This window comes from Syzygium oleosum, unplaced genomic scaffold, assembly GCF_021117445.2.
Source record: "Syzygium oleosum isolate NSW1041296 unplaced genomic scaffold, Sole_v2.1 Sole_v2.13, whole genome shotgun sequence".
Taxonomy (NCBI): Eukaryota; Viridiplantae; Streptophyta; class Magnoliopsida; order Myrtales; family Myrtaceae; genus Syzygium; species Syzygium oleosum.
In genome coordinates, this window is record NW_026607497.1 from 10,980,309 (window position 1) to 11,052,397 (window position 72,089).

The following is a 72,089-nucleotide window of genomic DNA, read 5'->3' on the forward strand; positions in this document are numbered from 1 at the left end:
GCATAGCTAATACTGAGTTAACAAGTGAGGGGGAGATTGTTGAAATAGACATGTGAGTTGTGTTAGAGAAGTCCCACATCGGAGATTTGGTATGGTGTTGAGCAGTTAATATATCCAAGTTGGCCCATAACTCATTGGCTTAAGCTTTTGAGTGAAGGTGGGTCTAACTGGATATGTAAATAAGCTATGACTTGGGCTCCCCAATGGGGATCTCCTCCGTTGAAGGTATCGGGCTACTGCTACGTGCTCCCAACAAATGGTATCATTGTTAAAATTATCTGAATAGGAAAGTTTCCTAATTCAAGTTTGAATAGGTTTCCTAATTGAATAGTTTTCTAGTTGGAAAAGATTTCCTAATTGGATAAGGTTTAAAAAAAAAAAGGTTTGCTAATTTGGATCCAATTTCTGCCTATATATAAGATGGAAATGTTATTTGTGAAGATCATCAAAGAGGAGCTTCTTCTTGTGAATCACACCCTAAAGATATTCGAGTGTGGTCGAGCGATTAAATCTTGTGGTAAGATTTATTAATTCTTTCGTGAGATTGAGAGATTATTTCATGAGAAATTATGTGCTAAACACTGTTTGATTTATTGTGTGTAATTGAGGCTTGAAAAATATCGAGAGTATTTGAGTGACTCGAATGTAGTTGTAATCTCCACTGTATCGCTTGATCTATAGTGGAATTCGTTGCTGCTCTCTCCGTGAACGTAGGTAACTACGATCGAACTAAGTAAATTTGGTGTTGGATTTATTTCCTTGTTCTTTCTGTTTAATTGTTCAATCGCTTGCTTCCGCAACAAATGGTATCAAAACCGATGGTTGATTGGTGGTCCACTCCTAATCTGTTCCGGTGTTTGGTGAATATCTCAAGAAAGAAATTTCATGATCGACGCTTGTTTCAAGTGGAAATTGCCATTATGGTTGGTCTGGCGAAAAGAGACCATGGACAGTTGGTCTCGTGATGCGAGATAAAGACCACAGGTGATGCAATTCCAAGTTAACAGTTGATGATAGTTGTTGTCCATAGTTAAGGGTGCATTGCAATGGCGTGGAGATTTAACTCGAGATATGTTGGTGTAGAAGGATATTTGAATTAAGGGGGAGCATAGCTAACACTGAGCTTACGAGGGAGAGATTGTTGAAATAGACATGTGAGTTGTGTTAGAGAAATCCCACATCGGAGATTTGGTATGGTGTTGAGTAGTTAATATATCCAAATTGGCTCATCACTCATTGGCTTAAGCTTTTGAGTGAATGTAGGTCTAACTGGATATGTTGACGGGCTCGGACTTGGGCTTCCCATTGGGGATCTCCCCCAGTGAAGATATCGGGCTACTGCTACATGCTCCCAACAAATGGTATCATTGTTAAAATTATCTGAATAGGAAAGTTTCCTAATTCAAGTTTTAATAGGTTTCCTCCTTGAATGGTTTTCTAGTTGGAAAGGGTTTCCTAATTGGAGAAGGTTTCCTAATTGGAGAAGGTTTCCAAAAAAGAGGCTTGCTAATTTGGATCTAATTGTTGCCTATATATAAAATGGGGATGTTATTTGTGAATATCATCAAAGTGGAGCTTCTGCTTGTGAATTACACCCTAAAGATATCCGAGTGTGTTTGAGCGATTAAATCTTGTGGTAAGATTTGTTAACTCTTCCGTGAGATTGAGAGATTATTTGGTGAGGAATTGTGGGCTAAATACTGTTTGATTTGTTGGGTGTAATTGGGGCTTGGGAAACACCGAATGTGTTTGAGTGACTCAAATGTGGTTGTAATTTCCAATGTATCGCTTGATCTATAGTGGAATTCGTTGTTGCTCTCTTCGTAAACGTAGGTAACTACGACCGAAGCAAGTAAATCTGGTGTCAGATTTATTTTCTTGTTCTTTCTATTTAATATTCGATCACTTGCTTCCTCAATAAATGATATCAGAGTCGATGGTTGATTGGTGGCCCACTCCCAATCTGTTCTGGTGTTTGGTGAATATCTCAAGAAAGAAATCTCATGATCGACGCTTGTTTCGAGTGGAAATTGCCATCACGGTTGGTCTGGCGAAAATAGACCATGGACAGTTGGTCTGGTGACGCGAGATAAAAATCATGGGTGATGTAATTCCAAGTTAGCAGTTGATGATAGTTGTTGTGCATAGTTAAGGGTGCATTGCAACGACGTGGAGTTTCAACTTGAGATATGTTAATGTAGAAGGATACTTGAATCAAAGGGGAGCATACTTAACACTGAGCTTACAAGTGAGAGGGAGATTGTTGAAATAGACATGTGAGTTGTGTTAGGGAAGTCTCACATCGAAAATTTGGTGTTGTGTTGAGCAGTTAATATATCCAAGTTGGCCCATAACTCATTGTCTTAAGCTTTTGAGTGAAGGTGCGTCCAACTGGATATGTTGACGGGCTCGGACTTCGGCTCCCTATTGGGGATCTCCCCTGGTGAAAGTATTGGGCTACTGCTACGTGCTCCCAATAAATGGTATCATTGTTAAAATTATTCTCTTGTAACATCCGTTTGCAACCTCTATTTGTAACCTTCGTTGATAACCGTCAATTATAGACTTTACATAGCCACATTGTACTTTTCGGAGACCCCCCCGACAAATCAATCAAAATTTTATCTTTTCATTATCTTTAAGTTTTCTACATTGTACTTTCAATTTCCCTTAGTTGTAGATCCTTATGATTCAGGTAGATGTTAGTGCGCACCCATCTATCACGTCATCGATGAGACTCGGATGTGATATTTTGGTGTAAATTAGTACCGCCATTGACTAGTGTCTGGCAGAGTTGGTTCATATCAATTGTACTGCTTGGGTTTGTCGTTGATCAAATACCGGTATGGTTCAAGTTTGTAATATCTTTGTTGAAATATGTGGATTCCTTTTCTCGCCTAGATATCTCCTGTCCGGAATCATCACAGAACCTGGTCTCCTCTCATTAAAAGTCAAAAACCGACTTTCGGTGAAAGGTATTTCGTCGTGGGAGCAATTCCGGCGAAACAAAAACCTATGACTTTTTTATTTTTATTTTTTATCGTAGGAGATCTCTCTATTTAACCAATAGAACAGGGCTAAAAATTAAATGTAGCAGTCGTGCACTTGATCAGGAGAAAACATTCAAGTTATCATCGAATGTGTTGAAAGATTATCATTATATTTGTGAATTGAATGGAAAATTGACATGATTCACATGCAAAGATCCTCCGAGTAAAACCAAATTGAATAAAAAATGGAAAAAGAAAGTGTTTCTAATATCACTCTAAAATTTGACAAAAAAAAATTTCATTCCAAAAATGCAGTCGAAAGAACTGAGTGTCAGGCAATTTAGACTACTTTCTTATTGCAAAGCAAGTCGATCAATAATATCTCATCAATTATACCACCGTAGGGCAACGTCAATGAGACAAGCTTATACGTACCAGTTATAGGCTCAGGCTTGGGATACAGTGATGCATCATATCCAGGACGACAAGCATCAATCTCGGTACACGACCGACTCCCATCTCTCCGGTGAGATTCTCAAAAAGTGGTTCTCTCCTCTCCATGACCACCCCTTGCACACCGGTGGCCTCGTTCATAGCCGTGGTGGTGACGATCCCTATTGTGGTATCTCGCATCCCTCTCGTGATACCTATCGTGTTCACTCCAGCGGTTTCCACGTCTGTCCATGACGTCTCTCTTTAAGGACGAAATGCTTTCATGACCAGAGCCACACGACTGTATAAAGAGAGATGCAGAAAGGTGAGTGATGCACGACGAGAAAGGTTAAACCAGAGCGAAAGAGAGAGAGGTCTTGGATGCTAAGTATTGTTGAAAAATTTCAAAAGAAAACGGGGGTGGTTTTTTGATAAATTTAGTTTACTTTCTTTTGAGAAAACCGCCCACGTCTTACCCCCTCTCTCCCACGCCTCTTAGCCGTTCTCTTTTTCCATTTCTTTTGAAAAAATTACATAAAATCCCCTAAATACGAATCTACCCTCAACTTTTACCGATCGCTGGCCCTCCACTTTGTCAAAATGTGCAATAAACATGATTTTCAAGAGTAAGAAATGGACTGACCAAAAAAAAAGAGAGAGTAAGAAATGGATATTTTATTCGGTTTTTTTAAGAAATAATTAATCACGAAGTCCTCTGAAATTTGGGAGTAGCACAAATTGGCTCGCTAATCTTTTTAATATGACGCATCTTCCTTTTTTTCCATTTTTTGTAAAAGCAAGTAAAGAAAAACCAGAGTTAAAGAATAGGGTTATCTCTGCCACATGAGTTATAAATAATAGGATTAAAATTGGATTTCTAACCTGGGCATATAATTATAATTGATATTTCAAATTGTATGATGGGTCTGAAAATCAAATTTCTTCTACAACCTACAATATCATTTGAGTACCAATCCGACTCATCTATGAATTAATGTATTTAGTAATTAAAACTAAACAAAAATATATGAACCCGATATGCTTTCGGCAGGTTGAAAAGGGTCAAACGGAAACATATAAATTCCTAACTATTTTTCTTTAAGTATATTTAATATGTTTACAACTTTGACCTAGTTCAACTTTCATTCTGCACTAATTGAGTTTGAGTTTAGGGCCATGTCAGCTATATCTCAAACTAGTTCCATTGCCATCCTTACTCCACCCATTCACCAATATCACCATTTTCTTAAAAGTAAATTTTTTGTACTCGAAATTCATGAACACACTCTTGTCATGGAAACCAACGAATCCAAGTATCAACTATGAAGAATTGAAGAAATATAAAATTGGGTGGATTAGTTTATAACACTTCTAAAGCGCAAAAGGATTTTGTGAAATTTATCATTTTCGGTGAAAATAATGAAAAAAAATAGCTTTCCCTTTGACAAGTCATGGGCATCGCACATGTCAATAGAAAAATGGACGAAGGGTAAATAACTGTAGGAAAATGAAAGTTGATCGAGAGAGCGTAGCGTAACAATTAAAAATTCAGAAGTAGACATGCACTACCACTAAAGCTCATGGGAATTTTGTACAATTATTCCATCAAAGCTAACAAAACAGGTTGACTTCTCTACATAAATTCCCGAGTATCATCCTCCAGAAAAGAAGCCAACCGATGAGAGCGATGTGGATGCCATTGAGGAGAATGAAGAGGCCATCGAATTGGGAGTATGCTCCATCACCGCTTCGTGATACAACCTTCTTCTGTAGGCGGCGAGATTGGCATAATACATAGGGATGACCAGAGTTACTGATTTGGTGCATCGAGCAAAGGTAAAACATAAGCTGTAAATCAACTTCTGCAAGTGGTCAGAGCTAAACCCGTGCTCATCCTAGAGGATATGGTAATGGGTTGGGTTGCTCGTCCCAAGGCCGCCACAGTGGATGCACAGATAGAAGTAGAATGCAAAAGGATGCACAACTGTTGTGCCCACGACTGTCCCTGGCGGCATGTTACCTATTGGACCCCCATCGACATCTCTCTCCAAGAAAAGACGAGTTTGGTGGCGCAGATGCCATTGGTGTTTGTTTGTAAAACAAACAAAAAAGACTATTTTCGTGTCCCATATAGGAAAGAAAGGAAAGTTTTGGTCTATTTATAAGTTAAGGTATTATATTTTAGGATTAATATCACGAAAAACCCCAAATTGGTACAGCTATGACAATTTTACCCCAAACTATTTTTTTGATCACAAAAAACCAAAAACCGGTACACTTGTGACAAATTTACCCCGAACTATTTTTTCGACCACCAAAAATCTCAAATTGATATACTTGTAATAATTTTACCCCAAACTAATTTTTTAATATTATTATTTTTTCGAATTTTTTTATTAATTTTTTCTTTTCTTTTCTTTTCTTTTTTTCCTTTATCTTCTTCATCTTCAACCTCTGGCCGGTCGCCGGGCCGGCGACCGGCCATAGGCGAAAGCCAACGAGGTAGGCCCCGACGGCTGCTGGCGAGGCTCGGGCTAGTGGCGAGTTCGATCCTCGCTAGATCTAGCGAGGGCTCGGCCTCACCCAGCGTCGACAAGGTTGAGCCTCGCCAGCGGCCGGCGGGGTCGAGCCCTCGCTAGATCTGGCGAGGCTCGAACTCGTCGACAATTGGCAAGGTCGGCCTCGCCCAGCAACGGCGAGGTCGAGCCTCGCTAGCGGCCGGCGGGGCCAACCTCGCCGGCTTCTGCCTCTAGCCGGTCACCGGTCCGGCAACCGGCCAGAGATTGAAGATGAAGAAGATTTGGCGAGGCTCGACCTCGCCAGTTGCCGACGAGTTCGATCCACGCCAGATCTGGCGAGGGCTCGGCCTGGCGAGGCTCGACCTCGCCATTGCTGGGCGAGGCCGACCTCACCAGTGGCCGGTGAGGTCGAGCCTCGCCGGCTTCCGCCTCTGGCCGGTCGTCGGTCCGGCGACTGGTCAGAGGTTGAAAATGAAGAAGATGAAGGAAAAAAAGAAAAAAAAAAAGAAAAGAAAGAAGAAAAAAGAAATAAAAAATTTTGAAAAAATAAAAATAATATTAAAAAATTAGTTCGGGATAAAATTGTCACAAGTATATCAGTTTGGGGTTTTTGGTGGTCAAAAAAATAGTTCGGAGTAAATTTGTCACAGGTGTACCGGTTTGGGATTTTTTGTGGTAAAAAAAATAGTTTGGGGTAAAATTATCACAGCTGTACCAATTTAGGGTTTTTCATGGTATTAACCCTATCTTTTATTGTAAATGGAGAAAAATGGGTGAATGTGCTAGACCCCACAATACCCGCGTGCGGGTGCGCGATTTTAATGTGCACTTAGCACTTGGCTCGCTACAGACAAAAATAAGCCTTATCAACAATCTATTTTTATTTATTTATTTATTTTTAATGATTGTTATGACAAAACTGTCCGTTTTAGGACACAAAAAGATATGTCCAAAATTGACAATTTTCATGCTCGAGAGTTATGTCTGAATTGCAACTTTTCGGACATGAATGGTTGTGTCCAAATGGCGCTTTTCAAACACGAAGGGCTATGTCCGAATTGCAATTTTTCAGACATGAATGGGTGTGTTCGTATTGGCAGTTAGACAACAATATGTGTGTTCTATTTCCTTAAATATATTGGACAATTTTGTTCAATAGACAGAAGATTCAGAACTCCCTTTCATTTTTGTCTTCCTTAAAAGAAAAACAAGACAGCCATTTTCTCAAATATTTTGAAGAGAGTTTTAGGAGAAATATTGGAATTGCTATACAGTATTCTCATTGTGACTTTGTTGTATCCGGAAGGGAATTTGCTAGTAACGTATGGCAACTTTGTAGGGCAAATTGATCCTAAATGAGAGTGATTACACGCCTCAAAGTCCGACTACATTCCGATTCCATTTTCTACGAACACATTTTTTTCCCAACAGATGCGCCACCGATGATCGTGATGGTTGACTTTTAATCATTCTCGGAGAATGCCAGCCATCTTCAAATCATGCAATTCTTCATTTAGGACCATATTGAATTGGCTTTCGCTGACCCCATCATGGAATAATACGAGTTTCTCGGGCCTAACTCGATTCAGACGGGCATATGTCTGGACAAGCTCCAGATAGATCTCCCCGATGTTGACAATTTTCTCTTGCCAGTGGAGTTCAGGTTGCACCCTTGCAGCATAGTGATCGTCAGTAGGCCAGTTGACGGTACCGACGATTGCAACAAATGACGGACCGATTGTGTTATGCAATGCGGGATGGTTGACATCATCACCAACGAACATCAGATGCCCCTTGTCGTTGATGTGCGGGAATGGATTGAATAGCTCCATATTGCTGCCCCCAAGCTTGGCATTGATTTTGAGGGCCAGATTTGCTAGATACCGATTGTTCGCTTTAACGGCCTGCTTGGAAAGGCAATACGTCTCAGAGCATGCATATGAAGAACAAATCAGCCACATTTGTTTCACACGATTGCAAGGAACACAATAAATATCTCAGTATGACAAACATACAACAAACGTCCATCACTAATCAATTACAGGAAGTACGTGCAACATCCCCGGAACATTCCCATGGTGAACTCACCAGCATCTCGCCACATACATATATATGTACATTCAATTTTCAGTCACATATAAGAAGCATATACAGAGAACAATGTGCAAGGAACAATTCAATTTCAGGCAAGGGACTCTTGAATAATTTCTAAAATAGATCGAATCAGATTGATCTCGTATGAACACTAATCGCACATCTAAATCAAAACATTGAGAAGTGAAACCTAAGTGTATAACCACCGGACTCATACTCGATGAAAAAAAAACAAAACTCAAGTAAACCTTATACGACAGAGACGACAATCAGTCAAACAAACACGCTATTCTCAATCAAAATCTAACAGTAAATGCTCCCTGATCTATTTCAGGAAATATAATCAAACATTCGTTAAGCACTTCAGTCAAAGGATCTAGATGCAGCTAGGAAACAAGGATTCACATCCGAACCATCACAACATCATCAGGACAGGCTCAAGTCACCAACAGATCCTCAATTGGAGGCTATTTTCAAATAAACCACAACAAAATTTCTCAGCCTCAGCTTTACACAAAGACGATCCGAAGATAGAACATGAGTCGAAGGTCATCATACCTTAGAGTTTCAGCTTCGGAAGATGAAAAACGATATATGAAATCAAAAAGATCGGTGAAAGCTGAGTTCGATGCTCTTCTCTCGATTCTCTGTTTAGAATGGCCCCTCTTCTTACCCCAGCTGCTTCGTTGATTTTCTTCTCCGCTCGCGCATTCCTCCTCGTTGACCAATTCTGTAGGCAACGTGAGAGAACTGAAATTCGCGTATTCCACGGGGGAGAGGGGACCGGGTCTTCCTTTTCATAACTCGTATGGGCTCCCCCCTTTTGGGCTCCTGCCAATTAAAATTCTTGAGCAATAATGGGCTTGGGATCCAAGTCAGCGACTGGTTAAGCTTTACAAAAAACTCGGGTCGGTTCCATTTTATATGTTATTTATTATTCATTTCTACATTTGCCGTGAAAGAAGGGAAGGCTCTGAAGCATTAAGGCCAAAGAAGAGGTGGACAAGTCTTGTGTTGCAGCATCGGAATCGACAGCTACTTTTAATTGTGTCATATATGTATCGGCAATATCGGCATTCCTCCTTTATAAGTCAAGAATGCTTCACTATCTGGTCAAGTTATCAAGTTCTCGTCGGCCAGACGATTCACTGGCGAAGATTATCCCCGGTCATGTTCAAAACTGCCCCTTGGGACAATCATCTTTGACATCCCCATGCCTTGCATCTATTCCATGATAAGACCATCGTACAATACTTTCTTGAGCACACAAATTATTGGCAATAGTCTATAAACTTGAAAAATAGATGGAAAATAGGCTATAACTTCCAAAGGTATATTTGAGCGAAGATCAATTCAAACTAGCCAAGAATCGATACGACGCACTCCTTGGTCGAAAATTGATGGCGACAGAGTATTGTCAAACCAAAGTTGGTCCAGCAAGAATAACGTGGTCCGATCGCTTGGTTAAAAAAATCCCCATTCCAGATGTTTTAGGACTCAGGATAGTCACATAAATGACGTTTATGACGATTCCTGGCTCTATAGAGATTATTTTGAATTATCAGATCGATTAATGAGAGAAATCTGGTCAGTTATTCAATTATAAGATTGATTAATGATTATCCTCACCAGCGGCACTGCAGGGCTCCTAATTCCTTGTTCGCGCCACTAACGCTTCCTCAAATCGAACCACAAAGGTGTCACCGGACATGCCAAAAAAGTCGGAAAATAAGGAGTGGCTTTGTTTCCACTAGGCAGCGGTAACTTGGTATCCGAAAATATTGAAGGAATGTCAAGCTTAATCCAGGCCTGAAGAATCCAGGAAGGGCCGTAAAAAATGCCAGAAGTATTCTCGTACATATGCAGAGAAGCATGGGTCAATCCCCCTATAAAGGACAGCCAAGGGTAGTCGTCGAGTAGATTTTTTTTTAATTTTTTTTCCTTTTTTTTTTCATTTTCTCTATGGACGACGAGCGGTCCGAAAACATTTGTTAAGTATATTTAATAAAAAATCATGTCCTATGATGTTGAATGCATTAAAACTGAAAAAAAATTATATATATATGGAACAATTTTTAGTAAAATCCTCTTATTTATATTCTCCAAGATTTAGAGGACCATGCTGAGCTGATCGAACTCCCCCCTTCAATAAACTCTTTTACATTAACATCATAAAAAATGGAAAGAAGTACGTACCACTGAATGGATGCGTAAGAATTGGCAGAAGTTTTACTAAATAGCCTTCATCATCTTGCAGACCGAATGCACAATCATGCAAAAATCGTGCATGACGACAAAGGAATTTTCTCGACCACCGAAAGAACTAAGAAATTATTCATTTCCTTTTCCTTTGATATGCATATAAGTGCTTCCAAAATTGAATTTTTTCTCAAATATTTTTGATTGATACGCAGGAAATTTGTAATTTCGAACAACCCACTTATCCAGATAAATCAAACGAAATGAATTCAACACAGAGCTTGTTCAATTGATTGCTCTGACCGGCCATGCATCCTCTTAGATGGTTGGGCAAGAAAAGAGGTGACAGAGTAATAATCATTCACGAAATACTTCAATCTTTCGCCAACGAGTGTGTCGGCACATTTGTTAAACATATTTTAGTTAAAAAAAAAACTCAACCATTCAAAGTATCGCCAGCAAAAAAGAGAAACAGCCAATGTGTTGGCATTTCTTGATTAGTTATTCAACGGGAAATATACAAAAAAAAATCATAAGCTTATTGTAATCATGAAAATTCAGTCATAAATCTTTTGCTTTGTGTCAATTCATTCCATCTGGCCAATTTTGGCTGGCCAACGCTAATGTGGATAATTTTTAATAATGTTTTATTTTTTGGAATTATTTATTTATTTTATTTTATTTTTTCCTTTTTATTTTTATTTTCCTTTTCTTTTTTCTTTTCTTCCTTCTTTTTTTTTCCCCATAGTAGGCGAGGGCCATGGGCAAAGGTGGCCTTGGCCGCAGCTAGCCAGGCCATGGCAGCCTTCGGCCCGCGGCCGGCGAGGCTAGGTGAGGCTGCCTTGCGCCCATATCGCGAGGCGCGGCCATGGGAGAAGGCGGCCATGGCCTCGTCGGCCACTGTGGGGGAAAAAAAAAGAAAAGAAAGAAGAAAAGAAAAAATAAAATATTATTAAAAATTATCCACGTCAGCGCTGGTCGTGCATGTAGGACGGTCACCGCCCCCATCCAAAATTAGCCGGATGGACTGGACTTGATACAATTGCAATAGATTTATGACTGAATTGACACAATTACAATAAATTTAGGAAGATTTTGGTAATTTTCCTGCTCCTCTATATGGAGAGGGAGTAAAGACGGGCCTTATAAAAGAACTTTGGCCTTCATTATTGTGTGGAAAATGTTAAAAATTGCCTCTTAAGATATTTTTAAATGGTCACCCATTGTGCTATGAAAACATAACGATTTTTTTTATCGAAGTAAGCAAAACATGCATTACTCAATTTTCAAAGTGTATAGATACGCGGTATTACCGTGTTCAATGATCATGACTATTATCTTTAAGATATTCATGAATAACACCCTTATTATTATTTTTCTTTTTCTTTTTTCACGTATGTGTTGCTCTTAGGTCCTATAATCAAAACTCTTCATTCGATCCGATTTATTGCACTTCTCCGATTGATTCCAATATGAACACTATCAAGTATCAACAATACTTTCCCCTGAAAATATTCACTAATTTGATCAACTATTCCTTCACTGCCGTACCAAAAGGAAGCTGTACAGTAACAGGAACTTTACACCAACATCACATTTCCCCTCCACCGGTTTGGAACTCTCAAAACGAGTAAATTGTCTTATTCACCTGGGATCAAATGATCCTGACCAGTGACCGTCGACCGTAGACCGAACGTCAATGCAGCCGTGTGCCTAGCGTTGGTTGAGGCTGTTCCACAGGGACTCGCAGCGCCGTCGGGCAAACCCGACTCTTTGCTTCTCTAGGTCGTAAACCACCTCAAAACCCTGTTGCTGATAATTCCCCATGGTTGCCTCGGGCCTGCCTTCCGCCTCGGCCTCATCCCCACCGTTCATCACCATCAAGCACCCAACTCACGACCGCCTCCTGCTGCCGTTGCCGCCGTCCATGAAGTCGTAGAAATAATTCCTCCTGGGAAGCACCACCTCTGGACCCCTGCCCCCACGAAATGCAATGTAACAGGAGGCGCGCTCGTCATTGCGTCGTTGTCGAAGTAGCGGCACGGGCTCAGCCCGGTCTTGTCTTCTATTTCTCTCGCTTGCTTATGGACTTGGCTGAGCCGTCGCTCAAATTTGGCGACCATCGAGCCGTACAGGCCCGCAGGCAGCATGGTGAATGTCGTCCCCGAGTCGACCACCATTCTGCCATTCCCGTGGCCGTCCACAGCCCTCAATTTTTCCGTCGCCGGAATATGCTTCCGGTCCACGGATATCCCCTGCAGCCCGATGCAGTAGAAGTACGGATGCTTCGGGTTGTCGAGCATCTCGGCGGCACGAACTCCCCGCCTCGTCGTTGCTATACGCTTTCTCCTTCCGCCCTCAGATGAGAGGGCTCGGCCGGCAAACTCGGTATGGAAATGGAGTGGCGATACAGGGTGGCAGTGAAGCTGCCGTCTCCGTCGGCATAGTAAAAGGATGGGCAAGAGAAGGAGGCAGAGTCTGGAGATTTTGTTGGACTCAAGGGGGCAGCAAGCAGCAGCGCAGAGGTCGGAGGAGGAGAGAGAGGAGTGAGCGGCCGCGCATGCAGGTGGAGGAAAGGTTGAGGGTAACGACGGGGTTGTGGCGGTTGGGGTTGGGGTTGGGCTTGCCCTCGCAGAGGATGCAGTTGAAAGGAGCGCAAGGGAACCAGACGAGGTCGCTGCTAACTGTCCATGAAGATGTAGTTCAAAGCTACGTTGTCTTCTCGCTGTAGCCGAAAGCTTGAACGATTTGAATATTGATTGAAGCATTCATTGCCGCGGCTCCTCAGCGTTCCTGAGACGTGCATTTCTTGCTCTGCTTCTCTTTATTCTCCGGCGGTGAGAACTGAAGATCTGAGATCTCGTCTAAAAATTTCCATCGCCAGTTGTGGTTCTGTTCGTAGACGGTGGTGAGGGCTCCGGTCACCAAATCGAGCGTCACTGATAACTCCCGATTATACTCTGTTTTGATGAATGGAAAAGAACCGAAATGATATACTCTGAATCAATCTGGAATCGACTCCATCCATTCGAGTGTATATTTTTTAGCAATTGCAGACATCATAGGCTGATTTTTTTTAGGATTTGGTCTCTAATCAAGGGTCACTGTGCTTTTCTGTCATTCCTTCACTGATTGCATATAACGTGCTTGATAAAATGCCTCTGAGAATATGAATCCAAATTGGTCCGAGATTTTGCCTGACTAGAAAATGTGCTCAACATGTTGATATAGATAGCTTAGCGGTGATTGATTTGTTATAGTCCCAACTTAATCTCACTCATATTCATCATCACCGAAGACGAATCTGATCATTTCATTTTTGATCCTTTGGTGCTCGGTGTGCTCTCGCTGTGATTGAATGGCCGCCGTCGGAGAGGAGAACAAGCCAAAGTTATTAATGTGCACCATGGCCGATCTCTGATTGTTCCATATTATATTAGTCGGCTCGCCGGCGACGATGGCTATGGCGTCGGTCTGGTGGTCGAAGGTGATGCTACTTGGACTTGCAAAGTCCATCCTCGATTGTGATACGCGGACCGGGCTCAAAGGCCTGGCCTGCGTCCTCATGAAATCCTTGTTAGGCATTATCCGCATTTCTAAATAAATAAAAATAAAAATAAAAATAAATCCGAAAAATAGAAGAAAAATTAGAAAATTGGTTAGAAAAATAAATCTTTTTAGGTTGTTAGATTTTAGCATTACAATTAATTTATTTTCATTTATATAATACGTACGAAAATTCATGACTTTCTCTAGTTTGTTTTTTGGTCAGATACTTTCTCTAGTTTAGATATAAGAAATTTAGTTTCTTTGGAAAATTGAATTTGATTTGAACTAAGCTCATGGAGGTTGCTGTCCCGGGCTTAATAACGAGGCTGTGTCATATTATGTGCTCGACTCTTATCAGGCTACCTTACTGCACTTTACCTTTTTACTCGCTCTTCATTACTTTCTTATACCAATTGATTGTGATTCTTTTATATTGTTTTCCTATGTTGTGATTTGCTTTCTTTAGCCGAATGGTTAGGTTACCGTTTCTAGGATCATAATAAACACCAATAAAAAATCTCATGGACACCTAGCAGGTGAGATCTTAGGATTCATAGTTTTGTAAAAAGACTGCTTGGACTAACAAATAATCAAGTTTAGGTATCGAAGAGCATTAGTTAGATAACTAGCGTAATCAAGTCCCCGACCCTACATTTCTGGTTGTGTAAGAAGTGAGGTATGCTCCTATAACTCATTTGGTTTCTAGCCCACCCCACTAGGCTAGTAGCGACTCCTCATTTATAATTCTTCTAGGATTAATTGAAACTAAAATTGACTATTCAAATGTCGCGCAAGGTAAGGTTTTAGGAGAACCCGTGCCGATTGAGGACCGTTGGTCCACCTTTGGCATTACTTCTAAACCCGTCCTTTCACCGACGGAAAGAGGGTGATGACGATTAGGTCCTTTGTTCTTCTTTGCATAAATAGGATAGACCATCAAGCCATTGTTCAAGTGAGACCCATCATTAACTCAAATCAGCAAACAATCGCAGCTTCACCGCCAAGTTACCACCTGTCCAATGCGATTTGTACATAGTGGAAAAATTCCGGATCCATCTACAGTTTGCTGCACGAGATACTGATAAAACAATGTTGACACCTAAATTTTGGCTCACCATTTGAAAATATTTGCACAAAAATTACGGATTAATTTTTAACCTCTAAATAAAAAATAATATATTTAGATGGCATAGCATATAGATAGTAGAAGCATTTTCATCGGCTCATAAGGTTGCATTCAAATTGGACCAGCGACGAATGGATTCAAGTGAGGGAAATTCCGAGTTAATTTGGGCTAAGTCCACAAGAATGTGGAATTCAGCCAAGCCCGTTGAATATTCACCGTAATCTCAAAAATTGCATGGGCGTTGCACCTGTCAAGCAAATTGAGAAATCTTTATTCTTTATGGAAGTTAATTGATCCATCAAAATTTTGATGAATAAAGAAAGCGAGCGAGAGACGAGATCAGCAAGATATTAAACACTGAGCTGGAGGTGGGTGCAAAAGGTAACGAGTGGAGATAATGGCTTACGGAGATTTTGGGAAGAATTTTCGCAAGCTGGACTCCATTGAATATTATTATTTGCACGATACGAAGAATATATTTTGATGATCAAGTAAGTGGAGCCCGGGACATTGGCTATTTAAGGAGCGTACACGGACATGAAGAGGAGGCCACAAAAATTGACATACACGGCCACCATCGAGAGAAAAAGAAAATCGTGAAGAGAAAAACAGGGAGAGAATTCACGGCCAGAAGAGAAAAATCGAGAAAAGGAGTCGAGAGCTGGGAGCTTGAAGGCATGAGCGAGCCCCAATCGTCCAGGTAATTCTTGCAGGTTCCTCGGCCACACATTGCAACCTTCTCGACGCCCCCAGTCCAGATCACCGTCCTGGCTTGGCGTCCCCAGCCTTGTCACGCCCAGCACTGCTTCACAATCGCCGCGTCGGACACGAGCTGCATCCTTGCGAGCCACGCCACACCGCTCCTTGCTGCCTCTGCATGATTGGTCCTGTTTTGCGCTCACCCCACCTGATCCGACGAATCTCCGACGCTCCAAGCAGCCACGTTCAGTTCTTCTCTCTTGCAGGTTTTGACCTTCCAGCCCGGCGATCTGCATATTCCTGCCTTATCTCACCGTGAACACCTTGGCATCGTTTGTACATCTCGTTCAAGCATTGTACCGGTGACCCTTGGTGGGAATCTTAACCGAGCATCAAAGCGGTGGTCACGTGGTCAGAATTCTTGAGCATGCAACGTGGGTTCTAAGGGAATAAGAAGAAGACAAACCGGCGGGAAAGTCTAGCATTCGCCCACTGAGATTGTTCAGTCAATCTCATTCGTGGGAACAAATCCCTTCGTATTAGGATGATCGGTTGCGATCCGGTCCGGCTCCAAAGGTGAAACTGGGGAACCGGAAATGGAACGGATCACTTTTTTATTTTTTTCCCACCACAACGAAAGAGAGTGACAAATTTTCAACCGTATTGACGAAACGACGATGAGTGAAGATTTATTGTGGTGCTGGGAAAGTTTAGTTCACATTTTACGAACTTTTTTGAAGAAATTAAAAATAAAAAAAAATATATGTAGTCGGTCTGGTCCGGACCGCCACGACACCGGTGTGTTTCACTTTTAGACGGTTTCACTTTTAGGAACCGGGAACCGAACCGACACTCTCATAAATCGGATCAAACTGGCCGATCCAGTCCGGTCTAGGCGGTTCCTAGTTTGGGCAGTCTGTTTTGCACACCGCTACTTCGCATCCGTTGTCATCGTGCCAGCCACTTGCCCTTCGACTCCACGAGCCCGTGAGTCACCGCTACGTTCACCATCGATATGCACTCCCCGGCCAGACACCATCATTAGCCAAGTTGCGAGCAAATGCGAGGCAATCTTCCTTGGCTAAACCACCACCGCCGGCCACCATCGTCCCGTGTCGTCCATCGAGTTCGAATTTGAAAACATTATTTGCGAAATAGGTAATAATATTTTTCCAATTTGTTATTCTTTATTTATTGCCTAATTTTCATCATCGATATCTAACCGGATTCCTTTGAGTGATGAGGCATTATCAATTAGGATTTATTTCCTAATCCGCAACGTGATAAAAGTTTTTGATTCTATCCGTAAGCATTTAGATATAATTATTGGATTATACGATTCAAAAATCGATATCTTGGATGTTTTCTGTTGATTGAATACATACTTTGATTGATTGGATGTCATCTAGAGAATGTGTTTCCCTTTTTCCGCGATTTCTGGGAATCCGTTTCAGTCATGCCCCAACCGCACAGGGCCCGAAGTTGTTGGACTTGGTACCATGCTTTTCCCGTTTTTCCGTGATTTCTGGGAATCCCTCTGTGCTTGTCCCTCCCCAACCTCCATCTCCCACCTTAGAAACCTTGTACGGGATCCTCGCCGTCGTCGATCTTTCCTCTGTCCTTTTGTTTTGTTAGTCTGTATCTGTTCTCGTCGCTGCCCGATGTTATAAAAGGAGGACCTGCGCGCAACACTTGGAGCAAATATTAACCGAGAACGATGCCTCCATCACTGGCCCAGTGGCTCTGCCTCGTGGCCGTGATCTGGCTCCAGACCATCGCTGGGACGAACACCAACTTCCCGGCATACTCCTCGCAGCTCAAGCAAGTCCTCTCCATCTCCCAGGTCCAGCTCAACAACCTCGCCTTCGCCTCCGACGCGGGCAAGCTCTTGGGGTGGTTCTCGGGGATCGCTGCGGTGTACCTCCCGCTCTGGCTCGTCCACCTGGTGGGCGCGTTGCTTGGGCTTGTCGGGAACGGCATCCAGTACCTCTTCGTGGCTGGCAAGGTCACCTCGGTCTTGTACCCCGGGATGTTTCTCCTCGCCGTCCTCGCCGGGAACAGCATCTGCTGGATCAACATGGTGTGCGACCACGTCCCGCTCCACCGCCAGCTCGCCGTCGGGCTCACCACCAGCTACCAAGGGCTGAGCGCCAGTGTCTACACGGATATAGTTGACGCCGCACTCAACAAGCGCGGCGGGACTGGGGCTAGAGCTAAAGCATATCTGCTTCTCAATTCAGTCCTGCCAATGGCCTGTCGCTAGCCACCGCGCCTTTTGTTCGGGTTGTCAATGCAGACGGTCCAGGGGCGGGCAAAAATGCGCACGGCAGGTTCATAATCCTATTCATCATAACGATCGCGACCGGAATTTACGCGGTGGTGAGCAGTATGGGGTCAGTGTCGGGAGCGTTACCGGCGGTGTACAATGCGATGGGGATGGGCATCTTCCTCCTGATCCCCATCATTATACCGCTCGCGGAATGCGTCAAGCACGTCCTAGCCCGCACCGAGAAGAGCGTACACGACGTGGTGACCGAGCAAGAGAACAGCGACCACGGCGGAGACGAGAGTGGCCTCAAGTCAGAGGCCCATCCCCAGGTTGGCGACCAAGAAGAGGCGGTTGTTGTGGTTCCCCCAAGTGAAGAAGTGGCAATTACTGGCGTCAGAGAGGAGGTTGGAGCCAGAGTGATGGTGAAGCGAGTCGAGTTCTGGCTCTACTTTTTCGTGTACCTGTTCGGGGCGACGCTCGGGCTCGTGTTCCTCAACAACCTGGGGCAGATTGCCGAGTCCCGCGGCAGCTCAAAGACGTCGTCGTTGGTCTCTCTCTCGTCATCGTTCGGGTTCTTCGGGCGGCTGATACCGTCTCTCTTCGACTACCTCTTCAAAAGGTAATCAGGACCGCCATCTCTCCTTTGTTAGTGTTTCAATTAGCGTTGTTAGATTGTCAACTGAGCGTGGGTGGAGTTCATCAACTACTCCAGAGTTTGAAGTGGACGGACAACCATGGCATTTGCACGTAAATGTCTTGCTTGATCGGGTGTGGACTTTAAGTCTAGACTTCATGGCATTCAGCATTAATTGTCCTTATTTCCTAGCTAGTGAAAACACATGCGAGCCGGGCCGCTCTGAAGGCAGGAGGGACTGAAGCCTGATAAGAGAAGAGATTTCTACAAGAGATGTTAGGCACGTTCTCCATAAGAGATTTCTATGCATACGAAGATAAGATATTGTTCAGTGCATGTCGATAATAAGAAGCTGTTTTCACGTATGTGCTTGTATCGGATGACATAATATTACATTACTCGAAGAAATTCGCCGTATGAATTATCGCTGTCTTGCATTTTTGTCCGTCCACTTTTAGGTGAAAAGTTGGCTCTTTTGTTCCAATGTTGGAGCGAGGATCAATGTCTGTTACATTTGAACGGACACTAAAGCTTTTGGGACAACGTTCTTTAACGTCCTGAGACTTTAAGTCATGGTCCAAAAGCTAAATCATAAAGTGAACATTTTTCTTTTTCTTCCTGTTTCAGCAGAAAGTACGTGGTGTCGAGACCGGCATCAATGGCGTGTATCTTGATGGCACCGATGGTCGGTGCCTACTTCTGCTCCTCAGCCCTGCCACGGCGGCGCTCTACGTGAGCACCGCCATCATCGGCACATCACCTTTGGGGCCATCACGTCCATCTCCGTGGCGACCACCAGAGCTCTTCGGGACCAGGGAACCAGGCGTGAACCAAGATGACAAGCGTCGTGCTATAACACTCCATCCCCATGCACTTCCCGGGAAGTGCATGGGGATGGAGTGTTATAGCACGACGTTTGTCATCTTGGTTCACGCCGAAGTTCTTGGTCCCGAAGAGCTCGGTGGTGGTCGCCACGGAGATGGACGTGATGGCCCCAGTGCAGATGCCGATGATGGCGGTGCTCACGTACCACAACATCCTTGTCACCAACATCCCGATTGGGTCCTTCGTCTTCGGATACGCCGCGGCGTTGCTCTACCGCAGCCGGCGAGGCGGCGACGGGAAGTGCATGGGGATGGAGTGTTATAGCACGATGTTTGTCATCTGGGGATGTCTGTGCTTACTCGGGACTGTCCTAGCTTTAGTCTTGTACGCACGTACGCGCAAGTTTTATTCAAGAAGTATAGAGAAGTAGTAGCTAACTAAACGAATGCACTCTTCAATACGAGTTAGGATATACACCTTTTCTTTTATTTTGCCAAATATCTTCGCTCAAGGAAAAAAATATTCCTGGACATATATGTATGTGTTATTGATCGAGAAATCGGCATTATATAATTCACCTAATCTAAGATACAAGTGTTTTTTTTGGTCGGAATCTAAAGTGCAAGTTCAATGTGCGGTTTTTGAACATTGGGGTATTAATCGGACTGTTACCATGTCACTAAAAGAAAAACACAAGTATTGCATTGACACGACTTATGATACTCGACTCGATAATTCGATACGATGGCCAAATAGTCTTACGGGCCCACATGATAATGCACATGACTACTAAGATACTTTAGCGTGGACGCAATTTCTCTTTAAATCTTAGGTAATGAATTATGAGCAATATGATATATTATTCATTGCTTTTCAACCGTACTAATTTGTCGAGTGATAATTCTTTGTGTTCGTACCTCACAGCATTATCCTAAAAAAAACTGATCTTTTGACTCATTGACTATTGTTTTTATGCTGCTCGCTTGAACAGGACAATAAAACGTGCCACGATTCCAACCACAACATACAATCCCAACTAGAAAATCGAATTTGCACTGACAAATACCATATATATGTCTCGATGAGATGCACTCGCCACAATTTTATTTCTCCCTAGTAAGCTCGAAATGATTCATAAGAAAGTAATAACGATAGCAAAACTCATATAACCTTACGAGGCATTACGCGTGCTCGATTTGGATATACTAGGTTTTGAGATTCAAATCACGAAATATCTTCCGGCTATAATCGAGTCGGGGATCACGTTCCTTAAACGTGCGTGCATATCCACGAGATCAATCGAGACGAAGAGCTCGGTTATCATTTGATCGCGATATTGAGAGAGTGAGAATTTTTGGACTCTGACTTATGTGCATGAGGCTGAGATTGAACCGTGGACCCGTCGGATATCTCCGACCCCAGCTCACGGGACCGCAAGCAGCCCCCCTCTCGTCCAAAGCATCTCATCCGTGACATCTCACTCCTGACGTCATAATTGATGTGATCTCCTCCTTGTCCCATCCCTTTTTTCTTAATTTAATTAATCTATTTATTGTTGCCTTTGGGAGTGCGTGTGTACAGGCCGGAACACAATTTGACATTTCACTAGGATTTAATTAAGCTACGTTGTTACGAGGCTTTATGTAGTTGCATGTCGTGTTATAGCAACATTTTGTTCACCCGGCGGACCGTATTATATAATGCGGAGCGAAAGGGACGGGATGATCGGATGTTTTATTTACATCATCTACGAAAATATTCGGACATAAATCGTTGTCGACCGTTAAATCATTTCCATTGGCTAATTATTTCGGGCGATATGAACGATTATTTTAGGGAAATATTTTTGCAAATCATTCATTTTCCGCGAAAATAAACGCATCTGTAAGTTATAATTTCACACTAAAATTCGGGAAAACTTGGTAATTTGAAGCCCATCATTCTATTGCCGCGCTACCTAAATTCAGGTGGGCAGTTGGCAAGAGTGAATATCTTGAAAATAAAAGTGTACCTAATGTATGTGATTGCGACGCCAAAGTGTCTCGATGAACATAGAAAACCGAGGCACACTTTATCATTCACTTTTATCTTTGTAAGGCGTGTAATTACTTGCTTTTAAAGTGGAAACTGTCCTCTCATCGAGCATCCTTTCACTCGTAAAATGTAAAAGGATTCTGCTTTTAAAGTGTACATGGTTCTTGATTTCGGCAAGTGAGGTCGTTTCGTTACGCCGATGGACGCGAGAGTTTCCGTTTCATGATCGCCCCGCGTAGAACGAAATTTCACAACGACGCGGTGGCGACTCGTTTCTCCGAAGGATGAAAAAGCACGTCGCGCGGAATCCTGCGAAACTTCTCCTTTGCCCCCTTTTTGCACAAAAGCTTTTATATGTGAGTGCACGACTAATAAAGAGACTTCAGGGAAAAAGAAAAGGGTTTAGCGGGAACAAAAATTGGCCTCGCATTCCTAATTCTCTAGGTATATTTTTATTTCCCATGAAAAGGGAATATCCTTCAAAATTTTTTCATTTTAGTGACCCTGAGGTCCGGATAATAACCGAAATGAAATCTTTTAAGAACATGCTTAGATCCACATTACTAATAAAGAGAATTTAGGTAAATGAAAAGGGTTTATTGGGACAAAAATTGGCCTCGTACCTTCAATTCTCTTGTATCTTTTTCTTCCCATCGAGAGGGAATACCCTATGTAAATTTTTTATCCCCAATGATCTCGAGATTGGGACGAGGACCGAGATAGAACATTTTAAGGATGTACTTAGGTCCGCATGACTAATGAAAAGACTTTAGGGGAAAAAGAAAAAGGGTTGAAGTGGGAACAAAGATTTATGTACCGTGGGGAGATGCGCTCCCGAAGAGGTAAATATATTTCCGGAAACCTAGATCGTTTTTAGTCTTGTGTGCTGCCTAGATTATTGTTTTCGCTGGAACGGCTTGGGAAAACATGTTGTTTTCGCTCCGAACAGGCAATATAATTGCACGAATACTTTGACAAGCACAAGCTATCGAGTCGAGATTTCATTTCCTCAATAGAGATTTGCACAAACTCTCTCGTCAGAACGAGTTTGCTTCCTTGCAGGAACCCGAGCGCCCCCCCGGCCCGCATAGGACGCACGCGAACCCTACTTCCTCCGTTCACACACGAACCCAACTCGACGCTTCGATGGACCCTGATGGGTTTTGTGAATAAATGGGCCGCCCATGATGGGCTAACCCAGCCCATTAACCTAGAAAGAGCCCATGAAAGAAAATAACCGTAAATGACAATTATTTCGTGGGAACAAAAGTGAGAAGAAGAAGAAAAACTTACCTGTATTCTGTAAGTGAATTTGGTTCACTATTACAAACTCTCACTCACTTGAAATCAAAAAGCGACTTTACTCGACAATTAAAGTAGGCAAAGGCCATAGGCGAAGGTGGCCTTGCCCACGGCTGGCCAGGCCATGTCCGCCTTTTCCCCTTGGCCGACGAGGTTGGGTGAGATTGTCTTGCGCCCAAATCGCGAGGCGCGGCCATGGGGGAAGGCAGCCATGGCCTCGTCGGCCATTGTGGGGGAAAAAACAAGGAAAAGAAGGAAGAAAAGAAAAAAGAAAAAATAAAAAAATTTGAAAAAATAAAATATTATTAAAAATTATTACATTAGCATTGGCCGTGCACGTAGGACGATTTATTGCACTTCTCCAATTGATTCCAATATGAACACTATCAACAATACTTTCCCCTGAAAATATTCACTAATTTGATCAACTAGTCCTTCACTGCTGTACCAAAAGGAAGCTGTACACTAACAGGAACTTTACACCAACTTCACATTTCCCCTCCACCGGTTTGGAACGCTCAAAACGAGTAAATTATCTTATTCACCCGGGATCAAATGACCCTGACCAGTGACCGTCGACCGTAGACCGAACGTCAATGCAGCCGTGTGCCTAGCGTTGGTTGAGGCTGTTCCACAGGGACTCGCAGCGCCGTCGGGCAAACCCGACTCTTTGCTTCTCTAGGTCGTCAACCACCTCAAAACCCTGTTGCTGATAATTCCCCATGGTTGCCTCGGGCCTGCCTTCCGCCTCGGCCTCATCCCCACCGTTCATCACCATCAAGCGCCCAACTCGCGACCGCCTCCCGCTGCCGTTGCTGCCGTCCATGAAGTCGTAGAAATAATTCCTCCTGGGAAGCACCACACTGGACCTCTGCCCCACGAAATGCAATGTAACAGTAGGCACGCCCGTCATTGCGTCGTTGTCGAAGTAGTAGCACGGGCTCAGCCCGGTCTTGTCTTCTATTTCTCTCGCTTGCTTATGGACTTGGCTGAGCCGTCGCTCAAACTTGGCGACCACCGAGCTGTACAGGCCCGCAGGCAGCATGATGAACGTCGTCCCCGAGTCGACCACCATTCTGCCATTCCCGTGGCCGTCCACTGCCCTCAATTTCTCCGCCGCCGGAATATGCTTCCGGTCCATGGATATCCCCTGCAGCCCGACGCAGTAGAAGTACCGAGTATCTCGGCTGCACGAACTCCCCGCCTCGTCGTTGCTAAACGCTTTCTCCTTCCGCCCTAGGATGAGAGGGCTCGGCCGGCAAACTCGGTCCAGCTCGAAAGAGTGAGACACCAAACAATAAGAAAACCGGTTGCCCAACAAGGGTTAACAAGCGAGCGAGCTGGCAAAGAGAGGGAGCCTCGGCTGAACCTGGCGACTCCGACCGGCTCTCCAAGGGCCGAGTGGGCACACCCGAAGGTGAAATTACGAAGGACTAAGGCAGGAGGAGATGTCGGGATGGAAATGGAGTGGCGATACAGGGTGGCAGTGAAGCTGCCGTCTCCGTCGGCATAGTGAAAGGATGGGCAAGAGAAGGAGGCACAGTCTGGAGATTTTGTTGGACTCAAGGGGGCAGCAAGCAGCAGCGCAGAGGTCGGTGGAGGAGAGAGAGGAGTGAGCGGCCGCGCATGCAGGTGGAGGAAAGGTTGAGGGTAGCGACGGGGTTGTGGCGGTTGGGGTTGGGGTTGGGCTTGCCCTCGCAGAGGATGCAGTTGAAAGGAGCGCAAGGGAACCAGACGAGGTCGCTGCTAACTGTCCATGAAGATGTAGTTCAAAGCTACGTTGTCTTCTCGCTGTAGCCGAAAGCTTGAACGATTTGAATATTGATTGAAGCATTCATTGCCGCGGCTCCTCAGCGTTCCTGAGACGTGCATTTCTTGCTCTGCTTCTCTTTATTCTCCGTCGGTGAGAACTGAAGATCTGAGATCTCGTCTAAAAATTTCCATCGCCAGTTGTGGTTCTGTTCGTAGACGGTGGTGAGGGCTCCGGTCACCAAATCGAGCGTCACTGATAAACCAGGTACTCCCGATTATACTCTGTTTTGATGAATGGAAAAGAACCGAAATGATATACTCTGAATCAATCTGGAATCGACTCCATCCATTCGAGTGTATATTTTTTAGCAATTGCAGACATCATAGGCTGATTTTTTTTTAGGATTTGGTCTCTAATCAAGGGTCATTGTGCTTTTCTGTCATTCCTTCACTGATTGCATATAACGCGCTTGATAAAATGCCTCTCAGAATATGAATCCAAATTGGTCCGAGATTTTGCCTGACTTGAAAATGTGCTCAACATGTTGATATAGATAGCTTGTGAGTGATTGATTTGTTATCGTCCCAACTTAATCTCACTCATATTCATCATCACCGAACACGAATCTGATCATTTCATTTTTGATCCTTTGGTGCTCGGTGTGCTCTCGCGGTGATTGAATGGCCGCCGTCGGAGAGGAGAACAAGCCAAAGTTATTAATGTGCACCATGGCCGATCTCTGATTGTTCCATATTATATTAGTCGGCTCGCCGCCGACGATGGCTATGGCGTCGGTCTGGTGGTCGAAGGTGATTGCTACTTGGACTTGCAAAGTCCATCCTCGATTGTGATACGCGGACCGGGTTCAAAGGCCTGGCCTGCGTCCTTATGAAATCCTTGTTAGGCATTATCCGCATTTCTGAATTAATAAAAATAAAAATAAATCCGAAAAATAGAAGAAAAATTAGAAAATTGGTTAGAAAAATAAATCTTTTTAGGCTGTTAGATTTTAGCATTAGAATTAATTTAGCTTCATTTATATAATACGTACGAAAATTCATGACTTTCTCTAGTTTGTTTTTTTTTTGTCAGATACTTTCTCTAGTTTAGATATAAGAAATTTAGTTTCTTTAGAAAATTGAATTTGATTTGAACTAAGCTCATGGAGGTTGCTGTCCCGGGCTTAATAATGAGGCCGTGTCATATTATTTGCCCGACTCTTATCGGGTTACCTTACTGCACTTTACCTTTTTACTCACTCTTCATTACTTTCTTATACCAATTGATTGTGATTCTTTTATATTGTTTTCCTATGTTGTGATTTGCTTTCTTTAGCCGAATGGTTAGGTTACCATTTCTAGTATCATAATAAACACCAATAAAAAACCTCATGGACACCTAGTAGGCAAGATCTTAGGATTCATAATTTTGTAAAAAGACTGCTTGGACTAACAAATAATCAAGTTTAGGTATTGAAGAGCATTGGTTAGATAACTAGTGTAATCAAGTCCTCGACCCTACATTTCTGGTCGTGTAGGAAGTGAGGTATGCTCCTATAACTCATTTGGTTTCTAGCCCACCCCACTAGGCTAGTAGCGACTCCTCATTTATAATTCTTGTAGGATTAATTGAAACTAAAATTGACTATTCAAATGTCGCGCAAGGTAAGGGTTTAGGAGAACCCGTGCCGATGGAAGACCGTTGGTCCACCTTTGGCATTACTTCTAAACCCGTCCTTTCACCGATGGAAAGAGGGTGATGACGATTAGGTCCTTTGCTCTTCTTTGCATAAATAGGATAGACCATCAAGCCATTGTTCAAGTGAGACCCATCATTAACTCAAATAAGCAAAAAATCGCAGCTTCACCGCCAAGTTACCACCAGTCCAATGCAATTTGTACATAGTGGAAAAAATCCGGATCCATCTACAGTTTGCTGCACGAGATATTGATAAAACAATGTTGACACCTAAATTTTGGCTTACTATTTGAAAATATTTGCACAAAAATTACGGATTAATTTTTAACTCCTAAATAAAAAATAATATATTTAGATGGCATAGCATATAGATAGTAGAAGCATTTTCATCGGCTCATATGGTTGCATTTAAATTGGACCGGCAACGAATGGATTCAAGTGAGGGAAATCCCGAGTTAATTTGGGCTAAGTCCACAAGAATGTGGAATTCAGCCAAGCCCGTTGAATATTCACCATAATCTCAAAAATTGCATGGGCGTTGCACCTGTCAAGCAAATTGAGAAATCTTTATTCTTTATGGAAGTTAATTGATCCATCAAAATTTTGATGAATAAAGAAAGCGAGCGAGAGACGAGATCAGCAAGATATTAAACACTGAGCTGGAGGTGGGTGCAAAAGGCAACGAGTGGAGATAATATCTTACGGAGAGTTTGGGAAGAATTTTCGCAAGCTGGACTCCATTGAATATTATTATTTGCACGATACGAAGAATATATTTTGATGATCAAGTGGAGCCCGGGATACTGGCTATTTAAGGAGCGTACACGGACATGAAGAGGAGGCCACAAAAATTGACATACACGGCCACCATTGAGAGAAAAAGAAAATCGTGAAGAGAAAAACAGGGAGAGAATTCACGGCCAGAAGAGAAAAATCGAGAAAAGGAGTTGAGAGCTGGGAGCATGAAGGCATGAGCGAGCCCCAATCGTCCAGGTAATTCTTGCAGGTTCCTCGGCCACGCATTGCAGCCCTTCTTGGACTTGGTACAATGCTTTTCCCGTTTTTCCGCGATTTCTGGGAATCCGTTTCAGAACCCAACCGCACAAGGCTCCAAGAGAGATCACTATATAAGCCCTTGTTGGACTTGGCACACACCCACCTCAGGGAACCATTAATGGGGGCTCAAAGGTGATGGCCTTCGCGTGATCACATGTCCATTGAAAAGACACATCGTCGATCTCTCGCTGCATCCCTCTCTGCTTGTCCCTCCCCAACCTCCATCTCCCACCTTAGAAACCTTGTACGGGATCCTCGCCGTCGTCCATCTTTCCTCTGTCCTTTTGTTTTGTCAGTCTGTTTCTGTTCTCGTCGCTGCCCGATGTTATAAAAGGAGGACCTGCGCGCAACACTTGGAGCAAATATTAACCGAGAACGATGCCTCCATCACTGGCCCAGTGGCTCTGCCTCGTGGCCGTGATCTGGCTCCAGATCATCGCTGGGACGAACACCAACTTCCCGGCATACTCCTCGCAGCTCAAGCAAGTCCTCTCCATCTCCCAGGTCCAGCTCAACAACCTCGCCTTCGCCTCCGACGCGGGCAAGCTGTTGGGGTGGTTCTCGGGGATCGCTGCGGTGTACCTCCCGCTCTGGCTCGTCCTCCTGGTGGGCGCGTTGCTTGGGCTTGCCGGGAACGGCATCCAGTACCTCTTCGTGGCTGGCAAGGTCACCTCGGTCTCGTACCCCGGGATGTTTCTCCTTGCCGTCCTCGCCGGGAAAAGCATCTGCTGGATCAACACGGTGTGCTACGTGGTCGCGATCGACAACTTCCCGCTCCACCGCCAGCTCGCTGTCGGGCTCACCACCATCTACCAAGGGCTGAGCGCCAGTGTCTATATAGTTGACGCCGCACTCAACAAGCGCGGCGGGACTGGGGCTAGAGCTAAAAGCAGCGCTAGCCACCGCGCCTTTAGTTCGGGTTGTCAATGCAGACGGTCCAGGGGCGGGCAAAAATGCGCACAGCCATTGGCAGGACTGAATTGAGAAGCAGATATGCTTTAGCTCTAGCCCCAGTCACGCCGCGCTTGTTGAGTGCGGCGTCAACTATATCCGTGTAGACACTGGCGCTCAAAATTTGGTAGATGGTGGTGAGCCCGACGGCGAGCTGGCGGTGGAGCGGGAAGTTGTCGATCGCGACCACGTAGCTCAGCTGGTAGATGGTGGAGTTCATCAACTAGTCCATAGTTTGAAGTGGACGGACAACCATGGCATTTGCACGTAAATGTCTTGCTTGATCGGGTGTGGACTTTAAGTCTAGACTTCATGGCATTCAGCATTAATTGTCCTTATTTCCTAGCTAGTGAAAACACATGCGAGCCAGGCCGCTCTGAAGGCAGGAGGGACTGAAGCCTGATAAGAGAAGAGATTTCTACAAGAGATGTTAGGCACGTTCTCCATAAGAGATTTCCATGCATACGAAGATAAGATATTGTTCAGTGCATGTCGATTATAAGAAACTGTTTTCACGTATGTGCTTGCATTGGATGACATAATATTACATTAGTCGAAGAAATTCGCCGTATGAATTATCGCTGTCTTGCATTTTTGTCCGTCCACTTTTAGGTGAAAAGTTGGCTCTTTTGTTCCAATGTTGGAGCGAGGATCAATGTCTGTTACATTTGAACGGACACTAAAGCTTTTGGGACAACGTTCTTTAACGTCCTGAGACTTTAAGTCATGGTCCAAAAGCTAAATCATAAAGTGAACATTTTTCTTTTTCTTCCTGTTTCAGCAGAAAGTACGTGGTGTCGAGACCGGCATCAATGGCGGTACTGATGGCACCGATGGTCGGTGCCTACTTCCTGATCCTCAGCCCTGCCACGGCGGCGCTCTACGTGAGCACCGCCATCATCGCCATCTGCACTGGGCCATCACGTCCATCTCCGTGGCGACCACCACCGAGCTCTTTGGGACCAAGAACTTCGGCGTGAACCACAACATCCTTGTCACCAACATCCCGATTGGGTCCTTCGTCTTCGGATACGCCGCGGCGTTGCTCTACCGCAACCGGCGAGGCGGCGACGGGAAGTGCATGGGGATGGAGTGTTATAGCACGACGTTTGTCATCTTGGTTCACGCCGAAGTTCTTGGTCCCGAAGAGCTCGGTGGTGGTCGCCACGGAGATGGACGTGATGGCCCCAGTGCAGATGCCGATGATGGCGGTGCTCACGTACCACAACATCCTTGTCACCAACATCCCGATTGGGTCCTTCGTCTTCGGATACGCCGCGGCGTTGCTCTACCGCAGCCGGCGAGGCGGCGACGGGAAGTGCATGGGGATGGAGTGTTATAGCACGATGTTTGTCATCTGGGGATGTCTGTGCTTACTCGGGACTGTCCTAGCTTTAGTCTTGTACGCACGTACGCGCAAGTTTTATTCAAGAAGTATAGAGAAGTAGTAGCTAACTAAACGAATGCACTCTTCAATACGAGTTAGGATATACACCTTTTCTTTTATTTTGCCAAATATCTTCGCTCAAGGAAAAAAATATTCCTGGACATGTATGTATGTGTTATTGATCGAGAAATCGGCATTATATAATTCACCTAATCTAAGATACAAGTGTTTTTTTTGGTCGGAATCTAAAGTGCAAGTTCAATGTGTGGTTTTTGAACATTGAGGTATTAATCAGACTGTTACCATGTCACTAAAAGAAAAACGTATTGCATTGACACGACTTATGATACTCGACTCGATAATTCGATACGATGGCCAAATAGTCTTACGGGCCCACATGATAATGCACATGACTACTAAGATACTTTAGCGTGGACGCAATTTCTCTTTAAATCTTAGGTAATGAATTATGAGCAATATGATATATTATTCATTGCTTTTCAACCGTACTAATTTGTCGAGTGATAATTCTTTGTGTTCGTACCTCACAGCATTATCCTAAAAAAAACTGATCTTTTGACTCATTGACTATTGTTTTTATGCTGCTCGCTTGAACAGGACAATAAAACGTGCCGCGATTCCAACCACAACATACAATCCCAACTAGAAAATCGAATTTGCACTAACAAATACCATATATATGTCTCGATGAGATGCACTCGCCACAATTTTATTTCTCCCTAGTAAGCTCGAAATGATTCATGAGAAAGTAATAATGATAGCAAAACTCATCTAACCTTACGAGACATTATGCGTGCTCGATTTGGATGTACTAGGTTTTGAGATTCAAATCACGGGATATCTTCCGGCTATAATCGAGTCGGGGATCACGTTCCTTAAACGTGCGTGCATATCCACGAGATCAATCGAGACGAAGAGCTCGGTTATCATTTGATCGCGATCTTGAGAGAGAGAGAGAGAGAGAGAATTTTTGGACTCTGACTTATGTGCATGAGGCTGAGATTGAACCGTGGACCCGTCGGATATCTCCGACCCCAGCTCACGGGACCGCAAGCAGCCCCCCTCTCGTCCAAAGCATCTCATCCGTGACATCTCACTCCTGACGTCGTAATTGATGTGATCTCCTTCTTGTCCCATCCCTTTTTTCTTAATTTAATTAATCTATTTATTGTTGCTTTTGGGAGTGCGTGTGTACAGGCCGGAACACAAATTGTATTCAGTAAGTGAATTTGGTTCACTATCATAAACTCTCACTCACTTAAAATCAAAAAGCGACTTTACTCGACAATTAAAGAATCGCTCTCTCTCTCGAGACTACAATAGGTTCATTTAATCTGTGGTAAAGAGGTATGTGCCTTTACATAATATGTTTCTCTCGATCGGTGAATCAAGTATAGAATAGACACGTTTTCCGCGTTTTGTAATGTGCTTTCACTACAAAAAAACAAGGGTTTTTCAACGAATTTTCCCACGAAAAATTTGACAAAATTCGTTGGAAAACGAATTTCCAACGAAATTAGCAACGAAAAAAAATTCTTTGGTAATTCGTCGTCGCAAATTTTTGCGACAGAAAATTTAAATTTTCGTTGGTAATTTGTGACGAAATTTTTTCGTCGCAAAATTCGTGGCAAAATTTGTTGGAAAGTTCGTTGCTAATTATTCGTTGCAAAAATCGTGGTAAACTTCGTCGGTAATTATTCGTGGTAAAATTCGTGGCAAAACGAATTTCCGACGAAAAAAATTCGTCGCTAATTCGTCGTCGGAAATTTTTGCGACAAAAAATTTTATTTTTTCATTGGTAAATTCCGACGCAAAAAAATTCGTTGCAAAATTCGTAGATAAATTCGTGGCTAAATTTGTTGGAAAATTCGTTGCCAAATTCGTTGCTAATTATTCGTTGGAAACATCGTGGCAACATTTGTCGCCAATTATTCGTGGCAAATGAATTTCCCACGAAATTAGCGACGAACAAAAAAATTTCCCACGAAATTAGCAAAAAAAAATTTGAATTTTCGTTGGTAATTTGTGACGAAAATCAATTCGTGGCAAAGTTCGTTGCAAAATTTCGTGGCAAAATTCGTCGCTAATAATTCGTTGGAAAAATCGTGGATAAATTCGTCGCTAATTATTCGTGGCAAAATTCGTGGCACGATGAATTTCCCACGAAATTAGGGCCGAAAAAAAATTCGTCGCAAATCGAATTTTTGCGACAAAAAATTTCAATTTTCGTTAGTAATTTGCAACGAAAACAAATTTCGTGACTGAATTTGTGGGAAAATTCGTTGCAAAATTTGTCACTAATTAGTCGTCGCAAAAATCGTGGGAAATCGCGAATTTTTCCGACAAAAAATTTCAATTTTCGTGGGTAATTTGCGACAAAAAAAAAATTGTTGGCTAAATTCGTGGGAAAATTCGTTGCAAAATTTGTCGCTAATTATTCGTTGCAAAAATCGTGGGAAATCGCGAATTTTTTCGACAAAAAATTTCAATTTTCGTTGGTAATTCCCGACAAAAACAAAATTCGTGGGAAATCGCGAATTTTTTTCGAAAAAAAACAAGGGTTTTACCATGAATTTTGCCACGAAAAATTTAACAAAATTCGTTAGAAAACGAATTTCCAACGAAATTAGCGACGAACAAAAAATCGTCGTTGCAAATTTTTGCGACAAAAAATTTCAATTTTCGTGGTAAAATTTCGTGGCAAAAACGAATTTCCGACGAAATTAGCAACGAAAAAAATTAGTCGCTAATTCGGCGACGAAAATTTTTGCCACAAAAAATTTTAATTTTTCGTTTGTAATATTTGCGACAAAAACAAATTCGTGGCAAAATTTGTAGATAAATTCGTGACTAAATTCGTTACAAAATTCTTCGCTAATTATTAGTTGCAAAAATCGTGACAACATTCGTCGCTAATTATTCGTGACAAAATGAATTTCCCACGAAATTAGCAACGAACAAAAAAATTCGTCGCAAATTTTTTTCAAAAATTTTGGCAGCCAAAAATTTGAATTTTCGTTAGTAATTTGCGACGAAAACCAATTCGTGGCAAAGTTTATTACAAAATTCATGGCAAAATCCGAATTTTTCCATGAATTTAAACATAATCTAATATTTTATTTTTTGATTTTTAACCTAATTAAAAGAAAAATTAATTTCTAGAATTTATATTTAACATTGAGCGCTTAATGTCAAAATATTATAATAATATGAAAATGAAATACATTTATCAACGTTTTCCACAAGAATGACATAAATATTTTTTTTTATAGTACACATAATGAGAGAATAAATAATCTTGCATAATAAATAATGACGACAAAAATGAATCAAAAAAGAATATCATGCTTTTAGCGACAATCCCCAGCATATAAATACTAAACAAAACTACTAAAGATACGGTCCATGTGTGATGCTCACTTCCTGCTCCAGTTTTAACAGATGCCAGTTGAAATGTCGTTGCAACCTCTCATTTGCATAACTTATGCAGAAATTGCCACGACAGCCTCTCTCTGTATATGCTGTACTTCCGAGGTTCTACCTACACCAAAGTGTTATCTTAGCCATAATTTTCTGGAATAGATAGCCGAAAAATAAGAGTAGGCTTCATTAAATCTGCAAATTCACACTGCATCTTCAAATTCCAATACCAAGTTAATCACCATAAAATTTCGTCATACTCATCGAGGCATATCTTACGGATGCAACTCAAAAATGGGCAAGAAGAGAAGTTACAAATATCAAATTCAAAATCCAATAAAATCCCAAAAACTACAAAATGAATATTCAAGAAAGTATACTAGTAGATCAAAGTGCAGCATAAGTATGGCAACCCAAGGTTTTTCATCATCTGGAGCACTTCGTAGATACAAAAGCAGAACATGCATTGCATTGACCATCTCTTCATTGGCCAACTTACCCAAAAAAGATACAACATCCTTCCCTTCATTGGCCAACTTACCCAAGAAAGATACAACATCCTTCCTCCTGTTATTTCAAACAAGAATACTAAGTATCATGCCAAAACAATGTAGAATAGCTTAGGTTCAATCTACTACTACAAGTTCTCGATATGTTTAAGTTACTTCCTCAAAACCAAAACCACACTCTCCAACATAATCAGGGGAGACCAAGGTACTAAAGATACATAGATATATATTATAAAAGGACATCCAGGTATTTCATACCTTGTAATCCCAATCCCTTTACTGTGAACCCATAACTTAGAGAGTCCTCAAGAGGCTATCACCATAATATAACCATACACAAGAAAATGAGACGACAAAGTCCTCAAAGGGGAAAAGAAGCATCTACAGCCTCACCTTCCACATCACCAAGAAACATGTATGACAGTTCACATAAAGAACATGATATAAAGCATCTTTTTTTAAAATGCAGCTCAACTTCTCTAGTCACCCTAGGTAGTACTTAACATTGTGGCAATCTTTGCATGACACCGTGTCGTACTAGAGTTGATCTATTCAAGCCACACATGGATATTTATTATTCAATATGTTTCAATACACAAATAATTATTTAACTTTCTAGATGTGGGAACTAAGGCCATTTTCCGGGACAGTGAAAATAGTTTCATTACTGGACATTTTTCTTTATGGATCTCTCAGCAATAAAGACTAACAAAGCGAAGAGATGATGATTGAAGGAACCAGTCATTCTTTTGACAATAAATACAGGAATTTAGATGCAAAATACTAAATAATACACTTCACATAAGCAGCCCAAACAAATTTGTTTCATATCTGCTCCATTTTATTTCTGCCCAAACCCAATGGCTTCAAGTTGTTGTACCTAATTCAAAATCCAAACTTGGTGAAAAGATTGCAGAATGGTTGTTTTTACTAGAATAAGCTAGCGCCATTAAATTTATGTTGGCATCTCTTAATTGCTTGATTAACTGGCTGCCTAGCTGAGTTGGGACGTAAGGCACCCAGAATCACAATACTGACCTCAACAGATCCTTTGAGTATGCCGCATATGCAATAACAATCTTCAGCAAGTGCAAGCAAAAAGAAAGTACCTCTCATTGCGGTTAAGTTGAGCACCAAAGTAGAAGGCCACAGAGAGCAACCAACAGTCATTATGCACAGCCACCAAAGACAGCCAGTCCTTGCATTTCATTCCATCTCTAGAAAAGGAGCTTTAACATTTGGAGTCCGTAATCAAAACTGAAATACCCATTAAGATATCAAAGCAAAAAATAAAGAATTTCCTTTCGGATCATGAATAAAAAGAACCAACAATAACCTAAAGCACACTTATCCCCTTTCTTATCAACCCACCACAGCCACTTCCCCAATCAAATTGACCACAGTTTCATAGAAAAATCACCTAACAGCAGTTACCCATTTCCCACATACCTCATCCCACTTCCTCAAAATTGCAGCACAAGCTAAAGTCAAAACCTTTTTCTCTAAAAGGCGCAATCTACCACGAATTTTCCCACGAATTTCAAAAAAATGCATTTATTCTAATATGTTCTATTTTTCCACGAATTTAAAAAAAAACGCATTTATTCTAATATGTTCTATTTTCGTTGAAAAATTAGTGGCAAATTAGCGACGAAAAATGCATTTACTCTAATGTTGAAGGGGGAATGCTTCACTATCTGGTCAAGTTATCAAGTTCTCGTCGGCCAGACGATTCACTGGCGAAGATTATCCCCGGTCATGTTCAAAACTGCCCCTTGGGACAATCATCTTTGACATCCCGATGCCTTGCATCTATTCCATGATAAGACTATCGTACAATACTTTCTTGAGCACACTAATTATTGGCGATAGTCTATTAACTTGAAAAATAAATGGAAAATAGGCTATAACTTCCAAGGTATATTTGAGTGAAGATCAATTCAAACTAGCCAAGAATCGATACAACGCACTCCTTGGTCAAAAATTGATTGCGATAGAGTATCGTCAAACCAAAGTTGGTCCAGAAAGAATAACGTGGTCCAATCGCCTGGTTCAAAAAAATCCCCATTCCAGATGTTTGAGGACTCAGGATAGTCATAAATGACGTTTACGACGATTCTTGGCTCTGCGGAGATTATTTTGAATTATAAGATCGATTAATGAGAGAAATCTGGTCAGTTATTCAATTATAAGATTGATTAATGATTATCCTCACCAGCGGCACTGCAGGGCTCCTGATTCATTGTTCGCGCCACTAACGCTTCCTCAAATCGAACCACAAAGGTCTCACCGGACATGCCAAAAAAGTTGGAAAATATGGAGTGGCTTTGTTTCCACTAGGCAGCGGTAACTTGGTATCCGAAAATATTGAAGGAATGTAAAGCTTAATCCAGGCCTGAAGAATCCAGGAAGGGCCGTAAAAAATGCCAGAAGTATTCTCGTACATATGCAGAGAAGCACGGGTCAATCCCCCTATAAAGGACAGCCAAGACTAGTCGTAGAGTAGATTTTTAAAAAAAAAAATTTCCTTTTTTTTTCATTTTCTCTGTGGATGCTGAGCGGTCCGAAAACATTTGTTAAGTATATTTAATAAAAAATCATGTCCTATGACGTTGAATGCATTAAAACTGAAAAAGAAGAAGATATGGAACAATTTTTAGTAAAATCCTCTTATTTATATTCTCCAAGATTTAGAGGACCATGCTGAGCGGATTGAACTCCCCCCTTCAATAAACTCTTTTACATTAACATCATAAAAATGGAAAGAAGTATGTACCACTGAATAGATGCGTAAGAATTGGCAGAAGTTTTTCTTAATAAAAGAAAAGAAAAAATCAAACTTCAAGCCTTCATCATCTTGCAGACCGAATGCACAATCATGCAAAAATCGTGCATGACGACAAAGGAATTTTCTCGACTACCGATAGAACTAAGAAATTATTCATTTCCTTTTCCTTTGATATGCATATAAGTGCTTCCAAAATTGATTTTTTCTCAAATATTTTTGATGGATACGCAGGAAATTTGTAATTTCGAACAACCCACTTATCGAGATAAATCGAACGAAATGAATCCAACATAGAGCTTGTTCAATTGATTGCTCTGACCGGCCATGCATCCTCTTAGATGGTTGGGCAAGAAAAGAGGTGACAGAGTAATAATCATTCACGAAACACTTCAATCTTTCGCCAGCGAGCTGAGTGTGTCGGCACATTTGTTAAACCTATTTTAGTACAAAAAACTTAACCATTCAAAGTATCGCCAGCTAAAAAGAGAAACAGCCATTGTGCTATGAAAACATAACGAATTTTTTTATTGAAGTAAGCGAAACATGCATTCCTCAATTTTCAAAGTGTATTGATATGCGGTATTATCGCGTTCAGTGATCATGACTATTGTCTTTAAGATATTCATGAATAACACCCTTATTATTATTATTATTATTATTATTATTATTATTTTCACCTATGTGTTGCTCTTAGGTCCTATAATCAAAACTCTTCATACGATCCGATTTATTGCACTTCTCCGATTGATTCCAATATGAACACTATCAACAATACTTTCCCCTGAAAATATTCACTAATTTGATCAACTATTCCTTCACTGCTGTACCAAAAGGAAGCTGTACACTAACAGGAACTTTACACCAACTTCACATTTCCCCTCCACCGGTTTGGAACGCTCAAAACGAGTAAATTATCTTATTCACCTGGGATCAAATGACCCTGACCAGTGACCGTCGACCGTAGACCGAACGTCAATGCAGCCCCGCAGCGCCGTCGGGCAAACCCCACCCTTTCGCTTCTCCAGGTCGTAAACCACCTCAAAACCCCGTTGCCGATAATTCCCCATGGTTGCCTCGGGCCTGCCTTCCGCCTCGGCCTCATCCCCACCGTTCATCAGCATCAAGCACCCAACTCGCGACCGCCTCCTGCTGCCGTTGCCGCCGTCCATGAAGTCGTAGAGATAATTCCTCCTGGGAAGCACCACCTCTGGACCCCTGCCCCACGAAATGCAATGTAACAGGAGGCGCGCTCGTCATTGCGTCGCTGTCGAAGTAGCAGCACGGGCTCAGCCCGGTCTTGTCTTCTATTTCTCTCGCTTGCTTATGGACTCGGCTGAGCCGTCGCTCAAACTTGGCGACCAACGAGCCGTACAGGCCCGCAGGCAGCATGGTGAACGTCGTCCCCGAGTCGACCACCATTCTGCCATTCCCGTGGCCGTCCACTGCCCTCAATTTCTCCGCGGCCGGAATATGCTTCCGGTCCACGGATATCCCCTGCAGCCTGATGCAGTAGAAGTACCGATGCTTCGGGTTGTCGAGCATCTCGGCTACACGAACTCCGCCTCGTCATTGCTAAACGCTTTCTCCTTCCGCCCTAGGATGAGAGGGCTCGGCCGGCAAACTCGGTATGGAAATGGAGTGGCGATACAGGGTGGCAGTGAAGCTGCCGTCTCCGTCGGCATAGTAAAAGGATGGGCAAGAGAAGGAGGCAGAGTCTGGAGATTTTGTTGGACTCAAGGGCGCAGCAAGCAGCAGCGCAGAGGTCGGAGGAGGAGAGAGAGGAGTGAGCGGCCGCGCATGCAGGTGGAGGAAAGGTTGAGGGTAACGACGGGGTTGTGGCGGTTGGGGTTGGGGTTGGGCTTGCCCTCGCAGAGGATGCAGTTGAAAGGAGAAGGGAACCAGACGAGGTCGCTGCTAACTGTCCATGAAGATGTAGTTCAAAGCTACGTTGTCTTCTCGCTGTAGCCGAAAGCTTGAACGATTTGAATATTGATTTAAGCATTCATTGCCGCGGCTCCTCAGCGTTCCTGAGACGTGCATTTCTTGCTCTGCTTCTCTTTATTCTGCGGCGGTGAGAACTGAAGATCTGAGATCTCGTCTAAAAATTTCCATCGCCAGTTGTGGTTCTGTTCCTAGACGGTGGTGAGGGCTCCGGTCACCAAATCGAGCGTCGCTGATAAACCAGGTACTCCCGATTATACTCTGTTTTGATGAATCGAAAAGAACCGAAATGATATACTCTGAATCAATCTGGAATCGACTCCATCCATTCGCGTGTATTTTTTTAGCAATTACAGACATCGTTGGCTGATTTTGTTTTGGATTTGGACTCTAATCCAGGGTCATTGTGCTTTTCTGTCATTCCTTCACTGATTGCATATAACTTGCTTGATAAAATGCCTCTGAGAATATGAATCCAAATTGGTCCGAGATTTTGCCTGACTAGAAAATGTGCTCAACATGTTGATGTAGATAGCTTAGCAGTGATTGATTTGTTATAGTCCCAACTTAATCTCACTCATATTCATCATCACTGAAGACGAATCTGATCATTTCATTTTTGATCCTTTGGTGCTCGGTGTGCTCTCGCGGTGATTGAATGGCCGCCGTCGGAGAGGAGAACAAGCCAAAGTTATTAATGTGCACCGTGGCCGATCTCGGATTGTTCCATATTAGTCAGCTCGCCGGCGACGATGGCTATGGCGTCGGTCTGGTGGTCGAAGGTGATTGCTACTTGGACTTGCAAAGTCCATCCTCGATTGTGATACGCGGACCGGGCTCAAAGGCCTGGCCTGCGTCCTTGTGAAATCCTTGTTAGGCATTATCCGCATTTCTGAATTAATAAAAATAAAAATAAATCCGAAAAATAGAAGAAAAATTAGAAAATTGGTTAGAAAAATAAATCTTTATTAGGTTGTTAGATTTCAGCATTACAATTAATTTAGTTTCATTTATATAATACTTACGAAAATTCATGACTTTCTCTGGTTTTTTTTTTGGTCAGATACTTTCTCTAGTTTAGACATAAGAAATTTAGTTTCTTTAGAAAATTGAATTTGATTTGAACTAAGCTCATGGAGGTTGCTGTCCCGGGCTTAATAACGAGGCCGTGTCATATTATTTGCCCGACTCTTATCGGGTTACCTTACTGCGCTTTACCCTTTTAGTCGCTCTTCATTACTTTCTTATACCAATTGATTGTGATTCTTTTATATTGTTTTGCTATGTTGTGATTTGCTTTCTTTAGCCGAATGGTTAGGTTACCGTTTCTAGGATCATAATAAACACCAATAAAAAATCTCATGGACACCTAACAGGCGAGATCTTATGATTCATAATTTTGTAAAAAGACTGCTTGGACTAACAAATAATCAAGTTTAGGTATCGAAGATCATTAGTTAGATAACTAGCGAAATCAAGTCCCCGACCCTACATTTCTAGTTGTGTAGGAAGTGAGGTATGCTCCTATAACTCATTTGGTTTCTAGCCCACCCCACTAGGCTAGTAGCGACACCTCATTTATAATTCTTGTAGGATTAATTGAAACTAAAATTGACTATTCAAATGTCGCGCAAGGTAAGGGTTTAGGAGAACCCGTGCCGAGTGAGGACCGTTGGTCCACCTTTGGCATTACTTCTAAGCCCGTCCTTTCACCGACGGAAAGAAGGTGATGACGATTAGGTCCTTTGTTCTTCTTTGCATAAATAGGATAGACCATCAAGCCATTAACTCAAATAAGCAAACAATCACAGCTTCACCGCCAAGTTACCACCTGTCCAATGCAATTTGTACATAGTGGAAAAATTCCAAATCCATCTACAGTTTGCTGCACAAGATACTGATAAAACAATGTTGACACCTAAATTTTGGCTTACCATTTGAAAATATTTGCACAAAAATTACGGATTAATTTTTAACCCCTAAATAAAAAATAATATATTTAGATGGCATAGCATATAGATAGTAGAAGCATTTTCATCGGCTCATATGGTTGCATTTAAATTGGACCGGCGACGAATGGATTCAAGTGAGGGAAATTCCGAGTTAATTTGTGCTAAGTCCACAAGAATGTGGAATTCAGCCAAGCCCGTTGAATATTCACCATAATCTCAAAAATTGCATGGGCGTTGCACCTGTCAAGCAAATTGAGAAATCTTTATTCTTTATGGAAGTTAATTGATCCATCAAAATTTTGATGAATAAAGAAAGCGAGCGAGAGACGAGATCAGCAAGATATTAAACACTGAGCTGGAGGAGGGTGCAAAAGGCAACGAGTGGAGATAATATCTTACGGAGAGTTTGGGAAGAATTTTCGCAAGCTGGACTCCATTGAATATTATTATTTGCACGATACGAAGAATATATTTTGATGATCAAGTGGAGCCCGGGATACTGGCTATTTAAGGAGCGTACACGGACATGAAGAGGAGGCCACAAAAATTGACATACACGGCCACCATTGAGAGAAAAAGAAAATCGTGAAGAGAAAAACAGGGAGAGAATTCACGGCCAGAAGAGAAAAATCGAGAAAAGTTGTTGAGAGCTGGGAGCATGAAGGCATGAGCGAGCCCCAATCGTCCAGGTAATTCTTGCAGGTTCCTCGGTCACGCATTGCAGCCTTCTCGACTCCCCCAGCCTTGTCACGCCCGGCACTGCTTCACAATAGCCGCGTCGGACACGAGCTGCATCTAAAGAATGTGTTCCCCTTTTTCCGCGATTTCTGGGAATCCGTTTCAGTCATGCCCCAACCGCACAGGACCCGAAGAGAGATCACTATATAAGACCTTCTTGGACTTGGCACACACCCACCTCAGGGAACCATTAATGGGGGCTCAAAGGCGATGGCTGCATCCCTCTCTGCTTGTCCCTCCCCAACCTCCATCTCCCACCTTAGAAACCTTGTACGGGATCCTCGCCGTCGTCCATCTTTCCTCTGTCCTTTTGTTTTGTCAGTCTGTTTCTGTTCTCGTCGCTGCCCGATGTTATAAAAGGAGGACCTGCGCGCAACACTTGGAGCAAATATTAACCGAGAACGATGCCTCCATCACTGGCCCAGTGGCTCTGCCTCGTGGCCGTGATCTGGCTCCAGACCATCGCTGGGACGAACACCAACTTCCCGGCATACTCCTCGCAGCTCAAGCAAGTCCTCTCCATCTCCCAGGTCCAGCTCAACAACCTCGCCTTCGCCTCCGACGCGGGCAAGCTGTTGGGGTGGTTCTCGGGGATCGCTGCGGTGTACCTCCCGCTCTGGCTCGTCCTCCTGGTGGGCGCGTTGCTTGGGCTTGCCGGGAACGGCATCCAGTACCTCTTCGTGGCTGGCAAGGTCACCTCGGTCTCGTACCCCGGGATGTTTCTCCTTGCCGTCCTCGCCGGGAAAAGCATCTGCTGGATCAACACGGTGTGCTACGTGGTCGCGATCGACAACTTCCCGCTCCACTGCCAGCTCGCTGTCGGGCTCACCACCATCTACCAAGGGCTGAGCGCCAGTGTCTACACGGATATAGTTGACGCCGCACTCAACAAGCGCGGCGGGACTGGGGCTAGAGCTAAAGCATATCTGCTTCTCAATTGAGTCCTGCCAATGGCCGTGTCGCTAGCCACCGTGCCTTTAGTTCGGGTTGTCAATGCAGACGGTCCAGGGGCGGGCAAAAATGCGCACGGCCATTGGCAGGACTGAATTGAGAAGCAGATATGCTTTAGCTCTAGCCCCAGTCACGCCGCGCTTGTTGAGTGCGGCGTCAACTATATCCGTGTAGACACTGGCGCTCAAAATTTGGTAGATGGTGGTGAGCCCGACGGCGAGCTGGCGGTGGAGCGGGAAGTTGTCGATCGCGACCACGTAGCCTCACCTGGTAGATGGTGGAGTTCATCAACTAGTCCATAGTTTGAAGTGGACGGACAACCATGGCATTTGCACGTAAATGTCTTGCTTGATCGGGTGTGGACTTTAAGTCTAGACTTCATGGCATTCAGCATTAATTGTCCTTATTTCCTAGCTAGTGAAAACACATGCGAGCCAGGCCGCTCTGAAGGCAGGAGGGACTGAAGCCTGATAAGAGAAGAGATTTCTACAAGAGATGTTAGGCACGTTCTCCATAAGAGATTTCTATGCATACGAAGATAAGATATTGTTCAGTGCATGTCGATTATAAGAAGCTGTTTTCACGTATGTGCTTGCATCGGATGACATAATATTACATTACTCGAAGAAATTCGCCGTATGAATTATCGCTGTCTTGCATTTTTGTCCGTCCACTTATAGGTGAAAAGTTGGCTTTTGGGACAACGTTCTTTAACGTCCTGAGACTTTTAGTCATGGTCCAAAAGCTAAATCATAAAGTGAACATTTTTCTTTTTCTTCCTGTTTCAGCAGAAAGTACGTGGTGTCGAGACCGGCATCAATGGCGGTACTGATGGCACCAATGGTCGGTGCCTACTTCCTGCTCCTCAGCCCTGCCACGGCGGCGCTCTACGTGAGGACCGCCGTCATCGGCATCTGCACTGGGCCATCACGTCCATCTCCGTGGCGACCACCACCGAGCTCTTCGGGACCAAGAACTTCGGCGTGAACCACAACATCCTTGTCACCAACATCCCGATTGGGTCCTTCGTCTTCGCATACGCCGCGGCGTTGCTCTACCGCAGCCGGCGAGGCGGCGACGGGAAGTGCATGGGGATGGAGTGTTATAGCACAACGTTTGTCATCTTGGTTCACGCCGAGGTTCTTGGTCCCAAAGAGCTCGGTGGTGGTCGCCACGGAGATGGACGTGATGGCCTCAGTGCAGATGCCGATGATGGCGGTGCTCACGTACCACAACATCCTTGTCACCAACATCCCGATTGGGTCCTTCGTCTTCGGATACGCCGCAGCGTTGCTCTACCGCAGCCGGCGAGGCGGCGACGGGAAATGCAAGGGGGATGGAGTGTTATAGCACGACGTTTGTCATCTGGGGATGTCTGTGCTTACTCGGGACCGTCCTAGCTTTAGTCTTTGTACGCACGTACGCGCAAGTTTTATTCAAGAAGTATAGAGAAGTAGTAGCTAACTAAACGAATGCACTCTTCAATACGAGTTAGGATATACACCTTTTCTTTTATTTTGCCAAATATCTTCGCTCAAGGAAAAAAATATTCCTGGACATATATGTATGTGTTATTGATCGAGAAATCGGCATTATATAATTCACCTAATCGAAGATACAAGTGTTTTTTTTGGTCGGAATCTAAAGTGCAAGTTCAATGTGCGGTTTTTGAACATTGGGGTATTAATCGGACCGTTACCATGTCACTAAAAGAAAAACACAAGTATTGCATTGACACTACTTATGATACTCGACTCAATAACTCGATACGATGGCCATATAGTCTTACGGGCCCACATGATAATGCACATGACTACTAAGATACTTTAGTGTGGACGCAACTTCTCTTTAAATCTCACGTAATGAATTATGAATAATATGATATATTATTCATTGCTTTTCAACTATACTAATTTGTCGAGTGATAATTCTTTGTGTTCGTACCTCACAGCATTATCCTAAAAAAAACTGATCTTTTGACTCATTGACTATTGTTTTTATGCTGCTCACTTGAACAGAACAATAAAACGTGCCACGATTCCAACCACAACATACAATCCCAACTAGAAAATCGAATTTGCACTAACAAATACCATATATAAGTCTCGATGAGATACATTCGTCACAATTTTATTTCTCCTTAGCTAGGTCGAAATGATTCATAAGAAAATAATAACGATAGAAAAACTCATCTAACCTTACGAGGCATTACGCGTGCTCGATTTGGATGTATTAGGTTTTGAGATTCAAATCACGGGATATCTTCCGGCTATAATCGAGTCGGGGATCACGTTCCTTAAACATGCGCGCATATCCACGAGATCAATCGAGACGAAGAGCTCGGTTATCATTTGATCGCGATCTCGAGAGAGAGAGAGAGTGTGAGAATTTTTGGACTCTGACTTATGTGCATGAGGCTGAGATTGAACCGTGGACCCGTCGGATATCTCCGACCCCAGCTCACGGGACCGCAAGCAGGCCCCCTCTGACCCCATACTGCTCACCACGTGGGAGACCATATGAGCCGAATGAAAATGCCGCAAGCATTTTCATTCGGCTCATATTGGACGTCAGGAGTGGGTTCTAAGGGAATAAGAAGAAGACCAACCGGCGGGAAAGTCTAGCATTCGCCCACTGAGATTGTTCAGTCAATCTCATTCGTGGGAACAAATCCGTTCGTATTAGGATGATCAGTTCTGATCCGGTCCGGCTCCAAGGTGAAACCGGGGAACCGGAAATGAAACATATCACTTTTTTATTTTTTTCCCATCACAACGAAAGAGAGTGACAAATTTTCAACCGTATTGACGGAAACGACGATGAGTGAAGATTTATTGTGGTGCTGGGAAAGTTTAGTTCACATTTTACAAACTTTTTTGAAGAAATTAAATATATATATGTAGTCGGTCTGGTCCTGACCGCCACGACACCAGTTTCACTTTAGACGGTTTCACTTTTAGGAATCGGGAACCGGACTGACACTCTCATGAACCGATCAAACTGGCCGGTCCAATCCGGTCTAGGCGGTTCCCAGTTCGGGCAGTCCGTTTTGCACACTGCTACTTCGCATCCGTTGTCATCGTGCCAGCCACTTGCCTTTCGACTCCATGAGCCCGTGAGTCACCGCGACGTTCACCACTGATATGCACTCCCCGGCCAAACACCATCATTAGCCAAGTTGCGAGCAACCGCGAGGCAATCTTCCTTGGCTAAACCACCACCGCCGGCCACCATCGTCCTGTGCCGTCCATCGAGTTCGAATTTGGAAACGTTATTTGCGAAATAGGTAATAATATTTATCCGATTTGTTATTCTTTATTTATTGCCTAATTTGCATCATCGATATCTAACCGGATTCCTTTGAGTGATTAGGCATTATCAATTAGGATTTATTTCCTAATCCGCAACATGATAAAATCTTTTGATTCTACTTGTAAGTACTGAGATAGAATAATTAGATTATGCAGTTCAAAAATCGACATCTTGGATGTTATCTGTCGATTGAATACATATTTTGATTGATTGTTTTCCTTATCTATAAAAAATACAAAAAGTTTCATTGTTAGGTTTAATAAGATTGTTAGATAGCATTGCATGTTCGATATTTGTAGTTTAATTAGGGTATTTAATAAATTCGAATTTTAATAAAAATACTAAAAATATCACAAGCACGTCATATAGTTTGCATGTTAGGATTTGCTAGTCATATAGGTTAGTCTTCAAATTTGAGATAATAGAAAATCCCAAAAATAATTGCTTTTCTTTCTTGCAATTTGTTTTTTTTTTTATTTATTGATTGTTATTTTTAATGGTTGCGTACCCGTATAATCCCTCATTGTATGTTAGTATCTTAGTTTAAAATCAATCCAAGCTACTTTCATAAATGTTTTCAAAATAAATGAAATGATACCTAAAGGGCGTTAGATTAATATAGTTTAATCAAGTCCCCAAATCAATTTAATAATCTCTATATTTTACTTGGGTTTCTAATCGATCCACCAAAAAGATAGATTAGTAGCGACTCTTAACAACTTGAAGTTGTGAATTGCTATGAGCTTGGGGAAGCCCGAGTTAGGTTTAAAACTTAATAATCTATTAGCCAACCCTCGAGGTAAGGTAGCGACAAACAACAAACTACAGACTTCACCAGGCGTACACCAAACTAGCAGACATTTTTACTGACATATAAACAGATTTTAATCCCATTGAGTGGCATTCAGGTCCATAATTACAATGAGATTCTGCATACTGTTCTTAAACTAGAGCAGCGAACTGATACCTACGAACACCTCAGCTACGAAACCGATTCCTATTTAGAAGTGACAGCGTCAAACTAACCTCACAAACATTTTCTGGTGTGGTTTCCAAGCCCAAAATCAACCGAAAGAGAAAAGGGAATATAAAGGGCACAGGGTCATTGGTCCATTCTCACTTTCAGACCCTTGCTCATAGGCGGCTATTGATGAAATCATAAAGATTGGTTGTACACTGGACAGCAACTCATTACTTAGTCATGATAAGTCCTGGGACTTGCAACAATTACAAATATCACCTTAAACTTTCCCTTACCAACAATTTGCACCTCTAGTTTCAAAATCCCGCATTTTGCACCCTGAAGACCTACAATTCGTATGTTGGAGTCTAACACCAATGGGGAAAAGGTTAGAAAATCTACACAAACTAGCGGGTGCAAAGTAGAAATTCCTTGAAATCTTAAGGTGCAAATTCTGGGGTTTAAAAATAGAGGGTGTAATGTGTAACTAAGGATAAAGTTGTGGACGGCTTTTCTAAATTTATGCAATGTAAATTATTTGTGGTACGCAAACGTTGGCCGAGTCATTATCTGCATACGAATCGATTCAAAGCAAACAACTCGGTTTCTTTCCCGAACCTCTAAGATAAATGCACCAACTGCTGCCCCACTAAAGACGTCCTTACTTTGGTTGCATTGGCGATAATCACGGAAACTACAACAGTTTTTTGACATTCAGTTAAACACAAGAATAACAAAGATAACCAAACACCCAAAAAACGCAAATACGGCCATATCAATTCTGCCGGGCTAATTCCAAAAAAAGCACAAATTTTAGGTCCAGTGACAATTATGGCCCTAACTTTTTTTTGTCTCGTAAAAACGTACAAACTTTAGGTCGAGCGACAATTTTGGCCCCAACTTTTTTTAATCTCATAAAAAATCTCCAGCTTTCACTTAAATCCCAAATCTGGCCCCCATTAACTTAGAACTTTTGATTATCCAACTTGACTATTCCACCTCTGCAATAAATCAACATAGCTTGTTGACTGGATTTAAAGCACTATTCATTATCTTTTTTTCTGAGCCACAACTTGAAAAATAACGGTAAAACTATTCATCTCCTGCACATCACTGGCAAGTCAAAATAATCTCCAAATTGAATCTCTCTAGTTAGATTTTGTTGTTTTGTCGTAATTTAAAATTGTAGACCACTGCCCGTTGATAGACACCATGGATGAGATTCACCAAGCTCACGATCATAACCTTTTTTTTTTTTTTCAAATAAGGGTGATTTCAGATAGAAAGTCAACGAAAGGCCAGATTTCGGATAAGGGTGGAAGTTGGTGATTTTTTACGAGATAAAAAAAAGTTGGGGTCAGAATTGTCACTCAACCTAAAGTTAGTGCTTTTTTACAAGATAAAAAAAAAGTTGGGGCCATAATTGTCACTCGATCTAAAGTTTGTGTTTTTTTTTTTGGAATTAGCCCTAATTCTGCCTTATTCCTGAATATTATAGGGCAAGCATGGAAGGGTTAGGAAAAAAGATTATAGGAGGCCTTGCCAAAAATATACTCATTCATCTGAAATATCAACTATAATATTTACTTCTAAAAGTTTGGAACAACACTTAAAGGAAACCATTTTATTCTTTTATAAGCACATCGTATCATGTTATGTCGTGTCGTGTCATTATATTATTTACTCATTGCAATTCATATTTTATTTTGCAATTAATTATATAAAGCTCAAATGATCTTAATACTAATTTCTTTTTCAAAATATTGTCGAATGCCTCAATTAAAAATGTACTTAATTTTTGATGAATTTCAACTTTCAAATATGAATCTTTTCTATTCCACTTTCTTAAAAAGAATTGCAAATCTGGCGATATTTTTCTCTTACCTTATATATTTAAATAATAACTTTGTAGACTCTTATGAATCCATCATTGGATAATTTAATTTTTTTTAATAAAGTGGTTTATTTAATATTTAAAAGGTTTTTTTTTTTTGGGAAGCATGCGACAAGTGGTCACATTTACTTAGTATCATATAAACGCTTCGATGCTATCAAAGAGTCATCTTTGTTTTTGTAATATGAAGCCCAAACAAAGCGTGTAAGTCTATTAAACTCACTGATATAAGATTCCTGAAGTTACTTAGCAGACATGGTTAAGTAAATTTGTTCTTTTAGTACAAGACGGCTATTTTCCTTCTTCTATATCATATTTTATCTTACGATGAGTTCATAAGAGGACATGGTACATGCAGACCTTGAACTGCTAGCCTATCATCAAAAGAAAATCATATTGTTCACAATTACAAACCCAAAGAATGGTTTTGCAGCACATTAAGCTCTGTCTCATGGTACATTTTCACAAACATGTATCCAAATCACAAACAGTGAGCGTGAAGGGTGAAGGCAGAACCGAATTCCTCGGTTCATCAGCTAATTCACATCGCGATATACATCAAGCTCCAGAGAAGTCAGTTCAAGGGACTTATTCCGTCTTGTGGTGTGCTCACTTTTGCCAGAAGCATCAATCTTCAGAGCCACGCATTTTTCAGGAAGTATTTCCCGGATTGTGCTTGAGATAAGAAAGTAATGGAATTCGTACAATTAAAACAGAATAATCTGACATTGGATCAGTATGAAGCAATGTTTAATTATTTTGTCGAGGTTTGCTCCCAGGTTGATTGAGGACAAGGAGGGCAAAGCTACGAAATCATGGGACAGTTTGAGGCTGGCTATCAAGACTAGACTAGTGCCTTTGAATCAGGGATTATAATGACCTTTGCGAGCGTGCTCAACTCGAAAAGAGATATTTGGCGGAGCTAGCAATGATGACGACTTTTCAGGCGAGGCCAAATCATCAAGCCTTTCGACCTAATTTTCGTTGTAATAAGAGACCTATGCAAATTGAAAAGCGACCAATTTTTGGTACTTTTCCCAATCAATATACAAATGACATAAAATGAAGAGACAACACTATAAAGAAAGAGATGCAAATCGAAATTGAAATGAGGAAATGAGAAGAGAAACAACATTAACAAAGGTGATTCTTATTCCACTTAATCGCAGAATTTTGTTCACCACATCATCTTTATCCATCATACATTCCCCGTAACTGTGAAGGAGGATTCCAAGGATAACATTTCGTGAACTCTCCGGTCAATCCATCGAGCAGACAAGGACCATTTTCTGAGACGTGATAAATACACCTGAAACAAAGACCCTCGTCCCTACCTTGGTCATATATATCGAAATAATGAAGTTGACCAGGCCATTCAAAGCGGCAAAAGAACAACGTTCTCCCCAAGAAATGAGGTACGAATCTGAATCCCCAGGGCCTGCCCTTCACAATATCGTGGATTCTGAGATCGTCCTCCTTCGATTTGCAATGAACCGTTAGAGGAGTTCCACCCGTCATATTGTTATTGATCTCGACATAGGCCTTTCTGTAAATACTTCCTACGCAATTAGTTACTAATAAAGAACAAATAAGAACAAGCGTAGCTGATATCTTCATCCTCGTGGAATGCATTGCTCCGATATCAACATCGTTCAGCTATTTAAGATGGAGAATGGAGCATATTCTTTTCCTTTTTTCCTTTTTAACTTTTATCGAAGTTTTCTTTTTTGCGGACGCCACTATGGGAAAAGAAGTGCTACGCTATCCTTTTTCTTTTCCTTCTTTGTGGTCCAGGATAAGAATTCCCATATTACCTTTTATGTTCTTTCCTTTAATTTTCAATCTATCCCCGAATACAATTGTATTATGATTATCAAAAAGTTTCTTTCGAAATGACAATGCTCTCTCTCTCTCCTTTTAAATAAAAGCAAAAGAGGACATGCATATGCGAGTGATAAACAATCAAATATGCATGAAGAGAGATAAACGTTTAAAAAATACAAAGTAGTTGAGAAAAGAAGTATAAATGATCATAAGTTAATCAAGATTTACGTTCAATTTTGAAATATAAGATAGTTATGGAATCACTTAACAATAAAGTAATATTTTGTCTATTTTATTACACCTCATGTTAGTATGGACAATACATCTTTTTTCTTTCCTTCTTTTATAGTCTGAGATAAGAATTCCCATATTACCTTTTGTATTCTTTCCTTTTTTACTCTGGTATAAGAATTGCCATTTCTTCTTTTTTTACCTTTAGATAAGAATGCCCACATAAGATATCAACATCATTCAGCTATTTAAGGATGGAGAATGGAGCATATCGGATCTCGCCAGCTTGCCACTACGATCTTTTACCTTCTATTTTTCTTCTTTTTCACTTCGGGATGAGAATTGCGATATTACTTTTATTGTTTTTTCCTTTTTTCCTTTTATGGAAGTTTCCTTTTTTACAGACTCCATTATGGGAAACGAATTGCTATATTACCTCTTTTTTCTTTCCTTCTTTTAAAATCTGGGATAAGAATTCCCCTATTACCTTTTGTATTCTTTCCTTCTTACTCCGGTATAAGAATTGCCATTTCTTCCATTTTACTTTTAGATAAGAATCGCCATATAAGATCGGCTACAAATCAAGTATAATATCTCATGCACAGCTTAATTAAAGGAGAGAAAACGAAAACAAATTTGTGATAGCTATTGTTTAATGTTTTTCTCTCGTTAACATCTTTGGGTTTATTTGGAACAATGTTTACTTTTGAACTTTTTACAATTTTTCTTTTCAAATTTTACGCCTCGCGCAATTTATATTTTATTTAACTCAGAAAAAAACTTTTAAAACATACAATGCAATGTAAATTAACAAAAAATTCCTTTCGTAAGCTTTTAAAGGAAAGGGCATAATTATTTATTTACAATACTTGAAAAGCCTTTTGTTTCTTGCAAAACTTACTTACATCCTCGGGCTTTAATTTGATCCACTTATGTTTCTATCTCCAACTTGATTTGCATCTGTTATGTTTGGAAGTCTTTTGACCTATATAGGTGTGGAGATATGATTTTTCAAATATCAAGCTTGAACGCCATTTGTGATACATCATCTATCAAAAGGGCTGATTATGCCATTTTCAGTTTATCATGACCTCAAATTGTTATAGATCTGTTTAAACTAGAATAAAAGAAGTTCCTCTCTTTTGCATTCATGAGGTTCTTCAGTGGTTGCAATTCTCTATTCTGTTTTCCTAGCACTGAGGCTACATTTTCCAGTTCATCTATACATAAGGACTATGTTCTCATTCTCATGTAGTGAATATCATTGATAAAGGAGCTCGAAAGCATCTGCCTAGAGATGATATCTGGGTAAATGCGAAATTCAGTTTCTGCCATTAATACTTTGTGTTTACTCTTATCGCTTAATTAATTGGGTGGAATGATGGAGTGAGAGTCACCCATTGGGATGGCAATGGGGTGGGGCGGCAGCGGGGTTTGCATTCCCCATCTCCATCTCGCGATAATTGAAGAGGTCCCATATCTTTCCCCCGTGGTAGACCTCGTCCCCACCCCCGGGAGCATTCAGGTTTGCCGCCCTCTTTGTAATATCGCTCCACATCTATCCTAAACTAAACTTTAACTTGAACATTTATGTAGATTTAACTATCGTACAATTAATCTAATCCTTCAAAGGTAACAAAAAAATTTGATTGTCAAGTAGTATTCGAATAAAAAACTTTAGGGGCGGACATATGCCGGCTAGGTTAAATTGCCATCCCTAGTCACCCAAAGGCCTCTGGTAGTTTGGGGCTTCTTCCCAGGGGTTGCGCGAGTCTCCTGTTTTTTTGGGTTTGAAGTACTCTCGTGTGCCTCCTACTTAGGACTTAAAGTTCATGAGACGATCTCAAATGTTTGATAAACTGTATATTAATGGCAATGCACGAAGAAAGTGGTGATCTCATTGCATGTGGCCTTATTCCAGAGTTTGCTGGAAGGTTTCCTATTTTGGTTAGCTTGTCAGCTTTGAGTGAAGACCAATTAATTTAGGTGCATGGTCACCGATAGAGTAACACATTATTGACATCTATATTTTAATTACCCATTTAGTGATTAATTGTGCAAAATTTAGGAATTAAAATTTTAAATCCTAAAACAAATTTTTTTTATTCAATTACACAGCATATAAACATTAGGCTCATATGCATTAATTGCACTAATTAGAATATTTTTCCTAATAAGGAAAAAAAAATTTCAAAAAAATCGGATCGGGCCGGTTTGGGGCCAAATCAACCCGGCCCTCTCCTTTCTTTCCTTGGCCCGGCCTCCCTTCTTTTCTTTTTCTCCCTTTCTCCCCGCTGGGCCTGGCCCTGCCCGCTTTCTCCTTTCCCCCGACCCGACCTCCTTCCCTTTTCTCTCTTCCTTCTTTTCCTCCTTGCCACACACCGCCGCTTCTCTGTTTTCTCTTCCTCCTTCCCACGCAAAATAGCCTCCTCTCTCCCTTCTTTTCCTCCTTCCCTATGCAAGTTGACTGAAGCCTGGACAGTTGAGGAAGCGCAGAGTAGAAGAGACGTGGAGCACAAGGGGAGCAGGCGGCTGGCGACCAATATAAAAGAGGAGGAGGGGTAGAGAGAGGTAAAAAACAGAGGGCCGTTCTAGAGATATCCAAAGAGATTGAGTGAGCTGGGGAGGGACGTTGAAGGAGACAAGGTCTCGAGCGGCCACCGCATTGGAACCGTGACCGGCAAGCCGCCACCGTGCCGCTTTCCCGGCATCGAAGCCATGCGTGCTAGGTGTTTGTGAAAATGCCCAAGTGAGAATAGAGGGGGTTCGATTTGATGAGAGAGCGAGATAGAGAGCAAACCGCGCAAGAGTGAGTGAATATGGAGCGAGAGGAAGCCCTGGCCAGCCCGCCGTCGCCCGAAAGCAGGCCGACGATTCCCTAGCTAGAGTCGAATCAGTAAGCTCCTCGAGCCCCTGTTTTGTACTGTTTTGCCCTGTTTTCTGGACACGCTGGCTGAAGTCCGCGGCCGTCCGTTTTGCACGAACTTTGGCCCATGCCGTCCTTGCTGTGGGTCCTAATGTTCTCGTAGGTTGCGCGTTGAGGTTGCCGGAGCAAGTTTGAACTCTGATTTGGGTTGGGAACCACTCGTTCTGGTCAAGTACCCCATATGTTCGACGATATGCCTCAATGTGATCCGAAATTTTTGGTCTTCGGTCGGCGGCTTAGGGGCCGGTCGGAGGACAGTGGCCTCGGCGGTGGCTATGTGGTGGTCGGTCGAGGCTAAATCGTGGCTAAAAGTGGTTGAGTGCCACCGGCCAAGCCTTAGTCGAAGCTTAAGCGCGAAAGGCCCGGGCTAAAGCTTGGCCGGCAGTCGCTGCGGCCTGCCAGCTGGTAGTTGGCCAGGTTGGGCCCTCCTCGGCTTGAAACGCCGAGGAAGGTCTCGGCCAGTGGCTGGGTGAGAAGCCGGCCAGACTTCTGCTCTCAGCCCAGGCCATGCAGGCGTGCGAGAGTCAGATTGGTTAGGTCTGCGGAGTCGGGTCGAACGCGATCTGCAGGTTCTAGCCTACCCGGGCTGTGCCCTTTTCGGGGCCGGACCTGATTCGGATCCAAAACTCCGACCCGGGACCGATTATAATAATATTTATTATATTATATTATATTATATTATTATTTTAATATTAAAAATTATTTTTTTAAAAAAAAATAGAAAAAAAAGTTGTATTTTTACTAAAATTAAAAAAATAGAAATTGGGCTTTAGAATTGCCATTTCTTGCATGTTTGGTGTGATTAATGCCATATTTAATTGCACGTTGTTTAATTCGCATGCTTTGAATTGCGTGTTTAACTCGACTTTGCATGTGGCCAGTTAGAGGCATGTTAGGCCGTTGTTGTGCACTTTCAATTCATCGATTGTTGTTTCCTTAGCTTGATTAGGATTAGAACCATAAAATTCACAATCTTTAGGAAGACTGCATGAACACTTTTAAAATAATGTTTGAATAGAATTAGGTATCGAAAGGGCATTAGTTATCTAACTAGTGTAACTAAGTCCCCGGACTCATTTGAATCTTTGGTTCATAGGAGTACGGCGATTCTCCTGTCGCCTTACTTAGATTTCAAATCAACTCACCCTAAACTAATTAGTGATGACTCCTAGATAAAATCAATTTGCACGTTAATAACTTGAACCTTAAGTCGCGAGTTGGTATAGGCTTGGGAGAGCCCGAGTTAAGTCCTAGGTTTAGACTTGGCAATCCATTAGCCTTTTAACCGACCCTTGTCGGCCCACGTTCGTCGAGGGGTTGGCGTCGCGGAGAGGTTGGGATAGGTTGGCGACTCAGTTGGGACCGTGATACATGTTTTTCTTAAGTGGACTTAGGCCAAAAATTTTATCTTGTTCATAAAAATTTTTGTTTGGCAGCAAGAATTTCAGGTATGACCCTAACATTAAGGTGTTAAATGTTCTTACAGATTTGGAGTGATAAGGGGTGGAGTGATTGTTAACCCCTTGTTTTGTAGGTCCATAGTTTGGGAATGAATGTTTGTTTTTCGAACCTTTGAAATGGTGATTGTTTATAAAATGTTGTGTATGACTTAGAATTTTAAGACTACACTGCACACACACACAACTATGCCGTCGGACCTGGGCTGTAATATGATATTTTAGGATGATGTTAAGAAAGATACGGCCTTGAATGCGAGACTGCGACGTAAAGGTTGCCTTACTTTTCCCCGAAATTTCTTCCTTGTGTCGTAAGCATTTATCTTCGTCTTCATAACCTGCATGACAGTAAGATATTTGCTTTCGACTAAGCTGAAGTTAAGAGGACCCGGCACCACCATGAGACTGCGACGGTCAGACCATCCTTTTAGCTTCACTTTGCTAAGTTGTCTAGATAAAAATCGAGCCGCACTATTCATGTGCATGTCCATGTGATTGGCATAACCATTGACGATGCAAATTTTCTATCCCTTCGCTTTGCAATATATTTACTTTACCATATTTTTTTGTCGATCCATGCTAATCAAGGTCGGTTATTACTTTTCTCTCATTTTCAATTTAAAATGGAGGTGATGAAGTTATCATGTCAAAAGTTGTTTGAAAAAACCAAAAAGAAGAAGAATTTGCTTTCAATTGATATCTTTGCTTTCCTAGTTTGCGTTTAGGAAGTTTAATTTCATTCATATAAATTTCAAAATTAATAAAAGCTTGTGATTCGATCATTGACATGGATCTGTCTTGTTAAAACATTGTGCTTATTATCATGTTTCTTTTCACATATAATATCGTTACTTGACAACTCATCAAAGATCTCCAATTCGCATGCGCCCTAGAACGAAAATGACAGAAGCGAATGATTAAAATTGCATTGATGCTCTTGAGAACGAGATGAAGCAAGTATTCAATGTGCTTTAGCAACTGTCGAATCAATTTGATTCTCTCAAACCAATTTCGTCATCCATCGAGGTGGTTTTGCCGCAACAATCCGCCAACACTAGTAAAGGTGTGATTGGTGAAGACGATATGCCTAGCTTGATCGATGATTCACCTCAAGTCACTCTTGACCAGGCAACTACTACGGTGTCCGCTGATATGCCAAAAACCGAGCAAGACAAGCGTCTTGCGAAGATCAAAGAAAAGTTAAAGCAAATACAAGGGTCCCAAAACCTTACTCCGGCTGATTTGTCTATTTATGCTAAGGTCAAGGTGCCGAAAAAGTTCAAGATGCCGGAGTTCGAAAAATGTGATGGCACATTATGCTCGAAGATTCATCTCCGGACTTATCTGGTCCGGATGACCCAATATGTCAACAATGTACCTTTGATGATCCAGTTGTTCTAAGCAAGCCTCACTGGGCCTGCCTTTCAATAGTATATTATTAAAGACATAAACCACCTCGATACTTGGGAGGAGGTCGTCGATGCATTCCTTAAGCAGTACAAGTTCAATCTCGATATCACTCCCTCTTGCGAGGATCTTGAGCGTGCTGAGAAGAAGAGGGCCAGTCCTTTAAAGCATATGCCACGAGATGGAGGAATACGGCTGCCCAGGTTACTCCGGAGTCAACCGATAGGGAATTGATGAGCCTCTTCATGAAGACTCTCCCACCAGAGTGCCACAATCGCATCACCGAAACATTTAATTAGCTCATCCCAGCAGGAGAGCGGATTGAGACAGGACTAAGAGATGGATGGTTTACTGACCGGACCTCAACAACTAGGAGGTTTAATGCTAAAAGAGAGAAGGAACCTGAAGTTGAAATCAATATGGCCTATTCACAACCTGTTGGGGGGCAGCAAGGGGGAAGTTGCCAATTCTCTGGTCGACAGCGCAGACAGTTTACGCCTCTCCCTGGGCCCCTAATTATGGTTTAAGAAGAGGCTGATTTCTAATGACTAAAAACGTCCAAACATCAAACACTTTGCTAATTATAACCATTCTAAAAAGTGTGACTATCACGTGGGTGTTGTTGGTCACTCTACTGACGATTGCTTTGTCACGAAGCATAAAATTCAAAATCTTTTAGATACAAAGGTGTTCTCTTTCGGTGCCGCCAAACCAAATGTCCAAAAGAATTCTCTGCCCAACCATGACCAAAGGGCAGATGCCGTCGTCAAGCAGAGAAGTTTTCATGCTTTCTAGGGTTTTAGTTATTTTCTAGGATTTCATGCTTTCGGAGCTTTTCCTTATGCTTAGGGTTTGATGGTTTGTATTTCCGTTCCAATAATATAATTCATTTGATTTTATTCAATAAAATTACAAGTTTATTTTCATTTTGAGGACATGTTGAAGTATACAAAACTGGCCTAGTTATGATATCCAACCATGAAAAGAAAATATCATCCACGGAGAAATTCTGAGGGTTGGGCTTCCTCATGCTTCCTCCAAAAATTTTTCTTATAAAAAAATGATTAAAAAAAATGAAATGAAAACATGTATCAAATTAACCCTGTTTGTTTGTTTGATTCACTTACTTCGTGTCTCAGAGCATACTCTCCTTTGACTTGTTATTACGAAGGGGCATTTGGAAACGATACATCAAGTCCCAATGATAGTGACGAACTAAAGAGTACGTCAGACTCTGATGGTGAAAAAGCTAGAAAGGACTTTGAATATGACGGTCCCAACAATGATGATTGAAAAAGATCACGACGCCCATATCAGTCAAAAACATTTAAAATGGAGATTAGCTTTACTGCAAAGATCCCTATGGAGGTGATTGCACATGCTCCACGTGATATGTTTGGAAGTGTCCTTAGCTGCAGAGGATTTCATTCAAGTCTTACGACGAACCGGGGAAGAGTCACATTTAAGTAGCAAAATGGAGGGAATTGCCGACATTCAAGAAAACTCAAAGGGTTGCCTCGCTCGGCAGTACAGGTAAGTATCTGTTTCTCTAAAACTCTTTTCATGAAGAGTAGAAAATTTTCATAAAAGAAAAAAAAAGGGAAGAATACTTTAAAGCTAAGTAGATGCTTAATGCTCTTCCAAGTTCAATATGCTTATGTCGTTTAAAAAAAATTGTAGGGTAATTTTACCTATTTAATTCACCAATCCCACGAGAAAAATTGTCAAAATGGACAATTCAACAAATGATGTGGAATTGCTTGAGTATGCTAAATGAGATGCGTCAGAATGATGAAAGGCAAACTATATTCCATACATCGTCCTGCATACATAATCCCAAGGGAGTTGAGTGGAAAATCTCCATTTCTGCAAGGTAAAAGATTTTCTCGCAAAAGATACAACAATCAAGATGATGAGAGGCAATTCATTTCGCTATCCCAAAAATTATAGGTGATCCCTCGTTTACCCTCCTTTAGGCCCACACACTTGGAGATTTCATTCAAATTATGCCTGTCAAAAACCATCCCAAGTTGGGGCAACTGGAGGTAAGTCGGCATCACAAGATGAGGAAATGGATAGAAATCATTTTGCTCTCACTTGCATCAATCTTCATATGTTATCATTGCAAATGAACTCTTGCGATAATTTAAGTGCCCTAGGATGACGAAGAGCATTTCTTTCTCTATCCTAAACACTTCTATCCATTGCTAGCCCAATTGAGCCTGCAATTTCATTTTGAACAAACCCAGTTGGTGATCATTCCCTACACTGGGGCAAGACAAAGGTCACCACCATTCGAACATCATGGCTCAGAATGCCGACTAAAGATGAAGACCCTGAGATTGCATTGTTCAAACTTGTCTAGACTAGTTCCTAACAACACAAAAAGGACAATAAAAAGAAAATGAAAAATGAACATTAGGGGGCATAAAAAAGCAGTATACTTGGTAAAAATAAGGCCAATTCCCATAGAAAAAGAGTCAAGAAAAAATTGAATATAAATGTCAAAAAATAGGGGGTATGAAAAAACAGTGTGCTAGGTAAAAGCAAAGACCGATGCCACAAACAAAAAGTGATCAAAAAATTGAATGGTTTTGATTGAAAAAGAAATTCATGTCCCAAGCGAAGTTGCTATTGTTCGGCAAAAAAGTCCAAGAAACCAAAGCTTGTAATTATCCAGTGAAATTGGTGAAGAAGATCCTGACGGCGTAGAGGAAAACTGGTGGCGAGGTCAAGATAATCACAAACTCTCACCCTTACACACATCACTGAGCCTGGGACCCTTTCATTTCTCAACCCTTGAACCAATCTTACGTTACGCCTCTCACGAAGTCTTTTCTGATTAGAGCACTTGAGTTATCATAGGATTTCAAATGTTTATAAACATCGCTCGAAAGAGTGTGAGCAAGATTATTTCTTTCTCATTTTTGCAGGGTTCTTGACTCGTAAATCCGGAGATAATCACGAAGTATTTCTTTCATGGCCTTCACTCAGATAGTCTCCTTTTATCGAGCCATTGAGCAAACCTGCATTACAGTTCCGATGAAGACCTCTCAGATTGGTAAGGTCATATCGCTTACGAGAATACTCGAACCCTTGTTAATGTGATGATGGCCAGGCTAAGTGATTATGGTATTCCCGCATTAATGGTCGGGACAAATATCCCTTTTTAATGAGAGCAAGCGAAAAACCCTTTCTCACTGAAAGTCTCTCGTTTAGCATTTTAGAGAAGTCCACTTCACGAGTGAAAATTGTCTTGATTGGTGGTTCTCCCCAATGAATATTTGGTGATATAAACATAGCAAAATTCATTATGCATAAGCTCCAATTGAGTTGTTTAAAACTTCAATGAATTTTGAAATGCTTGTTTCGAAGTAGCACAAGTTGTGTATATCCTCGATGAATGCATGCACATTTGCTCTAACCGTCTTTGATAAGTAAAATGTCCCCAGAAACCAAAGAACACTTGACGTTCGAGTTACTCTACGCAGTCTCACAGTTCATCCAAACATCTTGAATTTCCAAAATACTAGGACGTAAGAGACCTTCACGAATATCTGAGGTACGTCCTCGATATTCCCAAAGCTCATTTTTACCAGGAGGTGAAAGACCTTCGCGAATATCCGAGGTACATCTTCAATATTCCCCAAATTTCCTTTTACCAGGAGGTAAGAGACCTTCATGAATATCCGAAGTACATCCTCGATATTTCAATTCTTTTTTACTAGGAGGCAATAAACCTTTATGATTATCCGAGGTACATCGTCGATATTCCAAAACTTTTTACTATGCATTCATATAATCAATATAGGTTCTATCTCCACAGCTTTATTTGATAAAACATCATAAATTTCTTAACGCCTTAGGTATGTGAATTGCATATTGTTCCGTGCAAAATCCGATTTAAGAAAGAAGAAAGCGGCAGAGGCACTACACTGATTCTAAGCGTGGCAATCAGAATTGGAGAAAATCATCCACTTCAGGATTGTTCCGACTTCAACAACAAAATCGATGTGCCTCACCAAGACATCAACACGGAACCATCGAAGACAATGTCTCTCTCTTTGGGTCCTCATGTTGAGTGGCAACCATTGTATTGCACAGGTTCAATGGGGGACGTTTTGGCTTCAGCATCTCACCCGTGCTTAGCGATCTCCGCACAAACAGTGTCAGATATTAAATATTTCGTCAGCATAAGAAGGCCAATCGAGTAAAGCTTCATGGACAATGCGACATCCAACGGAATTGCGAATTTACTTGTATCCCTGATCATGAAAGAGAATACCGATGATGATGGCTCTCAGTGGATAGAAGACAACATTAATTTCGATTGGACAAACGGCTAGAAGGACCCTAAAGTTGACATCGTACTAGGTGGCTCGCCTCCAACAAGTGACGCTACCACATAATAGTTTGTCCCCACGATAGTGGAAGCACTCGAGCGACCGTTTAACATGGATCTACAAGAATATCTAAACAATGCATTGGATGCAATGGATTGTCTTTTAAAATCGATGATGTGATTTTGCCACATCATCTAAGATAAGAAGGTGGCACCCCACACATTTACCGTTCCTGCACGTTAAATTCCAGCATTTGCACTGTACTTTCCTTTAATTCCAATCTATACACTTTCCTGTCCAAGATGGACAAAGAGCTTTTTTTCACAAAAAAATCCAAATCAATCTTTTCAGTGAAAGATTTTTCACTGTCTAGGTGAAACAATAACAAAAAAAAAAAAAGCATCTGAGTCACTAATTGAGTGAAGCTGAAAATTGCCTGGCACAAAATATAGTGAATTTGAACCTCGAAACTTGGTAATTAGATGTGGAAGACAATTCGAGTAAGTGTCTTGCTTCTGATTTATTCTTGTTATTTGTGTTAATTTGATATCTATTTGTACCTTTTATCAAGCATAAAACAGATAGTCTTATTTTAAAAAACATGATCTATTAACATATTGTCGCCATATGCGTAAAATTAGGTTAAATAAGAAATTCCTCTCTTTAATTTAGTGTTTTTTAATCATAATATCTTACAAGGTAGGGAAATGCTGATGTGACATAAAACATGAATGAAATAATTATTAGATCGGCAATAGAATAAAGGATTGATGGTAATTAGGGCCATCAAATGCATGGGTCGGGTCGGGTCGGGTCTAAAATAGTCCGACCCATATTGACCCATTTTCATGCAATACGAAATTAGTGACCCATATCTGACCCAACCCATATTACCAAAACAGATTAATATATAAACAAATTTAGGAAAATTCATACCCATTCGTTTAACCCAGTTTAAGCTCTTTACGTGTATATGTTATTTGAATAAAAACTTCACATCAAATAAAAAAAAGATTAAAAAATAAATAAAATAAAGAACATATAATTTGAAAATTGGAAAATTAAAGCAAAACAAAAAAATTGAAATGGCCTTTTATTAATGTTATGGTGTGGCAAAAAGAATTCCAAAATACTAATATAAAAATATAAAAGTCAAAAAGTTGATTTCCTAAAAAAAGGGAAAAAAGGAAATTTTAAAACACAAGAAGACAAAACCACGGCGTGGAACAATAATTGTGGAGATTGCAAAGTGTCGTCTTCTTCCCCAACCAGCATATGCACTTCATCCGCATGGCCTTCGGTCACTTTGTCACGCCAAGACTACCATTGCCGCACTGCTACCCTCACCTGGCCGTCGCCTTCTTCAACCCGAGTTCTTCGAAAAACCAAGCACAACGCCGTAGCCGAAGCAGGTAGAGGTCCTCAACCTCAAATCGGAGGTTGCGAACCTCTATGTTCGCTGATTTGGAGGTCCAAGACATTCAATCCTAGGTCGCAGATTTTTTGTCGGCATCAGATCTAAGAGATTTCGACTCTTGGATTAGAGAGAGTGATCCAAAATTGAGAACCGAGGATGATCGCGGTGCTCAAGGGATGAGCAATGGCAGCAACGAGTGGCGGAGGAAGTTGATGATGTGCGAGCGGCGAGCGCCACCGGGGCGATGGCGGTTTTCGAGGGATGAGGGACGGGGAGGATGGCAGTCTTGGAAGGACGACGACGGCGGCGAGTAGCGTCCTTGCTTGGAGCTTGTCCGGTTACATTTTGGGTGGCAAAAGAACACTACAAGTGTCATAACTTGTGTACGGCGCTCACTTTAGTACCATAACTTTTTTTTGGATCACTTTAGTGCTAAAATTTTTGAAAAACGATCACTTAAGTGCCAACTCCGGTGCCGTACATAATTTTTCGCCGGAAATCTGACGTGGCATTTTTTTTATTAATTTCTAAAGCTGACGTGGCTCGCCGGAGTCTCGCCGGAGATTGGCACTTAAGTGATCGTTTTTCAAAAATTTTAACACTTAAATGATCATTTTTCAAAAATTTTAGCACTTAAGTGATCGTTTTTCAAAAATTTTAGCACTGAAGTGATCCAAAAAAAAGTTATGACACTTAAGTGATCGTTTTTCCTCCGACTTGGCACCAAAGTGATCCGAAAAAAAAGTTATGGCACCAAAGTGAGCGCCGTACACAAATTATGGCACTTATAGTGTCCTTTTGCCCATTTTGGGTTTAACTTAAATGGGTGCAAACCCATATTTAACCCATATAAACTTGAGTTTTAATGTTTCAAACTCATTTTGATCTATTTTTTAAATTTTAAGCAGTCCATATTCAACGTGATCTACTAAAACTGAGTTAAAAAATGGGTAGCGGACCCATATTGCCATCTCTAATGGTAATTGAGTAATTTTCTGTAGCTTGATTTGCAGAATGAAAAAGTCTCTCACAATTGTATTTATTTAGTTTACAGCCACTACCTGTGGAATAAACAAAGTATTAGAACAAATGTCCAAAATACCCCTTTATCGATTTTAATCATTACCAAATAGATATAACAATAAAAAGAAGTACTACAATTTATTTCCCATGCATCATATAACTCATTTCCCTTGTGGTTATAAGTTCCGATATACAGTTTGACATCTTCAGAATCATAATTCTATTGTAGCAGATCATATGTTCTTGTTATAATATTTTAGAAACATAATTTATTTAAATTACTTTTAAAATATGTTGTCCTAGTCGTCAGTACATTAAAACAACATAGTTATATTAACTATGTTTATTCGATACTAATGATTGAAATCTCTTTTGTGTAAATTGTTGATATAGTGGTGGTAGTGTTATTTATTATGGTGATTAAAAATGTGAAAATTAATGATATAACAATTATAATTCCGTTAATAAAAAGGCCTTATGTTTTAACTATTATAAGATCATTTCTGCATTACAAAAAAGAAAATCAAGTCTATTCGTAATTACTGATCAAGATAGCCACTCTTCTAGCTCTAGGTTAGGAGGGCTTTACGGAACAACTTTTCTTGCTATGGGATTTGCATGTGTGGATCTCCGCCCTCTTTCCTCCTCGAATCCGCCGTCGACCTCCCTCGTCTCCAAGGCTCGAACTTATGTTGCCGTCAATTGTCCTACTTCGCTTTCCTTCCTGTATGCATGATGGGATTCATCAATAGTCGGAGTTAAATGTTCATCAAGTGTTGAATTGGAGAATGGGTTGAATCTTCCTCAAAAGTTGTGTGATATTACATACTAATCGATTAATGAATGTTGCTTTCCAGCAAGGTTCATGGTTTTTCTGGAGCAGTGAACTTTTTCCTTGTGATAGACGACTTGGGCAAAATCTTTAGTAATTCCGGAGTCAAACAACAGCCATGGGTAAACTGAGCACCTTTCTCGAGTGCTATCTCATTGAATGGAGGCAGTCTTCCAAAGTTGTCCTGGTTTAATAATGGAATAATTGACAAGCAGCTTTTCCACCTGCTGCGCGTACTTCCAGATGTTTGAGTCTTGACATTCCAAATTAGATTGCATTTGTTGCGCCAGAAATCCTTGGCACCTATCAACAGCATCAATCTCTCTCTTCTAATTCTCTATTTGCTATTCTGTTTTTTATTAATTTTTTATGGGTGCCCCCTTCATTTCTTTCCTTGCTGTATCCCATCTCCCTCCATAATCACCATGTCAAGTTGGGCAAAACATTATCACTCCATGCTTAGATCAGAGAACTAAAAGATATTATCTGAATGGTCTTTATTTATTGAATTGAAAGTTTCCATATAAGGCTGGCGCTTACACCAGAGCAGTTAAATGAAGAATGTTATGTCGATATGCTTTCCAAAAAAGCTGTCTTTGACAGTTTGGCCAGTAACCCAAAAATACACTACGATGGCCAGCGGTTTTCTTATAAGGTACACTCCACTTTCCTGGGAAGCTCCTCTGTTGTATAAATATGTACCGTCCTTTCTTGAGGTGATAGTTTGGTTTTGGTTTTCGAATTGTTCCAGTCAAAGCACGATGCGAAGGACAAGAATCAGTTACTGAAGTTGATAAGAAGCCACATGGTGGGCATTGCTGTCATTGACCTTAAGGATGCATTCCCAATTGTGATCGAGGACTTATAGGTATATCGACTTGCTGATTGCGTTCTCCTTCCCTCGTTATGACTTGATTTTGTTTTTCTTTATTTTAATTAAACGATTAAGATAACAGCCGCCAGCTGAAGTTAGCTAGCTAGGCTAGCGCATGATGGCATTCTTAAGGGGCTTGAAATATGTTCTTGAGATTACCGTGTAGTCGTTATAGTTGCTACTTGATTGTTGTTGGGGTTTGCGATTCATTTTTGGCATTTCCTATTATGTTCCATGTTTACAGGGTAACAAATTGAATGACTGCTGAATGAAGCTTGGAGTTCCTGCCATGTCATTTTTGCCACCTGAAACTAATTGGATAGTTGTTCTAGTTGACTATTGGACCCAATAACACACATATGCTACATCAGAACACAATCACCAAAAGGGTGAAATAGATGTTTCATGCTTTATCTAAACTTCCCATCGTCGTGGTAATAGTTGATATCTACCATTATCAGCAATATTCGTAAATTGAAGAGATTTTTATCATAATCTGAATCGATGTGCTGGTTCTCTATTGTCTTTTAATTTTAGTTTCTATTTAAATTGTGATTGGGATAGTCCACTGGTTAAGGGTTTAGTAGAGAATGAGGGTTAAAGTGTGGTCGTGAGCTATTTTAGCATATTTATTAGGTATTTTTATTGTATAGATTTCTTCCTAGTATAGAATCCTTCCTATTGTATATCTCCTAATTAGGGTTGTTATATGTCCTATATATATAACAGGATCGAGCATTGTAAATGTACAGAAAACATATTCATTGAATAGAAAAAGGAGAGTCTTTTTCTTCTACATGGTATCAGAGCCCTAGGGTTTGATCCTTGGGGTACTGTACGTCAATCATCGACTACGGCGGTCCCGCTACTGAAAAAAAAATTTTGGGCTCGCTTTCTTTCTCTATTGCGCCGTCCGACGTGTGTCTTTCCCGATCTTCTTCATCACAATTCAGTTTGCGAATCTGATCTCATGGCCGACGAACAATCGAGTGTTACAACTGACCAAGCAGATGCTAGCGCCTCTGCTACTGCCATCCTGGCAGACCTGACCGCTGCGATGAAGCAGCTCTTGACCCAGCAGGCCGCGCCGCCGCGCGTTGAACCTCCTGTTGCACCGATTGCTGTCAAGCTTGATGGCAAAAATTATGGCGTATGGTCCCAGGTTGTTGAGATGTATGTCTCGGGCAAAGACAAACTGGGTTATTTGAATGGTGATTCTCCTGAGCCCCCTCCTACAGATCCATCTTTTAGACAATGGAAGACCGATGATTCTACGGTGAAAGGTTGGCTTATCAATTCTATAGACCCAGCCTTGATACCAAACTTTATTCGGTTTCCTACTGCCAGAGCCGTATGGGATGCTGTGGCAACGACCTTTTTTGATGGATCTGACACCTCCCAAATCTATGATATTAAGAGGCAGGTTTCTCGATTGAAGCAAGGCGGTGGACCCATCGAGAAATATTACAATGATCTTCAAGGGCTCTGGCGTGAGATTGATTTCCGCCGTCCTAATCCTATGCAATGTCCGGCCGATATTCTGAGGTACAATGCCATTGTTCATGAAGATCGAGTTTATACTTTTTTGGATGGTCTCGATGACCGCCTGGATAATGTTCGTGCTGATGTTATGAAGATGGATCCATTTCCCACTATTGAGCAAGCTTATGCCCGAGTCAGGCGAGAGGATATGCGCCAATCTGTCATGCTCTCCACTCCTGTCGAGGTCACCTCTGGTTCCGCCATGGTGTCACAGCGGGGCAAGGGTGATCAGTTAGTGCTTTCTGCCCGGGGACCTCGCCCTAAACCTGGTATGCCAATTCAATCCGAGGGATGCTCTCACTGTGGGAATCCTAAACATATAGCAGCATCTTGTTTTAAACTGCATGGTTATCCGGATTGGTGGGATGATTTTCAAACCAAGAAGAAGAAATAGGGCTCCCAAAAGGGGCGGAATGGAGGGCAAGCTTCCTTAGTGACTAGCGGCTTGTCATTAATTCCCATGGAGCCTGAATCTGCTAATGCCGAATCTCTTGAAGGTAATTGTGGGTTTGTCTTTGCTAATGGACATGGTGATGGTCATCATGGGTGGATAATTGATTCTGGCGCTACAGATCATATGACTCCGGAATCTGGTGATCTTCTTACATCTACTACACCACGTCGAGATCATATTTACAATGCTAATGGATATAGCTTTCCTGTGACGGCTGCTGGGCGTGTGTCTGTCACGCCTTCCCTCTCTCTATCTCATACCTTGCTTGTTCCTTCATTGTCTAATCGTCTGTTATCAGTTGGACAGCTTACTAGTGAGTTGAATTGTGTTGTGCTTATGTACCCTGATTTTTGCCTGTTTCAGGACATTCTCACGAAGGAGATTATTGGGCGTGGTACTAAGAGGGAGGGGCTGTATTTCGTGGATGAAATTACTTCTGGACGGACCTATCATTCTCGTGGACAGTTAGCTCAAGAGAAGGAACTTTGGTTATGGCACCGTCGGTTAGGTCACCCATCTTTTGGGTATTTACGGCATTTGTTTCCCAAGTTATTTCATGGTCTATCGAACTCTAGTTTTCAGTGTGATACATGTATTTTGGCAAAGAGCCATCGCACTTGTTTTCCTCCCAGTTTGAATATAAGTTTTGCTCCTTTTTCCTTAATTCATTCTGATGTATGGGGTGCGTCTCCTATTACTACTGTATCTGGGTTTAGATGGTTTATCATCTTTGTTGATGATTGCACACGTATGACTTGGCTATATTTGATGAAACATAAGAATGAGGCTGAAGCTATCTTTCGGACTTTCCACCGTATGATTCAGACTCAGTTTGGGGGCCAAACTTCAGGTTCTCAGGTCTGATAATGGTGGCGAATACTTAAGTAAACCTCTTGCAGCTTATTTTCAAGAACATGGTTTGATACATGAAACTTCTTGCCCTCAGACTCCTCAGCAGAATGGTGTTGCTGAGCGCAAGAATCACCATCTTCTTGAAACCACTCGAGCACTCTTGGAGGGTAGCCATGTTCCCCATCGTTTTTGGGATTCTGCTGTAGTCACAGCTGCTTATTTGTTGAATCGCATGCCTTCCCGCATTCTGAGCTATCGCACGCCAATGCAAGCACTTGCTGCCCATGTGTCTCTTCCTTCGGTTCTTACATTGCCTCCTAAGGTGTTCGGGTGTGTCGCTTATGTCCATCTTCACAAAAATCAGCGGACCAAACTTGACCCTTGTGCAGTCAAATGTGTGTTTCTTGGTTATGGCCCTTCTCAGAAAGGGTATCGGTGTTATGATCTTGCCGAGAAGCGCATGTATGTCACCATGGATGTAACATTTATTGAGACGGAGTCCTATTTTCCTTCCCCCCAGTGTCCTGTTCAGGGGGAGACTAGTTGTAGAACCAGACATTGGTGGGAGGTAGGAATTGCAGGAGCGACGGATGGGTGCGCACGGCCACGTGATTTTGAGGTTGCACATGATTCTGAGGCTGCTGAGGCCGAAGATTTTGAGCTACTGCCGCATGATTCTGAGGATGCACGACCAGATAACACTGAATTACGGCATGGGTTCGAACAGGTGTCAACAGATGCACAGCTGCAACTGTCAACAGATGCACAACTGCAACAGCCCTCCTTGTCTTCGCCCTCTTCACCCTCTTTAGTACCACTCCAAGCTCCTGAGAATGTACCTGAGGTAAGTACTTCTACTGTACTTGATTCTTTTGAAGATACTGATGTGCTTACTGGTTATAAGGTACCCGATAGGCATAATAGGGGTAAACCACCGAATCGATATTCTCCAGATGTAGAGGACCGCCGGTCTCGATACCCTATTGCAGACTATGTGTCTGCCAACAGGCTGTCCACACCACTACAAGCCTTCGTGTTTACGATTTCCTCAGTTCAAGTTCCAAACAGGGTTGAAGAAGCCATGAAGGATCCGAAATGGCTTCAAGCGATGGAGGCAGAGATGGAGGCGTTGGAGAAAAATCGAACTTGGAAACTTGTGGAACTACCAAAGGATAAAAAGCCGGTTGGATGTAGGTGGGTGTTCACAGTCAAACATAAGGCAGACGGCACTATTGAGAGGTATAAGGCGCGACTAGTAGCTAAAGGGTATACACAGACTTATGGGGTGGATTATCAGGAAACATTCTCTCCAGTTGCAAAGTTAGACACTATAAGAGTGTTGTTATCTCCGGCCGCAAACTTGGACCGGCCTTTGCATCAATTTGATGTGAAGAATGCATTTCTTCATGAAGATTTAGAGGAGGAGATCTATATGGAGCTTCCACCGGATACGAGATGTGCGGATAAGCCGAACATGGTCGTAAGTTGGAAAGATCATTGTATGGGTTGAAGCAGTCCCCTCGTGCATGGTTTGGTCGCTTTAGCTCAGCTATGAAAGGGTATAGATACTCCCAAAGTAACTCAGATCATACTTTGTTCTTAAAAGGTGCTCAAGGAAGAATGACAGCTCTTATCATATATATAGACGACATGATTATTACAGGCAATGATAGTGCAGAGATTATGAGACTGCAGGAATTATTATCAATGGAGTTTGAGATGAAGAACTTGGGAGGTTTGAAATATTTCCTGGGAATCGAGGTTGCTAGGTCGAAAGAAGGGATTTACTTGTCTCAGCGGAAGTATGTTCTTGATCTTTTGACCGAAGTTGGCATGCTAGATTGCAAGCCTGCAGACACTCCTATGGTGCAAAACTGTAAGCTTGGAGAGTACCCTGATCAGACGCCTACTAATAAAGAGAAATACCAAAGGTTAGTAGGTCGATTGATTTACTTATCACATACACGTCCTGATATTGCTCATGCAGTAAGTGTGGTGAGTCAGTTTATGCATGCACCTAGTGAGGATCATATGAGTCTTTGTGTGGCGCATCATTCGATATTTGAAGTCGGCCCAGGAAAGGGGTTGTTATTTGCAAAGAATGGCCACCTTGAAATAGAAGGTTACATGCGATGCGCATTGGGTGGAAGTGTGATGCATGTGAGGTCTACATCGGGGTATCTTACATTTGTGGGAGGCAACCTTGTTACATGGAGAAGTAAGAAACACAAGGTTGTAGCTCGGTCTAGTGCGAAGCCGAATTCGGAGGTGTAGCAAAGGGGTTATGCGAACTTCTATGGCTTCGAAAGCTGCTAACTGAGCTCGGGTATCCACCAGGTTTGGAAATCAAATTGTTTTGTGATAATAAAGCAGCCATATATATTGCTCATAATCCAGTTAAGCATGATAGAACCAAACATGTGGAGATTGACAGACATTTCATCAAAGAGAATTTGGAGGCAAAAGTGATCCAGTTACCATTTGTCAAGTCTGAAGACCAGTTAGCTGATATATTGACAAAGGCTCTGTCAAGTAAAGAATTTCATTGCTCACTTATCAAGTTGGGTATCAAAGACATCTTTGCACCTACTTGAGGGGGAGTGTGGTCGTGAGCTATTTTAGCATATTTATTAGGTATTTTTATTATATAGATTTCTTCCTAGTATAGAATCCTTCCTATTGTATATCTCCTAATTAGGGTTGTTATATGTCATATATATATATAACAGGATTGAGCATTGTAAATGTACAGAAAACATATTCATTGAATAGAAAAAGGAGAGTCTTTTCTTCTACATAAAGTACATGATTTTCGTATCTTTGTTGGCCTGGGGAACGACAAATGGAGTTCTTTGTTATGCGTCTTGATTTCTTAGACAAATATACAAATATATACAGGCCTTGAAAACTGCTGGTCAAGTATGGCTCCTATCGAACTTCGACTCTCAGGAGGATATTGCCGACCCGAATGATCCGAAAGTGCCCATAAAAGTATATGACGATCTGAAGCAACTCTTTCGGAGTATTGAATTACCTCGGGACATGATGGACATCGAGAAGGATCTCCAGAAGAATAGGGGATGAAACCATTGACGAACACCATGCAGAGAAGGCTTGCGGCCTAAATCCAAGAGGACGAAGCTCACCAACGTTCATCTTCCGGAACTCTTCGAGAATCTCAAAGGTTGATGAAGGATGGAGACGAGGAGGCTGTCCTCAATAAACTAATCCCAGAGAACTGCATGGGCGATGATCTTTTTCCCCGTGTCTTCTATTGCTGTACTTATCGCGTGCTTGTTTTGGATCATCGGTGTCGACTATAATCTTAGGTATCCATCGTGATATAACAATCTCAAAGCACGAGACCCGAGATCTGGACGGCTCGAGCTCGGCCACGACATGGGGCTCGAGGCCAGACTGGTTCAACTCGTTGCCAAGATTCCTCCTCGCCCGTGGCCGAGGCTGGTTTCGCCCAGACCATCGCAGCCGTGAGCAAGGCCGCCTTGCCCAGATCTGGGCGAGGCTAGCCTCGCTCTCGGCGGCGATGGCCTCGCCCAACGAGGCCGCAACCCTCTCACCTATGGCAGGCGAGGGCGTACCAGCCGTCGCCCATGGCCGGGGAGGGCTCGGCGACCCTCTTCCCGGGGCCGGCGAGGGCCCGGCGACCATCGCCCCATGGCCAGCGAGTGGCCTGGCGGCCCTCGCCGGCTACCATCAGAAAAAGCAAAGGGGAAGTGAAGAAAAGAAAAAATAATAATAAAAAAATTCGGAAAATTATTAAAATATTATTAAAAATTATCCATATCAGCATCGATAGTGCCACGTAAGATGACCAGCGTCCACGTTAGCAATTTCCGACAAAAATTGACCGGATGGACTCAATTGACAAAAGGTAAAAATGTTTAGGAATGAATTGACAAAATTGAAAAGTTTATGACTGAATTGGCAAAAGTACAATAAGTTTATGACTTTTTGGATAATTTCCCTCACTATTTTATAGGGTTACACTCGCAGTGAAATTGACTATGTGTGACAGATGATTTTGATACGAGATCTAGCTTGTTTCAAAGCGCAAATAGATGCTTCGGTATCTGCGCAATCGTGGGCCTGAGCTTTTCGCGATTGGCACTTCCGGTCATCAAGTTGCGACGTGTGGGTCGACGGCGGATGGAAATCTCCCCGGATGCAACTCAGGAACACGAATGCCTACACTCCAATCGTCACCTCTGTAATCGTCATACACGCGACGAAAGAGATCGGTGTTGATCCTCTCGGGGCTCATGCATCACGGCTGATCATGATATTGGATGGTCTTATGCCGCGGTGAGCTAACTTTCTTCAATGGAAGTCGTCGAGACCTTTGAGAACGTGTTGCGTTTTATGAGGGCGAGCTCGCCCCTTCAACGACCTCTCCGTCCATGAACTCCATCGGGATTCAGACTTTGCTACCGCCCACGTCCAAAACGTCTGTAACAGAACGATGTTGGGGTTGTTCAAGCCTAGAGTGCATGTGGTATTTTGGCTTCTTGTTTTTTTTTTTTGGTCCAACTAGATACCATTTCATTCATTCATTCAAAGTGGTACTTAACAAGTGTTGAAGACAAGAGTCAAGGCATAATAAATCCCAAAGGTGTTGGGGTGGCTTAGATAGCCAATTACATGGGAGTATCCTTTTCCAATTGGCCTTCGCGGTCCAATCTGCAACTTTGTTGGCTTCCCGTGAGCAGTGGGCTAAGGAAACGCTTTTCAATTGAGCTAATAATTCTTTGCAATCCTAAAAAAAACTCCTCAGGTACCATGGGCTTTGGCTTGGTTCGGCTGAGAATTTAACCACAACTTCATTATATGTCAGAACTTCCACGTGCAGCACGCCATTTTGCCTAAGTTCGGTGGTATTTACCAG

General features: G+C 42.0%; 1 protein-coding gene, 1 long non-coding RNA gene and 5 pseudogenes across 2 annotated transcripts; 3 read left to right on the forward strand and 4 right to left on the reverse strand.

Moving 5' to 3' along the window:
* Window positions 1–5,074: 5,074 nt before the first annotated feature.
* Window positions 5,075–7,902, reverse strand: LOC130139811 (protein argonaute 2-like; annotated as a pseudogene).
* A 4,014-nt stretch (window positions 7,903–11,916) lies between these two features.
* On the reverse strand, window positions 11,917–13,819 carry LOC130139812 (probable aspartyl protease At4g16563; annotated as a pseudogene).
* A 3,339-nt stretch (window positions 13,820–17,158) lies between these two features.
* Window positions 17,159–29,233, forward strand: LOC130139619 (protein NUCLEAR FUSION DEFECTIVE 4-like; annotated as a pseudogene).
* A 3,490-nt stretch (window positions 29,234–32,723) lies between these two features.
* On the reverse strand, window positions 32,724–33,718 carry LOC130139726 (uncharacterized). Its single transcript, XR_008817824.1, has 2 exons — window positions 33,454–33,718; window positions 32,724–33,075 (listed from the first exon to the last, which is right to left on the reverse strand). It is a non-coding gene; the product is annotated as an uncharacterized LOC130139726 (long non-coding RNA).
* Window positions 33,719–37,171: 3,453 nt separating this feature from the next.
* On the reverse strand, window positions 37,172–38,525 carry LOC130139813 (probable aspartyl protease At4g16563; annotated as a pseudogene).
* Window positions 38,526–41,108: 2,583 nt separating this feature from the next.
* Window positions 41,109–41,872, forward strand: LOC130139734 (protein NUCLEAR FUSION DEFECTIVE 4-like). The gene has a single exon (XM_056317355.1). It carries the CDS (start codon window positions 41,291–41,293, stop codon window positions 41,825–41,827), a length of 537 nt encoding a protein of 178 aa, XP_056173330.1. The 5' UTR covers window positions 41,109–41,290; the 3' UTR covers window positions 41,828–41,872.
* A 15,451-nt stretch (window positions 41,873–57,323) lies between these two features.
* LOC115694438 (uncharacterized) lies at window positions 57,324–70,311 on the forward strand (annotated as a pseudogene).
* The last annotated feature ends 1,778 nt before the right edge of the window (window positions 70,312–72,089 follow it).

Bases quoted from the DNA above. Each gene is read 5' to 3' on its own strand.
- LOC130139734 (XM_056317355.1), top strand. From the start codon at position 41,291: ATGCCTCCATCACTGGCCCAGTGGCTCTGCCTCGTGGCCGTGATCTGG.